Source organism: Loxodonta africana, chromosome 5 (genome assembly GCF_030014295.1).
Source record: "Loxodonta africana isolate mLoxAfr1 chromosome 5, mLoxAfr1.hap2, whole genome shotgun sequence".
NCBI classification, from domain to species: domain Eukaryota; kingdom Metazoa; phylum Chordata; class Mammalia; order Proboscidea; family Elephantidae; genus Loxodonta; species Loxodonta africana.
In genome coordinates, this window is record NC_087346.1 from 31,094,165 (window position 1) to 31,166,253 (window position 72,089).

Below are 72,089 nucleotides of genomic sequence, written 5' to 3' on the forward strand. Positions count from 1 at the left end.
TACCTAAAATGCAGTCTTAGTCCCCACAATTGCCTTTGTGAGCATCACTTTGAAATGACAGCCAAGAACTGACTATTAAAAAGGAAAAAAAAAAAAGGAAAGCTTAGTTTTTGAAAATGAACTAACAGATGAGTACACCAAGATTGCGAAAGAATTTTGCTCCACTAAGGGTTCAAAATATAGCAACTTAATTTGTAGATAATTGAAGCTATAACCAATGAGAAACCATTTTAATTATCCCAGAATCCAGATTTCTGGGATCCGTGGAGTTGGGGTGAATACCCAAGCTGTTTGTCCTTAGATGTCCTTTTGAAACTTGAGCCTTGTAGCAACTGCTTTTCTAAAAAGTCACCTTTAGTCAAACAATGGTCAGGATAAACTAGTAAGGCTGTTTGCCTTGGATGTTCTGCTCTTTTCAAGAATTCAGTCAGGTTCAGGAAACAGAGACTTCAAACTCCACACTGAGTGCTACACTTTAGGGTAAATTTGTAACTATCTTAATTGTTCCTCCAGACAATTCTGTATGAAATTTTTCCTGACTACAAATTGTTTAAATTGTTTATCAGTTTATAAATAATCAATCAACTGAAAAAGAAAAAATAAGATATGTGAGAAAAAGAAAAAATGTGAGAGGAACATAAAATTGAGACCAGAAAATAAATCTTAAAAAAATTAAAAAGAATAATTAGGAGTTGAGAAAAATCCTTACCATAAAAAATCTCTGACTCTTTCTGCATGGAAATGCTGATAAGATGTGGTATAAGAATTTTGGAAGTTATTCTCATCTTTGGAACATTTTTGACAATCTAGTGGAAATGTTACCCCAATTTGTAAATCTCATAAATTTCAATCAATTTCTATTATTGTTTTAACATCAATATCTCAAAAAGGAGAGAGAAAAAAACGGAATGTAACAGTGATTAAAAAAGCTAAAAAAAAAAAAAAAAGAAGAAATAAAAACAAAAGAAGGGCCTGATCAAGACATCACAAAGAAATGTAAATAATAAGAAAGCAGGTATAGAATTCTACCAAATACAGAAGAACTCTTTAGAATGCTAAAATCCACCATTCAGAATAAAAATGTAATAGTTATGAATACCATACACTATATCCATAACTCGATAATCACTTACATAAACCAGAAATTAAGGAGAAAAAGGAGTCTTCTAAAAATACACTGTTAATAAGAGAATGTATTGCATTATTTTATTTCAAGAGAGATCGAGTTTATGAAAAGGCATAGCTACTCTGCTAGAAGTAGTTTCCACATACGATAAAGCATGACTATGCTTTTTTTTTTTTTTTTTTATGCTTCTGGACTCTAGAGTTAGACACAGATTTGTCAATTCCTAGTAAGGTTATTTGTGCAAATTAAATCTTTGAGCCTTACTTTCTTCTTCTGTAAAAGGGGACAGTAAAAGTCTGCCTTATGGCATTACATATTATAAAGTATAAGTGCAATTATCTAGCATACAGCCTGACACATAAGAACTGTTCAAGAAGTACTAGCTATTATTCAAATAGGAATATTTCCTCTTTGTTTATTATTTATTAAGGAAATTTAAAAAAAAAAAAAAAAGCTTTTAAGTGGAGGAAAACTCTGGCTTCTATTTTTAAAAATCCAGACGCAATTTCTAAAGGGTTTCAAATTTGATTTTAAAAATGCATAGCCCCAAACCACTGAGGATCTTCCTCTTTTTCACTGACCCTCTACTTTGTCCAAGTATAATGTCCTTCTACAGGGACTGGTCCCTCTTGATAACATGTCCAAAGTATATTAGACGAAGTCTCGCCATACTTGCTTCTGAGAAACTTTCTGGAAGTACTCCTTCCAACACAGATTTGTTCATTCTTCTGACAGTCCATGTTATATTTAATATCCTTCACCAATACCATAATTCAAAGATGTCAATTCTTTGGTCTTCCTCATTCATTGTCAGGCTTTCACATGCCTCTGAGGTGAGTGAAAATATCGTGGCTTGGGTTAGGCACACCTTAGTCTTTTTTAACACTTTAGAGAGGTCTTTTACAGCAGATTTGCCCAACACAATGCTTCACTTGATTTCCTGACTTCTGATTTTGTGCGAATTGATTATGGATTCAAGCAAAATGAAATCTTTGACAAAGTCAATATTTTCTCCATTTATCATCATATTGCATATTGATCTATTTGTGAGGATTTTTGTTTTCATTATGTTGAGGTATAATCCAAACTGATGGCACAGTCTTTGATCTTTATCAGTAAGTGCTTCAAATCCTTTTTGCTTTCAAGAGCAAGGTTATGTCGTTTGCAAATTATGTCTTATACCAATCCTGATGCCACGTGCTTCTTCATATAGTCTAGCTTTTTGGATTATTTGCTTAGCATACAGATTGAATAAGTATGGTAAAAGAATGCAACCCTGACACATACCTTTCTTGTTTTAAAACCATGCAGTATCCCCTTGCTTTGTTTGAACGACTCCCTCTTGGTCTATGTATAGGTTCTGCATGAGCACAATTAAGTGTTCTGGAATTCCCATTCTTCACAAATCATCCATAATTTGTTATGGTCCACACAGTCCAATGCCTTCGCATAGTCAATAAAAACACACGTAAACATCTACATGGGATCCTATGTTATCAGCCAAGGTCCATCTGACATCAGGAATGCTAGCCCTAGTTCCAAACTGTCTTCTGAATCTGGCTTGAATTTCTGGCAGTCCCCTGTCAATATACTGCTGCAACTGCTTTTGAACGGTCTTCAGCAAAATTTTACTTGGGTGTGATATAAATTATATCGTTCGATAATTTCTGCATTTGGTTGGATCACCTGTCTTTGGAATGAGCACAAATATGAACTGCTTCCAGTTGGTTGGCCAGGTAGCTGTCTCCTAAATTTCTTGGCAGCGAAGACTGAGCACCTCCAGTGCTGCATCTATTTGTTGAAATATTTCAACTGGTCTTCCATCAATTCCTGGAGCCTTGTTTTCCCACAGTGCTTTCAGTGCAGCTTGGACTTCTTCCTTCAGTACCATTGGCTCTTGATCAGATGCCACCTCCTGAAATGGTTGAACATCAACCAATTCTTTTTGGTACAGTGATTCTGTGTATTCCTTCCATCTGCTATTGATGCTTCCTGCGTCCTTCAAAATTTTGCACATAGACTCCTTCAAAATTAAAATTCCAGGCTTGAATTTTTTAATCATTTCTTTTAGCTTGAGAAATGCTGAGCATGTTCTTCTCTTTTGGTTTTCTAACTCCAGGTCTTTGCACATTTAATTATAATAGTTTACTGCGTGTTCTCAAGCTGCCCTTTGAAGTCTTCTGTTCAGCTCTTTCACTTTGTCATTTTTTTTCCATTTCCTTTATCTACTCTACATTCAAGAGTAAGTTTCAGAGTCTCTTCTGACATCCATTTTGGTCTTTTCTTTCTTTCCTGTCTTTTTAATGAACTCTTGCTTTCTTCATGTATGGTGTCCTTCATGTCTTCCCACAAATCTTCTGGTCTTTGGTCGTTGGTATTCAATGTGTCAATTTTGTTCTTGAGATGGTGTCTAAATTCAGGTAGGATATACTCAAGGTCTTATTCTGGCTTTCTTGGGGCTTGTTTAATTTTCTTCAGCTTCAACTTAAACTTGCATATGGGCAGTTGTTGGCCTGTTCTACAATTGGCCCCTGACCTTATTCAGACTGAGGACATTAAGCTTTTCCACTGCCTCTATCCACAGATGTAATCAATTTGATTCCTGTGTTTTCCATCTGGTGAGTTCTACTTTATAAAAAAAAAAAAAAAAAAAATTTTTTTTTTTTTATAGTCATGGTTTATGTTGTTTAAAAAGGTATTTGCCATGACGAAGTCATTGGTCTTCAAATTCTACCATGCAATTTCCAGCATCATTTCTATCCCCAAGGCCACACTTTACAACTACTAATCCTTCTTTGTTTCCATCTTTCACATTCCAATCACCAGTACTTATCAATGCATTCTAATTGCACATTCAGTCAATTTCATACTGCAGAAGTTGGTAAAAATCTTCAATTTCTTCACCTTTGGCCTTAGTGGTTGGTGTGTAAATTTGAACAATTAGTTGTATTAACTGGTCTTCCTTGTAGGTGTATAGATATTACCCTATCACTGAAAGCACTGTACTTGAAGATAGATCTTGAAATTTTCTTTTTGGTGATGAACACAGCATCATTCCTCTTCAATTTGTTTTTCCCAGCATAGCAGAACATATGATTGCTAGATTCAAATTGGCCAATACCAGTCCATTTCAGCTCACTAAGTCAGGAAAGGTGTGTGTCAGGGTTGTATCCTTTCACCATAATTATCCAATCTGTATGCTAAGTGAATAATCTGAGAAGCTGGACTATATGAAGAACAGGGAATCAGGATTGGGAGAAGACTCATTAACAACGTGTGTTATACAGATGACACAACCTTGATTGTTGAAAGTGAAGAGGACTTGAAGCATTTGCTGATGAAGATCAAAGACCACAGCCCTCAGTATGGATTATATCTCAACATAAAGAAAATAAAAACTCTCACAACTGGACCAATAGGCAACATTATGCTAAATATGGAAAAGATGGAAGTTGTCAAGGATTTCATTTTACTTGGATCCACAAACAACGCCCACGGAAGCAGAAGTCAAACAACACATTGCCTTGAGCAAATCTGCTGCAAAAAAAAAAAAAAACCCTCTTTAAAGTGTTAAAAAACAAAGATGTCACTTTAAGGACTAAAGTGCACCTCACCCAAGTCATGGTGTTGTCAGTTGTCTCATATGCATTGGAAAGCTGGACAATGAATAAGGAATGCCAAAGAATTGACACCTTTGAATTGTGGTGTTGGTTAAAAATATTGACTGTATCACAGACTGCCAAAAGAAGAAAGAAATCCATCTTGGAAGAAGTACAGCCAGAATGCTCTTTAGACTTCATCTCATGTATTTTGGACATGTTATCAGGAGGGATCAGTCCCTGGAGAAGGACATCATGCTCGGTAAAGTAGAGGGTCAGCGAACAAGAGGAATACCCTCAATGAGATGAATTGGCACAGTGGCTGCATCAATGGGCTCAAGCATAACAAGTATTGTGAGGATGGTGCAGGACAAGGTAGTTTTTCATTCTATTGTAAATAGGATTTTTGTGGGTCAGAACTGCCTCAACAACCCATAACAACAACAAATTAGGTAAATCGCACTGTATTGCTGCTGATCTGTTGCATAATGATATACCAATAACAGCTGGGTAAGTAATTTATTGTGGGCACCTTTCTATTAGGTTCCATGGGAAACAGCTGCTTTTCCAAATAAGACGGCAAAACCAAAACAAATCCATCATTGTTCCCTATCACACAGGAAATCCATAATTCTGATGTAAGCCTTACCTCACAGAAATAAAGGGGGGGGGGGGGGGAATGCAAAATTTACAAAACTAACACATCCAGGAATCATCACCTAATCGAACGCTCAACCTACACATCAGTGAGCCTCCAACTCTGGTCTCCTGAGCTTTGCTCATTTTGAAAGGGACCCGCCTCAATGCTAAATGCATTAGAGCCAGAATAATGCTTTACCTCTGTGGCCCAGAGGCATAAGAATTGGCTGGTATATGGATACCCAACAATAAGAAATGTTAACCAGTATACTAACATAAACATTAAATAAATCTAATAAATATCCCCTGACATAACAGTATTTTTGTTGAATGAGAGAAACAAATCCGTGTAATGTAATAATAATAAAATAATTATAACAATAACAAATATAAATACTGATGCTGTCAGAAATTGTAGATGAGGTTGTATCAAAAATAGTAAATGGAGATACTAAATTGATAAAATTCTAAAATATCTTGGAAATTCCTTAGAACTCTTTATTAGGATAAATTGTATTTTTTCTAGAAATATATCATTGAACCGTTGAACCCATAGCCATCGAGTTGACTCTGACTCACAGTGACCCTACAGGACAGAATAGAACTGCCCCATAGGATTTCCAAGGAAGTTCTGGTAGATTACAACTGCTGACCTTTTGGTTAGCAGGTGTAGTTCTCAACCACTACGTCACCAGGGTTTCCAGAAATATATCATTAGTTATTTCATTTTTTTGTTGGAGTTAGTTGCCTTCAAGCAGGCTCTGACTCATGGTGACCTTATGTATAACAGAAGGAAATGTTGCCCTGTCTTTTGCTATCTTCATGATCATTGGTATGACTGAGTCTATTATTTTGGCTATTTTGTAATGCCTTCCAACCTTGGGGGTTCATCTTCTAACACCATATTGGACAATATTCCATTAAAACAAAATAAAAACCTAGGGGGTTCATCTTCTAACACCATATTGGACAATATTCCATTATGATCCATAAATTTTTCATTGACTAATATTCAGAAGATCACTAGGTTTTTTTGTTTTTGTTTTTGTTTTTCTGAGTCTGTCACAGTCTGGAAACTCCAATGCAACCTCTCCACCATCAGTAACCCTGCTAGTCTTTGAATTATGGGTGACATAGGCTCCAGCATCATAGCAACATATAAGCTACCATAGTATGACAGATTGCCAGATGGGTGGTGGAGTCACCTAATTCAGCCTATATAATTCTTTTAAGTATTTATTCTACATGTAATCACAAAAATTGATCAGAGATAAAATATGTTTACTTCAATGTTGGAGCCTTTCCTATACTGACAACTGTATAATTTGTATAAAGTTTCTATCTAGCAATGCATTGTTGCAGAGTAGAGTATATAAGGACAAACAGGGCCTATTTTGCATAATGGAGGTGTAAATGACAGCAATATGGGCCATCATATGTTCTCACAGTCTCTTTTCTTATTTGCTCTTCCCTATCCAGCCAAATGACCATATAATGACTATTACCACAGGATTCCATTAACACAAATGCCCACATATTTATCTCTGGACATTTACAGACTTTAAATATGTCCTGATCAGAGTCAAAAGGAGAGACTACAATCTGCAGTAGCACAGGAATTTTCATACTAAAAACAAATGTTGAGAATAGGTTTAATCATTTACCATCTTGTATTGCCATATTATTTTAATACAGAGAATGGTATAATGATTTAGAATGTTTTCACCTGCATGTTTCTTTCTTGGTCATAATCCCAAAAAGTTGTTTTTCTTTCAAATGTGCAAAGAACATATATTTCAAAGCCAGCTTTCTGATCTTTGTAAAAGAAAATATATACCCAACATGAATACTTGTTCCTCACTCCAGAACAAAACAAAACAAAACAGACATAGGATACCATGTTCCCAACGACTATACAGGTGTATTTACTGGCATAAGTTAAAGGTGTCATCTGTATTGAAAGGTTAAGAATCCTTCTTAGGTATATGCAAAACGAATTTCCCAATATATTCCAGAAATGGTCCACTCATTTAAAAATTACTTTTACTTTTGTAGAGTTAGTGTGTGTCCTATTAAAAATACATCCAGATTGGAAGCAAAATGTTTTTGAGAGATTAAAGAAAATACGTGTGTAGAGTTGAATATGTATGCGTTTCACTTCAACAGTTGTCCGTAAAAGGCCTAAAACCTGAAATATGTTTTGTATTGCTAATAGGAGAGATTTCACACTCTGTCTTGAACTATTTTTAAACATATTTGATCTTAGAGGTGTTCCAGAAATTCTCAGAATTAAAAAAAATTAAAAAATGTTGCAAATTGCCTATTAATAATTTTGCTTATTTGTTTAAAGTGTTTAAAAAGTGACCTGAAGCTCCTTGAGGGGGTTTCATGTTTTCCGGTTTTCTGGAGAAAATTCTAGTATTTTGAGGAGAATCTTATCCTAAGATCAATGAAGAGATGTGTTAAAATATCCAAAGGAAGTAATTTTTTTTAAAGACTGGCAGTCTTTTCTGTTTAATAAAGATGAAATGTCATGTAAGGTAGGACACAGCATGTCCTGACTTCAGTAAATTATAAAGCATTGACAATAATAACATAAGTCATTTCAGTTAAAGAGCTCGAGGAATCATAACATGGAGAATGTATGGAGACTGAGTACATAGATGCAGGAGCATAGGCTTTTTTTAAAAACAAAAACAATGTTCTGTGTATTTCTTTTAGCATATTTAATACTTAAAAATATTGTTAATACTGTGTTTTCAATAATTTCTAGAGATTATTTTTTGAGTCAGAGTTTATGCTGCAGTTCATTACTTGTTTTGGTTTACTTATAATTTTTTTAATAAAGGGGCTTAAGACGTATATGTATGTATGTACTATATCAAAACCAAAACCATTGCCATTGAGTTGGTTCTAACTCATAGCAACCCTATAGGACTGAGTAGAATGGCCCCATAGCGTTTCCAAGGAGGGGCTGGCGGATTCATACTGCTAACTTTATGGTTAGCAGTCAAACTCTTAGCCACTGAGCCACCAGGGCTCCTGTATTTACTACATACATTTTATATATGCATATACTATATATGGAGCCCTGGTGGCTCAGTGGATAAGAGATCAGCTGCTAACCAAAAGTCAGCAGTTTGAATCCAGCAGATGCTCCTTGAAAACACTATAGGGCAGTTCTCCTCTGTGCTATAGGATCACTATGAGTTGGAATTGACTCGATGGCAATGGATTTGGTTTTGGTTTTTTTACACTATATATATATATATATATATATATTTGTGTATATATATATATATACACACACACGTAAAATCACCATTAAATTGTAGAGTTTGATGAGATTTGCAGGCTATACGTATATGTAAACACTACCAATGGAAAATAAAATATTTTTAGCACTGCGAAAAGTTTTTTCGTGAGTTATCTTAGTTAATTCCCACCCAGTACCACCAACTTCAGGCAACAATTGGTATGATTTTAATTATTAGAGATGAGATTTGTATTTCTTAGTTACTTGCAGACTGTGATGGCTGTGGTCGTATGTCAACTTGGCTAGGCCATCATTCTCAGTGGTTTGGCAGTTATGATGTAATTTGGAAGTTATGTAAAGATGTAATAACTTCCATGATGAGTTCCGATATAATGTAATCGCATCCATGTTGAGATCTGCTATGAGCAGCCAATCAGTTGAAAAGTTTCCTTGGGGGTGAGGCCTGCATCTAATATATACGGACTTTCAGGCTTTTGTTTTGCTTTGGACCCTGCATATGGATCGTCATCACCTGACCGCTGGTTCTTGGGACTTGAGCCAGCAGCCTGACATCCTACCTGCTAATTTCGGATTCCTCAGTCCCTGCAGCTATGGGAGTCAGGCGAAGTCTCCGGCCTGATGCCTGACTTGAAACTTTCCATCCTTTACAACTGCATGAGCCATTTCCTTGATATAAATCTCTCTCTTTCTATATATATGTGCTTCACTGGTTTTGCTTCTCTAGAGAACCCAGCCTAAGACGTAGATACAGAGACTGATTAATATAGACATGCATGTATATTTGGGGAGGATCTGACTTCTTTTGCTCAAAATAATGTTTCTAACAGTTCCATGTTGCTGCATGTACAGTGTTTTTTTAAAATTGCTTAATAGAATTTTTTTTGCATAAATATAGTACAACATGGTTATGGATTTGGATAGTTTACAGGTTTAGGGAATGAACATATGTGTACAAGCTTTTGTTTGGACATACTTTGCCTTTCTTTTGGTATTTCAGAACACAAGGGATGTGATATTAGTATAGGTATAGAACCCTAGGGTTTATCGTATGTAAATCTATAAAAACTTTGCCCAGTGAATGATTGATTATAAATTGAACAGAGACTCATAATCACTAAACTTTACTTTAAACATCCATCTGAGGCAGGTAATCAGCTACTTACAAAATAAGATATGCTTGAGATAAAAACATTGTATTTGCTTTCTTTTGAAAAATGTCAGCATATGTATGTGTATACATTCATATACTCAATGGGGGGAAAAAATTGCCATCGAGTCAATTCCAACTCATACCGACCTTATAGGACAGAGTAGAACTGCCCATAAAGTTTCCAAGAAGTGCCTGGTGGATTCAAACTGCCAACATTTTGGTCAGCAGCCAAACTCTCAACCACTGTGCCACCAGGGTTTCTACATTCATATCTATCTATCTGTCTGTTTCCTCAAAATTGTATCTGACAATTTAGAGTTATGGGAGCCAGGTTTACCCTCATATCACACAATAAACAAATTAATAAAAACTGGACAAAAAAAAAATAATTGTTTCCAGACATTGGAAATTAAGGCACTGTGGACTGTAATCATTGACAGAACTGAACCAAACAAAATAATCCCTTTGATTTTATAGATTTTAAGGTGAAGAACCTTCCACAGCACAAAGCAGGGAAGAGTAGTTAAGTATAAATGGCAAAACACTCCAGTTAGCTTAAAAAGATTGTTAGTCTCAATACATTTAGAAAGAGAGAAAAAGAGAGAAGCCATACAGAACATATTTCCTGAGCACACTATAAATAAATGAGATATGAATAAGAATAAAATGTTAGAAATTTTTAAAAAAATTTTTTCTAAATACTACATCCTTTCACTGTGTGTATTCAATCTGTGCACTGAGCAAATAATCCAAGAAGCTGGACTATATGAAATAGAACAAGGCATCAGGATTGGAGGAAGACTCAAATGGCTTGCATTATACAGATAACACAACCTTGCTCGCTGAAAGTGAAGGGGACTTGAAGCACTTACTGATGAAGATCAAAGATACAGCCTTCAGTATGGATTACACCTTAACATAAAGAAAAATCCTCACAAGTGGAACAATAAGCAACATCATGATAAATGGACAAAAGATTGAAGTTGTCAAAGATTTCATTTTACTTGGATCCGCAATCAACACCCATGGAAGCAGTAGTCAAGAAATCAAAAGACACGTTATATTGGGCAAGTGCTGCAAAAGACCTCATTAAAGTGTTAAAAAGCAACGATGTCACTTTAAAGACTAACGTGCACCTCATTCAAGCCATGGTATTTTCAATCTCCTCATATGCATATGAAAGCTGAACAATGAATAAGAAAGATTGAAGAATAATTGACACCTTTTAATTACGATGTTGGTGAAGAATATTGACTATACCATGGACTGCCAGAAGAATAAACAAATTTGTCTTCAAAGAAGTACAACCAGAAAGCTCCTTAGAAGCAAGGATGGCAAGACTTTGTCTCACTTACTTTGGACATGTTAGCAGGAGTGACCAGTTCCTGTAGAAGGTTGAGGCTCAGTATAAAAGAGGGAGACCTTCAATGAGATGGATTGATACAGTTGCTGTAACAATGGCCCTAAGCATAACAACTTTTGTGAGAATGACACAGGGCCCCGGCAGCATTGCGTTCGGTTTTACATAGGGTCGCTATGAGTCAGGATTGCCTTGGCAGCACCTTACAGCAGCAACAGCACACAGTTTAAAGAAAAAGGAAAGACATGCTATATCGAATAGAACAGAAAAAGTGAAACCTGTCTATCTTAGAAGGCTATGAATATCCATCAAAATGAATCTACAACTGAAGTTGAACTAGTTTGCAGGAAACCAGGTCTATACATAAAAATAAAATTTCTAACAACAACAAAAAAAGGTTTATTAGGTGTAGAATTTTTAAGTATAGCTAGTCTTCACTTTGCACGGTACTGTTACACACATTTCGGTTACTTTAGATAAGAAAAATTTTAAATGAGATTTGAAAGGTGAAGTTGAAACAACTGTGCTTATGCTTTGAAGCTCAGTATAGGGTGAAATGACCACTGCAGCTCACACACATTGATACTGACCTGATGGCTCATTTTAGTGGTGTGGGGCGGCAGCCATTGCTGCTCATATCCTTCCCTCCTGCCTCACACTTGCTACCATCAGCTTTAGTTCAAGTCAACATGCATGTGTAGGTTATCTGTGTCATTGAGGTTAGAAGTTATGAAAAATAAATGCATATTGCAGTTTGCCTTCGTGGTCTCCAGTTTAACTTCTCATATTCTAGTTTGTCAGGCCCAGATTTTTTTTCCAACCACCAGTCCTGCTGACATTCAGAGATTTCAGCGCTACCACCAGATTCAGAGGCACTCTTTCCTGAATATAACCTAACAACCACAAAGAAAGTACAAAGCATAAACAATGCCTACATGCCTCTGTATAGTGTTCAGACTGATCAGATTGAAATCCTGGTTTCAACCATTAAACTATATAAATATGGATATCACTTTCTGTCCAAGCCCCAATTTTCTCACTTACAATATATGGTTATGAATTTTCATATTCGTATAAACTTCTTGTGATATTAAATGTAATGAAATATGTACACCACTTAAGAATATACATGGCAGAATAAGTGCTAAATATATGTCATGATGGAAATAATAATATACATACCATGATGTCGATCATAGTATGTATTGTTATAGCTTGACTTGCTGAATTTTATCATATCCTTATTTTTCACTAAATTGCAATAGTGTAGTTTGTGTATGTAAACCAGGTACCTCATTTCTATCACTATTATACTTCCATTGTAGCAGTAGCAATTCTGTTATGTTTGTTTGATTTTAATTAAGTCATATCTGTTTATATAATGGACAATTTTGAAGTAGAATAAAGCCATACTTCCAATCATAAGCAAATAAATAGCAAACAGTATTTACTATTTTTAGAATAATTTAAGACATGTATAACTCAGTGATTTCTTTTTCGAAAGTTCACATATATTTAGAATTCTTTGTGTGGACTAGTAGTATTTGATTTATATGTCATATGTTTAGAGTTGTAAATATTTTCTATTTTCTGACCATATGAATAAATAGAAATATCCATATAAAATTGTGATCCATGCTTTCCAAAGTGAGGAAGAGTTGCCTTTTCAAAGTTGAAATTTGTATGTCTGGAAACATGACACTTGTTCTAGCTTCTATAATTGTATTCAGTCAGGAAATAGTCATTTTCACAGGTCCCTGAGAATTCATATAATTCATCGAAAATTTCCTCTTTGTAAAGTTTTAGTAATTGAAATATTCTAATACATTGATTATCTTTCTTTATTAAAAAATGTACATCCTTTAATAAAAGCTTCAGTTTCTCCACTCCAGATAGAACTGGTACAGTTCTAAGAGTCCTAGAGACAACATTTATGTTTTCTTTTTCAGGTTTACACCTATATGAAGTAAAAAAAAAAAAAAAAAACTGTTGCTGGCTAGTCAATTCCCACTCATAGTGACTGTACAGGACAGAGTAGGGCTGCCTGTTAGGGTTTCCAGGGATCGGCTGGTGGGTTTGAACCACTGACCTTTTCATTAGCAATTATAATTTCGCTCTACGAACATGAAACCAGATTTTGAAATTTATTTTTTTTAAATGTAATGAAATAAGATAAAACTTTGTGGAGAAGATGAATACCCAACAGGAGGCCATAAGCAATTCCATCTTATGTTCTACAATAAACAAGCTGGGTAGAAGTGATTGCATTTGAAGTTATCAGTACATTTGAATGCAAACTACCCAACCATGAAACACGAGGCTTTCATTTGCTATAAAAATAAATTAGAAGGCAATTCTTGCCTGGCAAAACTTTTGAGCATTTCAGTTCATAACTACTCATGGTGCTGTAAACAGATGTCTTTGCTCATACTGTAAACTTCCTGGTGATATTGTTTTATTCAACATTATATCTAAAGTGAATGTAGGTGACTTGTTTTAGGTCATAATAAAACAAATCCTGATATAGAAATCCTGTGGGAAATTACACAATAATGTCACCTACCTAACTAATTTTCTCCTTATGATATCATGATCCCCAGTATGCTTTAGAGCAAAAAATATATTGTTTAACATCACCATTTCCATGAAAATATCTCCTAAATCATAAAAATGTAATAAAAAAATCATGCTTTGTATAGAGGCATTCCTTTGGGAAAATCTATTTTCACTTCTAAATTAAAAGTAGTGTAATGTAAATATGAATCATGTGGTCTATTGCATATTGACTCTAATTTTTTTTTTTTCCTTAACAGAAAAAATTTCTCTGGTACTGCACCGTAAGAGAACATATTCAGAATAAATCAAGGTTGAACGCTGCCTTTGCCAATGATGCATTAGTTTGAAATTCCTGGGAAATATTTAAGAATTCAAAGACAGTAAGTTAAATGCAGTAACCCTGTCTGGGCACACTTGCACCAACATGCATATTAATTGATTAATTGGAAACACTATCACATAATAGAAAGAGCATAGATTTGGAGTTAAGCACACACACACAATTTATTTCTAATCTTAGTTCTAGCAGTTGTATGAGATCCTTAATTAAACCTGAACATTTTGTCATCTATTATGTGACCCTCACAGGTTTTCCAAAATTCCTAAGTAGCCAATAGGCCATTCGATAGAGGAGACCAATCACTACTAATGATTCTCCATGAATATCATGTCCTTCTGATCATACCCTGAGCACACCAGACACTCCCAGAGCATCATTACACAGAAAGTAGTTTGATTACTTTCAACAAGAAGCAGACAGCACATCAGAACAAATTGAGATCCATTTTTGAGAATCCCCCTGACTCAAGATGATGAGTACCCCACTTATGTACCACAGGTGAGAGACTTAAAAGAAGCCCACCTTCTGCCACCACCCCCCTCTTCTAGGACAGGTAGGCCATTTAAAAAAACCAGAGACACAAGGCCAAACCTAGTTCTTTGCCCCACATCTATAAAATGCAAATATTATCAGCTCTTTTCTCCACAGATAGCATAATCTGAAATTTGAATTCTTTTTTTCTTTTTTGTGCTGTAGGTGAAAGTTGACAGAACAAATTAGTTTCTCATTTGAAAATTTATGCAAAAATGTTTTGTGACATTGGTTGCAATTCCCACAATGTGTCAACACTCTTCCCCTTTCTGTTTACACCCTGCGTTCCCAGTGTCTGTTCATCCAGTTTTCCTACTCCTTCCTACCATCTCATCTTTGATTTTGGGCAAGTGTTGCCCATCTGGTCTCTTATACTTGATTGAACTTAGAAGCATGATCTTCATGTGTGTTTGTTTTGTAGAACTATCTAATCTTTGAAATTCACATTCTTAAATGTTTCTTGGTATGTACATTAATGATATTGGTTGATAATTTCTGCATTCTGTTGAAACAACTTCTTTGGAATGGGCATGGATATGCATTTCTTCCAGCCCATTGGCCAGGTACCTGTCTTCCAGATTTCTTGGCATAGATGAGTGAGCACTTCCCATGCTGCATCCATTTGTTGAAACATCTCAGTCAACTCCTGGAACCTTGTTTTTTGCCAGTGCCTTCGGTGCAGCTTGCACCACTTCAGTACCATCAGTTCTTGATTGTGTTTCCTCTTGAAATGATTGAATGTCCACCAATTCCTTTTGGTACAATGACCCTGTATATTCCTTCCATCTTCTTTTGATGTTTCCTGCATCATTTATTATTTTCCCTGTAGAACCTTTCAATATTGCAACTCAGTGCTTGAATTTTTTCTTCAGTTCTTTCAGCTTGAGAAATGCCAAGAGTGTTTGGCCCTTTTGGTTTTTGGTTAACTCCAGGTCTTTGCACATCTCATTAAAATACTTTACTTTGGCTTCTTGAGTAGCCCTTTGAAATCTTCTGTTTAGCTCTTTGACTTCATCTTTTTTTCTTTCTCTTTAGCTACTTGATGTTCAAGAGCAATTTTCAGAGTTTCTTCTGACATTCATTTTCGGTCTCTACTTTCTTTCCTTTTTTTTAATGACCTCTTGCTTTCTTCATGTATAATGTTCTTGAGGTCGTTCCACAACTCATCTGGTCTACAGTCATTAGAGTTCAATGCTTCAAATCTATTATTGAGATGTTCTCTAAATTCAGGTAGGATATACTCAAGGTCATACTTTGGCTCTTATGGACTTATTCTAATTTTCTTCAGCTTCAACTTTTACTTGCATAAGAGCAATTCATGGTCTGTTCCGCAGTTAGCGCCTAGCATTGTTCTGACTGATGATATTGACCTTTTCCATTGCCTCTTTTCACAGATGTAGTAGATTTGATTTCTGCATATTTTGTCCAGTGAGGTCCATGTGTATAGTCACTGTTTATGTTGTTGAAATGAGATATTTGCAGTGAAGAAGTTGTTAGTCTAGGAAATTCTACCATGTAATCTCTATCATCATTTCTATCACCAAGGTTATATTTTCCAAATACTGTTCCTTCTTCTTATTTCCAACTTTCATATTCCAATCACCAGTAACTATTATTGCATCTTAATTGCATGCTTGATCAATTTCAGACTGCACAAATTGGTAAAAATCTTCCATTTCTTTACCTTTGGCCTCAGTGATTGATGTGTAAATTTGAATAATAGTCCCATTAACTTGTCTTCCTTGTAGAGATATAGATATTATCCTATCACTGACAGTGTTGTACTTCAGGATAGATCTTGAAATGTTCTTTTTGGTGATGACTGCAACACCGTTCCTCTTCAATTTGTCATTCCTGGTATAGCAGACCATATGGTTGTTGGATTCAAAATGGCCAATACCAATCCGTTCGAGCTCAGTAATACCTAGGGTATTGATGTCCATTTGTTTCATTTCATTGTTGATGATTTTCAATTTTCCTAGATTCATACTTCATACATTCCAGTTTCAGATTATTAACAAATGTTTTCATCTGTTTCTTCTCATTTTGAGTCATGCCACATCAGTAAATGTAGGTCCTCAAAGCTTGACTCTATCCACATCATTAAGGTTGACTCTACTTTGAGGAGGCAGCTCTTCCCCAGTCATATTTTGACTGCATTTCAAGCTGAGGGGCTCACTTTCTGGCACTATATCAGGCAATGTTCTGCTGCTATTCATAAGTTTTCAAGGGTTAATTTTTCAGAGGTAGACTGCCAGGTCCTTCTTCGTAGTCTGTCATACTGGAAGCTCAGCTGAAACCTGTTCACCATGGGTGACCCTGTTGGTATTTGAAATACTGTTGACATAGCTTCCAACATCACAGCAACAGGCAAACCACCAGAAAGCGACAGGTACATGGGACATAAGCAATTAGAGAAATGCAAATCAAAACTACAATGATATACCATCTCACCCTGACTAAAATGGCACTGATTAAAAAAAACAAAATAAAATAGACAATAACAAATATTGGTGAGAATTTGGGGAGATTGGAACCTTTATCCATTGCTGGGGGGATTTTAAAATGATACAACCACTAAGGAAAATGTTGTTGTTAGGTGCCATTGAGTCAGTTTCAACTCAAAGCATCCCTATGCACAACATGTCAAAACACTGCCCGGTCCTGGGCCATCCTTACAATTGTTGCCATGTTGAGTCCACTGTTGCAGCCACTGTGTCACTCAATCTTGTTGACGGTCTTCCTGTCTTTTGCTGACCCTCTACTTTAACAAGCACGATGTCTTCTCCAGGGACTGATCCTTCCTGGCAACATGTCCAAAATATGTGCGATATAGTCTCACCATTCCTGTTTCTAAGGAGCATTCTGGTTGTACTCTATTCAAAACAGATTTTGTCATTCTTTTGGCAGTCCATAATATAATCAATATTCTTTGCCAACACCACAATTCAAAGGTGTCAAATAGTTTTTGGTCTTCCTTATTCATTGTACAGCTTTTGCAAGGAGATGAGGCAATTGAAAATACCATGGCTTGGGTCAGGCCTTAGTCCTCAAGGTGATAACTTTGCTGTTCAACACTTTAAATAGGTTTTTGCAGCAGATTTGCCCAATGTAATGTGTCTTTTGATTTCTTGACTCCTGTTTCCATGATTATAGATCCAAGTAAAATGAAATCCTTGACCACCTGAATCTTTTTTCCATTTATCATGATGTTGCTTATTGGTCCAGTTGTAAGGATTTTTGTTTTCTTTATGTTGAGGTGTAACGCCTACTGAAGGCTGTAGTCTTTGTTCTTCATCAGTAAGTGCTTCAAGTCCTCTTCACTTTCAGCAAGTAAGGTTGTGTCATCTGTATGATACATGTTGTTAAGGAGTCTTTCTCCAATCCTGATGCCTCTTTCTTTTTCACATAGTCCACCTTCTCAGATTATTTTGTCAACATACAGATTGAATTGGTGTGGTGAAAGGATACAACCCTGAAGCACACATTTCCTGACTTTAAACCATGCATTATTCCCTTGTTCTGTTTGAACAACTGCCTCTTGATCCATGTACAGATTCCTCATGAGCACAATTAAGCATTCTGGAATTCCCATTCTCTGCAATGTTATCCATAATTTGTTATAATCCAGACAGTTGATTGCCTTAACATAGTCAATGAAACACAGGTAAACTTCTTTCTGGTATTCTCCACTTTCAGCTAGGATCCATCTGACATCAGTCCTCTTCTAAATTTGACTTCAACGTCTGGCAGTTCCCTGTTGATATACTGCTACAGCTGTTTTTGAATGATCTTCAGCAAAATTTTGCTGGCATGTGATATTAATGATATTTTCAGATAATTTTCACATTTGGTTGAATCATCTTCCTCGGGAATAGGCATAAATATGCATCTTTTCCAGTTGGTTGGCCAGGTAGCTGTCTTCCATATTTCTTGGCATAGACGAGTGAGCACTTCCAGTGCTGCGTCCATTCGTTGAAACATCTTAATTGGTATTTCATCAATTGCTGGAGCCTTGTTTTTCACCAATGCCTTTGGTGCAGTTTGGACTTCTTCCTTCAGTACCATTGGTTCCTGATCATATGCTACATCCTGAAATGGTTGAATATCAACCAATTCTTTTTGGTATAGTGACTTTGTGTATTCTTTCCATCTTCTTTCAATGCTCTCTTTCTGAGAATAAATTGAATGTAGACTATATACTATCAGGGAAATCAGTTAGGGCTGGATAGCAATAATCTATGACTATGGTTTTGACTAGGATGGTAATATTGAAACTAAAGTGATATAACTATGAATATATTTTAAAACAATCAACAGAAATGATTAAAGAATGAAATACTAGTTGTTAGAAGGAAAAATGAGATTTGGATAAATCCAGCCTTTTTTCCTGAGAAACTAGAAAGATGTAGTTTTATAAATTAAAGTGGAGAAAGCACAAGTATAGTAGATTTGAAGTCTGTCTAAATCACAAGATCAGTTTAGCCATGTTTAATTTTAGCCATTTATTAGACATCCAAATGGCTGTGTGGAGTATAGTTTGGGATATAACATGTTGGAATCAAGAAAGTCGATCTCAGCTTGGGTATAAAATTTGAGGGTCATCAACACAAAGATAATATTTCACTCTATAAAAGAGAATGAAATCACCAAAAGAGTGAATGAAGATAAAGAAGAAAGGAAGACTAAGTACTGTACCCTGAGTTATTCCAACTTCAAGTGGTGAAGAAGAAGAAGAAACAGAAGCTAAGGGATCAGTTTGGAGCTAGCCCAAAATGTCAATCATTTCTGCAAATGTTTAATGCGTGTCACAGTGATAATACTGTCAATATTTTCTCATATATTAAAGCCCGTTCTGCCTTAATAAAATAAACGTTGAAACTAATTAATTTTATTGGTGGAATTCCAGAAATGATTAAAGGTTAATGGAAAAATACCCTCACCGTAACTTAAATAATGGATATACTGTAATTACTGCTTGTCAAAAATCAAGAATCAACATTTTATAAATTTAAGTGATTTATAGATTACCAATGAAATGTTATAAAAACATCATAGCCAAATTATACAAGAACTAACTAAACTGTCATTTCTGACTAATAGTTCCACATATTATTTTGAAGTATATTGGTTTTTCCCTCCCTCTCCTCCCCCCAAAATTACTTACTTTCTTAAGTAAGTAAGCATTGATACATGGCTCAAAGTATCCAAAATACTTCACATCTTTTCCTGATTTTCTGCCATGCCTTTGTACTGTCTCCTTACATACTCAATTCAATCTACATAAAATAAAATACTTGTTTTGCCAATTTAATAGCATCAGTTACATTGCAGAAAATTAGCTTTTTTAGGACTAAATATCCCAAATTCTTGTGTTTTCGATAGTGTTGACAAAGGGCATAAATTGAAACACTATACTGCCTTTATTAGCAAGCTTTATGTCAATCCTGCCTTGTTTTTAGTTCATTATAGTAATTTGAGCAAAACTGGCTGTCCAATTAGTAATGATATTGAGCAGAAACAGTTTCTTTCATTAATGTTTGGTTATGCCAGAAGATGCAACATTAATAACTATCAAGGAAAGGAATTAAAAAAAAAATGACTTTCCACTAACTTGAGTATCACATAATGATACTAATTGTTTTACCAGCCTAAAAATGTTTCTTTTTTCCTTCTTAAAGAAGATGCAGCTGACAATAAGATACATGGTGGTGCTATTTAAATATTAATATTTCATTACTAGTGACTTAAATTTTCAAATATCATATATATTTGAAATATTTAAAAAGACAAAATGTCAATCTAAGTTATTTGAGCCTTATGTTAAACTAATATTGTACTCTTTTAAAGTATTGTATAAATTGCCTTATGTTAAACTAATATTGTACTCTTTTAAAGTATTGTATAGGGTGTTTTAAAAGACTTGTTTTTTAAGCTAGAAAATATAATGGCTCCCTACAGCATACATGTATAAATTTAAAATACTTATCTCACTTTCTATGAAGCAAAATCTTATAAAAATCAAGTCCAAAGATATCTGATAAATGAACCGGTGTATTGGGGTTTCTTCTTTTAAGCCTCTGGTCATAACTCTGTTTATACTGGACACCATATATGTGTGCATCAATGCGTACATGTATGTACATAAACATGTATACAGTCAAGTGGATTAGTCTTCTCTTGGTTTCACCTTGTATACATGTAACAATATTTACCCTGAACTTTGAATGAGGTAGAATAGCATTGACACAATTGAGACCTTTAGTATTTAAGGATTGATGTCTGCCTTTAGATTCGTGTTGTTTTAGTTGTTCGTATTTTATGACAGACTAACTACTGGAATTTTTTTTAACTACGAAAACAGCCTTTTCAGTCATTAAAATTAGAGTGACAATAGAAAAGTAAAATTAAGAAAATAATTTCATCCACAGTAAATAATAAAAAAAAAAAATTCATCCACAGTAGCCTGTAGTTTTCATGGTTTTTATTATATTCATTGATGTGGGCCAAAAAGAAAAAAAAAAGGTGAATGAATGAATGAAACAATGTGTCTCAAGGGTCTGCAACAGATTTCATAACTTGTGATGTTGTGTGTCCTTTTCATAAAAATAAGCTAATCTTAACATTGTTGAGTTATACTTCTTAAATGGATTTTGTACAATATTGTATGTGTATCATTTCTAAGAGATACAGTTTGAAATCCTGGTGACAATAAACTCACTTAAATGTAGTTTGTTCATTTCAAAATAATAAACAAGAAATTATGTTATGAGCTGCTTTTATTGCCATTTTATATGACTTTTGACAGTTTGTAAAATAGATCAAAATTAATTTAGTCTAGCTACAAAATATTACTAATGTTTTAATAAAACATTCAGTCTTAATAAGTGCCAAGCCTTATATGCTTGTGAAAACTGGTAGACTGTTGTGACTCTAGAGTTGCAAAATATATGGGTAGCTGGTACTTCTTAAAAATTAATTTAAATATTGAAGAATGTGTTCCTGGGTGGTGGGTGGGGGGGACTGTTAGAGACAGGAATTATATCTTCATTTGCATTGGACTCATTCTTGAACATCTTCAGTCTTGTGTGAAATTATTTATAAAAATGTTAAGAATGTTTGAACTGTCAAAAGATATTACTATGCTAAGGAAGTTTCTAAATAATATTAGGAATCTAATTAATTAATATGCATTTTATGAGATAAAGTTATAATAGAATTAATAGAAACATAATTTTAGGCACTACTGTAGGTAATGTAGAACTTTAGTAATAGAGGTAAAATACTTGGCCATGTGAATTTTATTTTCCCAGTTATGAGAAAAGATGATAAATACACAAATAAATTAAACTGTAATAAAAGACAAAGAGATCGAATAACTACTAGAAAGTAAACAATTCTATTATGATATAAAAGTAAGAAGCAATCTAATTTTGAAATTAGGAAAAATAGTCTATTTATATTTTGTTGTTCCTAGGTGCCTTTGAGTGGCTCTTCCTCATAGCAACCCTAGTATGGGCAGTAGAACAAAACGCTGCCTGGTCCCCTTCCATCCCCACAGTCTTTTCTATGCTTGAGCTCATTGCTGTAGCCACTGGGTCAATTCATCTCATTAAGGGTCTTCTCTTTCACTGACCCTCTACTTTACCAAGCATGATGTCCTTCTCCAGGGACTGGTTCCTCCTAATAACTTGTCTTAGATACATGAGATGAAGTCTCACCATCCTCTCTTTCCAAGGGCATTCTGGCTGTTCTTCCAAGTTGTATTTGTTCCTTCTGGCAGTCCATGGTATATTTAATTTTCTTCACCAACACCATAAATCAAAGGCCTCAATTCTTCTCTCTTTTTTATTGTACAGCTTTTTCATGTACACGAGGCAATTGAAAATATCATGGCATGGGTCAGGCGCACCTTAGTTCTCAAAGTGACATCTTTGATTTTTATCACCTTAGAGAGGTCTTTTGCAGCAGATTTGCCCACTGCAATACCTTGTCAGATTTTTTGACTGGTCCTTCTATGGGAATTGATTGTGAATTCAAGTAAAATGAAATCCTTGACAGCTTCAATATTTTCTGTTTATCATGATGTTACTTACTTGATACAGTTGTGAGGATTTTTGTTTTCTTTATATTAAGGTGTAATTCATATTGAAGGCTGTAGTCTCTGATCTTAATCAGTAAGTGCTTTGAGTCTTCTTCACATTCAGCAAGGAAGGTTATGTCATCTGCATATCAGGTTGTTAATGAATTTTCCTGCAATCCTGGTGTGGTCGTCTTCTACATACAGTCTAGCTTCTCGGATTATTTGCTTAGCATACAGATTGAAAAAGTATATGATCAAAGGTACAACCCTGACACACACTTTTCCTGACTTTAAATCATGAAGTATCCCCTTGTTCCATTCAAACAACTGCCTCTTGATCTATGAACAGGTTCTTCATGCAGGTTCTTCATGCGCACAATTAAGTGTTCTGAAATTCCCATTCTTTGCAATGTTATCAATAATTTGTTATGATCCACACAGTAGAATGCCTTTACGTAGTCAATAAAATGTAGGTAAACATCTTTCTGGTAGTCTCTGCTTTCAGCCAAGGTCCATGGTCCATCTGACATCAGCAACGATATCCGGCTTTTCACATCCTCTTTTGAATAGAGCTTGAATTTCTGATGGTTCGCTGTCTGTTTTTGAATTATCTTCAGCATAATTTTGCTTGCATGAGATACTAATGAAATTGTTCAATAATTTCTTCATTCTGTTAGATAATCTTTCTTTGGAATGGGCATGGATATAAATCTCTTCCAGTTGGTGTTTAGTGGTAGTAAAACAGAAATACCTTAAGTAAAAAAAAAAAAAAGTGGGTGGCTTTAAAGAACAGAAATTTATCTTCTTAAAGTTCAGGGCTCTGACTCTAGGAGAAGACTCTCTCTGTCTGCTGTAGGGAAAATTTTTGTCAGCTTTTGTAACTTTCTTCTCTAGTTTTCTTGGAGATCTCCAAGTGACAACCATGTTTCTCTCATTCCTGTTTGCTTGCTTCTGTGCCTAATAGGTCCTTTTATCTCTCAAAAGTGATTTGTTTAAGACACATCCTACACTGATATGGCTTCATTAACATAACAAAGAAAATCTTATTCCCAAATGTAATTATAGTCACAGGTATAGGGATTAGGATTTGGAACACACATTTTTGGGAAACGCAATTCATTCCATAACAGATACTGTCTTAGTCATCAAGTGCTGTTATAAAAGAAATGCCACAAGTGGATGGCTTTAACAAACAGGAGTTTATTCTTTCACAGCATAGTAGGGTAGAAGTCCAAATTCAGGGCATGGCCTCCTGGGAAGTCTTTCTCTCTCTGTCGGCTCTAGAAGAAGGTCTTTCTCACCAATCTTTCCCTGGACTAGGAGCTTCACTGCACAGGAAGCCCAGGTCCAAAGGACATACTCTGCTCTCAGCACTGTTTCTTGATGGTATGAGGTTCCCATGTCTCTCTGCTTTCTTCTTTCTTTTATATCTCAGAAAAGATTGGCTCAAGACACAATCCAAACTTTTAGATTGAGTCCTGTCTCATTAACATAACTTCCGCCTATCCCACCTCATTAACATCACAGAGGTAGGATTTACAACGAATTGGAAAATCACATCAGATGACAAAATGGTGGACAATCACATGATACAGGGAATCATGGCCTAGCCAAATTGATACACTTATTTTTGGGGGACACAATTCAATCCCTGACAGATACCAATGTTAGTTTGGTAAAATAAATTCAGTTTTTTTTTTTTTTTTTATGTTTCCCTATGTTCTGAAAAAATTCCCAATATATCATAATTACATACTTCTCTAAGTTCATTTTGAATCTCAAGTTAGAAAATTGTTCAAAGGGACTGACATCTTTCAAGAGGTTAAAAATCAAGAGCACGCTTACCTCTTCCCTACATTTTGATTGAATCAGTCTCTCTACTATAGGAATATACCATGGACTGCAAAAGAACAAATAAATCTATCTGGGAAGAAGTATGACCAGAACGCTCCTTGGAAGCAAGGATGGTGAGACCTAGTCTCTCATACTTTGGACATACTATTAGAAGGGATCAGTTCCAGGAGAAAGGCATCATGCTTGGTAAAGTGGAGGGTCAGCGAAAAAGAGGAAGATACTCGACAATATAGATTGACACAGTGGCTGAAACGAAGGGCTCAAGCATAACAACAATTGTGGGGATGGTGCAGGACCAGGCAGTGTTTAATTTTATTGAACATAGTGTTGCTTTGAGTTGGAACCAACTCGACAGCACCTAAAAACAACAACAGTTCCTCACAACAATTTTTGGATTGATATTTTGTATATTTTCCTAGAAATCTATTAACAAGATTTTAGTTTATTAGCATATAATCTTGTGGCTACATGAATGTATTGCTAATTTAAACATAGCTCTGTAATATTTGTGCTCAGCATATGCCATTACATTTTATGTATCGTGATTTAAATTGTTCTCCTTAATTAAATTTTACAAGATATCTTTTTTAATTATTTCCTTCTTTTTTAGGTTTGCTCTATTTCATTTATAGACTAGATACATTAAGTTTTTTTTTCTTCAATATTTCAGAAAAAATCATTTGAGGCAATGCACTTTCTTTTAATAACTTTGAAAGCCTCCAAACAATTTAGTTAATATTGATCCTACTGTAATTTTCTAAGTTGCTTTCCAGAAAACATAAATATGCACACACACAGAACTTTTTGGCTGCAAATATCATTTAAAACATCAAAATTTAACTGTGTATTGAGGCTGGAGATCTCAGATTTTATACTATCTCTTATAGAATTACCTTTTTTGTTTTTGTTTTTGCAGATGTATTTGCTACTTTCCTTTACACTGTTTTGTGATATAAAGGGTTTATTAATATGGTCTAGTTACCTGGACCATAGAATTATTTTTTTTTTGTGATACTACACCACTAATTAAAGACCTGGCACTCTGCTCCCATAAAAATTTTAGCTTAGGATACCCTATTTGGGGCAGAGTACAAGTCGACTCCACATCACGCACAACAACATTTTTAATTTGTCTTGGATTTGGAATTTTTTTTTTTGGAATATACTCACTTTTTGGAATTTCTATAACTATGTTTATTTACATAATATTTACCTTTTAACATTTTTATAAAGCCTGTGTTCTTAGCTTTTTATTAAATAACCTCCCTACAATGGTATATGTATATTTAATTTCTAATACTATTGTGCATCTTTGTATTTTATTACTTCTAGACCTCGAATCTCTCATTTTCTCTTTGCTTTAAATCATTTTTTGAGCTAAACTTGAGAAAAACACTGAAAAAATTCTATTGCAAGGATAATAAATTTAAAAAGGGGGACAAAAGTGCTCTGTTTTGTTAATTTTCGTAATATAGGTTGTATCAAAATGATAACATTGCGAAGAATGGGAATTCCAGAACACTTAATTGTGCTCATGAGGGACTTTTACATAGATCAAGAGGCAGTTGTTTGGATAGAACAAGGGGATACTGATTGGTTTAAAGTCAGGAAAGGTGTGCGTCAGGGTTGTATTCTTTCACCATACCTATTCAATCTGTATGTTGAGCAAATAATCTGAGAAGCTGGACCATATGAAGGAGAACAGGGAATCAGGGTTGGAGGAAGACTCATAAACAACCTGTGTTATGCAGATGACACAACCTTGCTTGCTGAAAGTGAAGAGGACCTAAAGCACTTACTAACAAAGATCAAAGACCATAGCCTTCAGTATGGATTGCACCTCAACAAAAGGAAATGAAAATTCTCACAACTGGACCAGTGAGCAACATCCTGATAAATGGAATAAAGACTGAAGTTGTCAAGGATTTCTTTTTACTTGGCTCCACAATCAACAGCCATGGAAGCAGCAGTCAAGAAATCCAAAGAAGCGTTGCATTCAGTAAATCTGTTGCAAAGGACCTCTTTAAAGTGTCGAAGAGCAAAGATGTCACCTTGAAGACTAAGGTGTGCCTGACCCAAGCCATGGTATTTTTGATCACATCATATGCATGTGAAAGCTGGACAATGAATAAGGAAGACCAAAGAGGAATTGATGTCTTTGAATTGCGGTATAGGCAAAGAATATTGAATATACTACGGACTGCCAAAATAACGAACAAATCTGTTTTAGAAGAAGCACAACCAGAATGCTACTTAGAGGCAAGGACAGCGAGACTGAATCTTACATACTTTGGGCATGTTGTCAGGAGGGATGAGTCCCTGGAGAAGGACGTCATGCTTGGCAGAGTACAGGGTCAGCAGAAAAGAGGAAGACCTTCAGCGAGGTGCATTGACACAGTGGCTGCAACAATGAGCTCAAGCATAACAAGGATTGTAAGGATGGCTTAGGACTGGGCAATGTTTCGTTCTGTTGTGCATAGGGTCGCTATGAGTTGGAGCAGGCTCGACTGCATCTAACAACAACAACAACATCAAAATGATTCACATGAAAACAACTATAAAAATATTTTTTATTTAATTTTTTCAACTAATATAAATGCTTTGAAGACTGGTTTTGATTTTTTGCCTTCTCTGAAGATTTAAAGAGATGTGTAGAAGTTATATAATTTTCATTTTTAAAGAATTATCTAGTATCAAAATAATGCTGTATCAGTAAACAACTAAGTGATAGAGATGATAGTTGATCAGCTGTGGATGTATTTGCAACAAATAATCATAAATAGATTTGTATTTACATTTAAAAAGATTATTAAATCTAAAATCCATTTCATCTTTTTGTGAGTCTCAGAATCTCATAATCATGTGAAATACAAGTTCATTATTTGTCAGGAATTCTCTGCGTGCCATTTTATATTTTCAATATTAAGCATTTTAAGTTTTGGATTTATGAATTAAAGCAGACTTTTAGAGGGAGCTCATTGTGTTTGTTTACCATATGGACACTTTTCATTCAAGTCTAGCAAATAGAATTAAAGAGGAAAAAAAATGATACTTAAATTGAGCTAGTTTATATTTGCATACTACCATTTAAATAATTGATGGTATTAGTTTGATGTTTTATTATCAGGAAACATAAGAGTGCTCAGAGCCTCATAATACAAGATCTGTCCTTTTGTAGTTTATAAACCATTTCTTCCATTTAAACCTAATTTTTGCTTGCTTTTGGAAGACTTGAAAAAGATTTATTCAGTGTGAATATAATAAGTTATTCAGCTATAAACTTTTTATGTTAATTCTTCAATATTTAAAATAGTTATGGAGCTAAGAGTATTCCTGAATCACAAATTTTTAGTTGAAAAAATTTTAACCTTAATTTAAATATTAGGAGTTTTGCCTTTTGATGATTTTTCCCAGCTGACAATCTACTTATACTCAGTAGGCTAGATTGAATTTTTAATTAACTTAAGCTGGAAGTGCAATGGCCTCTAATTAAATTAAATTTTGTATCTTATAGTGGCAAAATAATGAATTTATTCAAATGAGTTTCACAACTATGCAAAATTGTAACTGATTAGAAGCCAATAATGAAGTTACATCAGTAAGTGTATAACAAACTCCAGCGAAAAGGGAAGTTCTTGCCTGTCTGTCATGATTGTGAGGGTTCCACAATTGTTATAAATGAAGCAAAGTGTATACATGCATATGTTGTGAATATAAATAAATGATATGTATTTTTGTAAAAACATATCCAGAAATCATAAATCATAAGACAAAATCTGTATGAATCACATTTGAACCCCAAACATGTGTAATCATACTGACTATGTATCCTCTATCTACGGTAATATTTAAAAGTAATTGTATAAATTGGAAAGTGCCTTAGTTTTTTTAATGCTGTCTGAACAGAAATACCTCAAGTTGTTGGCCTTAAGAAACAGGAGTTTAGAGGCGGAGCCAGCATGGAGCTATAGACAGAAGCGCCAAGCCATTCCTCCATAGCAAAGACCAGAAAAACTAAGTACAATAGAGACAAATGTCAGTCCTGAAATCCTAAACTTCAAATGAAGAGATAAAGAACTCAACTAAGCACTGAATGGAATAAGCAACTGACAGAGACTAGAGAGTGAGGAGATATACAGAATGGAGGTCCCCTATCAGCTAAAGCAGCATAGGATTCACCAACTTGGACTTCTCAGCCACCGAGACTGGTAGATAGAGAGTATAGGAAGGCAGCTTCATGGAGCTCCCAGCAGGAGACAGAGCACCCAGTAACCAGCAATATATGCTTTCCCACCCCCCACATTTCTTCCCCCTTCTCAGCCTTCCCCGCTTCCCAGGGATCTGAGGTCCCTTGACCAGGGAGGAGTCCGCACCATGCTGCTTGGATTCGTGCTGCCCACACCAGCCAGCTCCTTCAATGCCATTTTTTTGTTGCCGTTGTTGCTTTTTTTTTTTTTTTTTGTCTTCTTCTCTCTCTCTCACCTCCTTGCCTTCCTTTCTCTTGAATACCTGGCTCCATGTGCCACCTCCGCTCCTTCTTGACAGGCTATGAGCACTACTCAGCTGGGAAACCATGTCCTAGTCTATGCACCCATGCCAGTGGGATCTGTGTGGGCATTTTTTTTTTTTCTTCTCCTTTATTTCCTTTTTGGTTTTCTTCATTTCTCTGTTTTTCCATCTCTCTCTAATGTCCTTCTTTTCCTCGCTCCTGAATACCTGGCACTCGGTGCCATCTCTACTCCTTCTAGACTGACTGTGCAGTACCATGCGGCTTGGGAACCACGTCTCTGTCTGAGCCGCCATGTTGGTGAAATCCCAGGGGGATATTTTTTTCTTTTTTCCTTTTTGTTTTTTCTCAGTTTCTCATCTTTCTCTACTTTCCTTCTTTTCCTGTCTCCTGAATACCTGGCACTGTGTGCTACCTCTGTGACTTCTAGATGGGTTGTGCAGTGCCGAGTAGCTTAGGAGGCACTTGCCAGGTCAAAGCTGACAAGCCAGTGGGCTCCCTTGGGAATTTTTTTTCTTTTCTTTTCTCAATTTCTTCTCACTTTCTACCATCCTCCTCTTTTTTTCTCCTGAACACCTGGGACTGTGTACCATTTCTGCTCCTTCTAGATGGCTGTGCTGTGCTGCACAGCTGTGGAGCTAATTCACTGATCCTCACTGCCACACCAGTGGGCTCCCTCTGGGCATATTTTTTTCTTTATTTCTTCTTTTCTTTTCTTGATTTCTTGTCTTTTTCCACCTTCCTTACTTACCATTCTCCTGAACACTTGGCATGGTGTGCCATCTCCACTCCTTGATGGGCTGTGCAATGCCACTTAGCTGGGGACCTGCTTCTGGTGGGCTCCCTTAAGACATTTTTTTCTCTCTCTCTCTTTGTTTTGTTCTCAATTTCTTATCTCTCTCTACTTCCCTTCCTTTCTCATCTTTTTTCCCCTTTTTTCTGTTTCTTTTCTCTCTCTACACAACTTCCATTCCTTTCACCCCACCACCTAGCCACTTGTGCTTTTCTCTCTCATTTTTCTAATCTAGTTTCTTATCTCTTTCTCTCCTCCTTCTTTGCCTTTTTCGCACTAACCTAGCTTTGTGTGTCATATATGTCCCTTCTTGACAGGCTGTGCCTCACTGTCCATCTAGAAAGCCACTGGTACATGGCTTCCCTGGGTCCATGCCACTCCAATGGCAGGCTCCTTCAACACTTTTTTTTTTTTGTCTTTTTTGGTTCCTGTTCCTTTCTCTTTTTTTCCCACACCTGCTTAGCTCCACACATCACAACCTCCCACCTCCCTTCTGCCTATCTGCACTGTGCACTAAGTATCTAACCCCTGAGCATCTCAGGCACAGTCTAATGGAACCTGTCTGGTACTAACCCCCAGCCCCATCCTGTCAGCCCCAGTACATGTTACAAGTGACTCATCCCAGTCCCCTTCCTTCTGCTGGATTTGTCCTGCTGGACCATAGCTGAGAGAGTGGCCCTACCCATTGGACAAGGTAGTGAAAAGCATGGTGCCTACAGAAGCCCAAACAACAAAGAGCACCCAGCCTGTCTGCTCAGATGTAACCAAATAAAACAAAAAGCAGTATGAAACAAACAAATCTGTAATCAATAAACAAAGAAAATAACAACCAAATGTCCTGAAGACAGCAACAGTATCAATAATAAAAAAAGGACAGGATGGTTCCAGTAGAAGTCCAAAATAAAACACCAGATGACTTTCCAGTAGAAGAAAAGGTATTGGAACTACCCGGTAGGGAATTCAAAACCCTAATATTCAGAGCTTTCCAAGAGTTAAAGGGCAAAGTGGACAAAAATAAAGAAAAAATAGACAAAAGCATGGAAAAGGCAAACAAACGCATGGAAAAGACAAACAAAACAAAAGAATTCAGGAAAATAATACAGGAGCAAAACACTCAAAATAAATTCACAACTAGAAATCATATGAAAAAAGTAGTTAGAAATCCAGGAAATAAATAGAAGGATTTCAGAAATGGACCATGTCATAGAAGATCTGAAGAGCAGGTTTGAAACAATGGAAGACAAGATCAGTGAAATTGAGGACAAATACTTGAATATCATCTTGTTTGAGGAAAAATCAGAGAAAAGAACAAAGAAAAATGAAGAAACTCTGAGAATGAGTTGGGATACACTCAAAATCAATAATGTGTGAGCTATCAGTGTTCCAGAACAGGGGGAGAAAAAGGAAAACACAGAGAGTATCATTGAAGAATTGCTGGTGGAAAACTTCCCTAATATCATGAAAAATGAAAAGCTCATCATCCAAGAAACTCAAGGAACCCCATATAGTATAGACCTCAAAAGAAAATCACCAAGACATATCATAATCACACTCACTAAAACCAAAGACAAAGAAAGAATCCTAGAGCAGCTTTAGAAAATTGAAAAGTCACATGTAGAGGGGAAACAATGAGACCAAGCTCTGATTACTTGGCAGAAACCATGCAGAAAAGAAGGCAATGGCACAACATATTTAAAACCTTGAAAGAAAAAAAAAAATGCCAACTAAGAATAATATGTTCTGCAAAACTCTCTCTCAGACATGATGGTGAAATTAGAATGTTTCCAGATAAACAGAAATATGTAAAAAACAAACCAAATTTACAAGAATTATTAAAGGAGGTCCTTCGGTTAAAGAACAAACAACCTCAGAAGACAGCCTGAATCTAGGATGCAAAACTGCATCAGCCAGACACCAACCTAGGTAATGAACACTCCAGAATTAATCAAAACTAAAAGATTTACAACAGGGATCCAGAGAGGTTAATCTGTAAATGACGACAACATCAGAACAAATGGTGTAAGTGTAGAACTTTCTAATGAAGAGGAAAGCAACACAATATTAAGTAATAAAACACTGGTTCAAACTTGGGAATATAAGGGTAAATTTCAAAGTAAACACAAAGAAAGTTAACAAACCTACTCATCAAAATAAAGAAGAAAAACCTAATGTCTCAGAAAACACATAATCTACAAAAACAAAATAAATGAAAAAAAAAATCCACAAACAAAAGGAACTCAGCACAGGAGAATAAGATGAACAAAGAAAATGTCAACACCACAAAAAAAGCACTACAAATTGAAAGTAATAAACTCACACCTATCAATAATTACAGTGAACATAAATGGCCTAAATGCACCTCAAAACAGACAAAGAGTGACAGAATGGATAAAAAACCAAGGTGTACCAGTATGCTGTCTATGAGAGACACACCTCAGAAACAAAGATGTAAATTTAATGAAAATCAAAGGATGGAAAAAAAATATATTAAGCAAACAGCTACCAAAAAAGACCAAGAATGGCAATACTAATCTCAGATAAAACAGACTTTAAAACAAAAGCCACTAGAAAAGACAAAAGAAAGGCATTATATAATGATTTAAAGGACAGTCCATTAAGAAGACATAACCATAATAAATATCTGTGCACCAAATGACAGCATCCAAAAGATATAAAACCAACTCTAACAGCACTGAAAAGAGAAATTGACAGTTACAGAATAATAGCAGGAGTCTTCAACCTGCCACTCTCAGTAAAGGGTAGTACATCTAGAAATAAACCAGCAAAGATACAGGAGATCTAAAGAACACAATTGGCCAGCTTGACCTCAGAGACATATATAGAACACCCCACTCAACAACCACAAAGTATACATTCTTCCGATGAACATGGAACATTTTCCAGAAGAGACCACATTTTAAGACACAGAGCAACCCTCAACAAAATCCAAAACATTGAGATAATACAAAGTATCTTCTCTGATCACAACACCATCAAAGTAGAAATTAACAACAGGAAGAACAAGAAAAAAAAATCAAACACATGGAAACTGAATAACACCCTGCTTAAAAAACACTGGATAATAAAAGAAATCAAAGATGAAATCATAAAATTCCTAGAGTCAAACAAGAATGAAAATATATCATACCAAAACCTTTGGGACACAGCAATGGCAGTCCTCAGAGGTTAATTTATAGCAATAGATGCACACATCAAAAAAGAAGAAAGGGTCAAAATCAAAACATTAACTACGAAACTTGAACAAATAGAAAGAGAACAGCAAAAAAGCCCACAGCCACCAGAAGAAAGGAAATAATAATATCAGAGCACAAACAAATGAAATAGAGAATATAAGAACAACAGACAGAATCAAGAAAACCAAAAGTTGGTACTTTGAAAGAATCAATAAAATTGATAAACTGTTGGCCAAATTGACTGAAGTACAACAGGAGAGGACACAAATAACCTAAATAAGAAGTGAAATAGGGACATGACAACAGACCCAACTGAAATAAAAATGATCATAACAGAGAACTATGAAAAACAATACTCCAACAAATTTGAAAACTTAGAGTAAATGTACAAATTTCTAGATACACCCTCTACCCAAACTGACACAAAATAATGTTGAAAATCTGAACAGACTCATAACAAGAGAAGAGATTGAAAAGGTGATTTAAAAAAAAAAAAAAAAAAACTCCCAACAAGAAAAAGCCATAGCTCAGGTGGTTTCACTGCAGAAACTACCAGACTTTTAGAGAACTTACACCATTACTACTTAAACTATTTGAAATCACAGAAAAGGGAGGGATACTTATGAAGCCAGCCAGCGTAGCCCTGATATGAAAACCAGCTACAGACACCACAAAAAAGGAAAATTATAGACCAATATATCTCATGAACGTAGATGCAAAAACTTTCAAGAAAATTCTAGCTAATAGAATTCAGCATCATATATATAAAAAAATATATATGCCATGAGCAAGTGAGATTCATACTAGGCACGCAAGAATAGTTTAACATTAGAAAATAATTAACATAATCTACCACATAAATAAAATAGAAGACAATCACATGATCACCTCAATTGACACAGAAAAGGCATTTAACAAAGTCCAAAACCCATTCCTGATAAAAACTCTCAATAAAATAGAAGGAAAATTCCTCAACATAGTAAAGGGCATCTATACAAAGCCAACAACTAACATCGTTTTTAATGGAGAGAGGCTGAAAATACTCCCCTTGAGAAGAGGAACAAGACAAGGATCCCCCTTATCACTACTCCTATTTAACATTGTGCTGGAAGTACCACCTTGAGCAATAAGCCAAGAAAAAGAAATAAAAGACATTCAAGTTGGTAATGAGGAAGTAAAACTGTTCCTATTTGCAGATTATGTGATGCTGAAAGACTCCATGAGACGACTACTGGAACTAATAGAAAGATTCAGCAGAATGTCAGGGTACAAAATAAACACACAAAAATCCAGTTGGATTCCTACACACCAATAAAGAGAATGATTAGAAGGAAATCAGGAAAAGAAAAGCATTGATAACAGCCCTGTAAGAAAAGAAAATAGGAATAAATCTAACCAGGAATGTAGAAGACCTATACAAAGAAAACTACAAAACACTACTGCAAAAAAAAAAAAAAGAGATCTACATAAATGGAAAAAAACATACCATGCTTATGGATAGGTAGACTCAACGTTGTGAAAATGTCAATTCTACCCAAAACAATCCACAAATACAATGCAATCCCTATCCAAATACCAACAGCATTCTTTAAAAAGATAGAAAAAATAATCATTAACTTTATATGGAAAGGAAAGAAGCCTGGGATAAGCAAAGAACTATTGAAACAGAACAATAAAGTAGGAGGACTTGCATTACCTGGCCTCAGAACCTCTATACAGTTACTGTAGCCAGAACAACCTAGTACTGGTATGACTGATACATTGACCAATGGAACAGAATTGAGAACCCAGATGTAAATCCTTCCAACTACAGTCACCTGATCTTCAAAAAGGGCCCAAAGTTCATCAAATGGGGAAAAGACTGTCTTTTTAAAAAATGGTGCTGTTAAAACTGGATGTCTACCTGCAAAAAAAAAAAAAAAGAAAGAAAAGAAACAAGACACATACCTCACACCCTACGTAAAAACTAAAATAAAATGGATCAAAGACCTAAATATAAAACCAAAAACTATAATGATTATAGAAGAAAAAATAGTATCAATGCTATAAGCCCTAATAAGGCATTAACAGGATACAAACCATAACTAACAACGCACAAACCCAGAAGGTAAGCTAGATAACTGGAATCTTCTAAAAATTAAACACTTATGCTCATCAAAAGACATCACCAAAAGAGTAAAAAGAGAACCTACAGACTGGGAAAAAATTTTGGCTATGAGAAATCTGTCAAAGTTCTAATCTCTAAAATCTACAGGGAAATCCAACAATTCTACAACAAAAAGACAAATAATCCAATTAAAAAATCAGCAAAGGAAATTAACAGGCACTTCACCAAGGGACACTATCAACAAAAAAGGCTAATAGACCCATGAAAAAAGTGTTTATGATCACAAGCTATTACAGAAATGAAAATCAAAACCACAATGAGGTGCCACCTCACGCTGGCATTACTGGCATGAAACAAACAAAAAAAACAGAAAATAACAAGTGTTGGAGGGGCTGTGGGCGGATTGGAACCCTTATGCACTGCTGGTGGGATTGCAAAATGGTACAGGCATTTTGGAAAAAAAATATGGTGCTTCCTTAGAAATCTAGAAATAGAAATACCATATGATCCAACAATACCACTCCTAGGAATATATCCTAGAGAATAGAGAACCATCACACAAATAGACATATGCACAACCATGTTCATTACAGCATTGTTCACAATAGCAAAAAGATGGAAACAACCTAGATGTCTATCAACAGATGAATGGATAAACAAACTATGGCACATACACATAGTGGAGTTCTATGAAACGATAAAGAGCAATGATGAACCTGTGAAGCATCTCACAACATGGATGAATCTGGAGGGCATTATACTAAGTGAAATAAGTCAATTACGAAAGGGCAAACATTGTATGAGACCACTACTATAAAAACCATGAAAAGGTTTACACACAAAAACAAACAATTTTTGATGGTTACAATGTGGGGGGGGCAGAGATGGGGATGGAAAAACTCTAAATAGACAATAGTTAAGTGGTAACTTTGGCAAAGGGTAAGACACTACACAATCCTGGGGAAACCAGCACTACTTGTCCAAGGCAAGGTCATGGAAGCTTCATAGACACATCCAAACTCTCTGAGGGACCAAATTACTTGTCTGAGGGCTGTGGGAACCATGACCTCAGGGAACATCTAGCTCAATTGGTATAACATTTTATAAAGAAAATATTCTACATTCTACTTTGGTGAGTAGCGTCTGGGCTCTTAAAAGGTTGGGAGCGGCCACCTAAAATATGCCACTGGTATCACCCTGTCTGGAGCAAAGGAGAATGAATAAAACCAAAGACACAAAGGAAGGATTAGTCCAATGGACTAATAGGCCACAACTACATGGCCTCCACCAGGCTGAGTCCAGCAAAACTAGATAGTGCCCAACTACCACCACTGACTGCTCTGACAGTGATCACAAGAGAGGATCCTGGACAGAGCTGAAAAAAATGTAGAACAAAATTCTAACTCACATAAAAAGACCCGGCTTAACCGCCTGACAGAGACTGGAGAAACCTGGACAGCATGGCCCCTGGACACCCTTATAGCTTAGTAATGAAGTCACTCCTGAGGTTCACGCTTCAGCAAAGAATTCAAAAGGCCCATAAAACCAAATGAGACTAAAGGAGCACACCAGCTCAATGGCAAGGACTAGAAGGCAGGAGGGGACAGGAAATTTGGTAATAGGGAATCCAAGTTCCAGAAGGGAAAATATTGACATGTCATGATTTTGGTAACAAATGTCACAAAACAATATGTGTACTAATTTTTTAATGAGAAGCTAATTTGTTCTGTAAACCTTCATCTAAAGTACAATAAAAAAAAGAAAGGAAAAAAAGTTTATTTTTCCATAATTCAGGAGGCTAGAAGCCTGAAATCACAGTGTTGTTCTAGGGGAGTTCTTTACCTATTTTGGTTTCTAGTAGTAGGAAGGAGCCCTAATGGTGCAGTGATTAAGAGCTACGCTGCTGACCAAATCCACCAACTGCCCCTTGGAAACCCTGTAGGAGCAGTTCTACTCTGTCCTATAGGGTTGCTGTGAGTCAGAGTTGACTCGATGACAGTGTTTTTTCTTTTGGTTAGTAGTAGGTAATGCTTAGTTTTTTGGCAGTTTTCACATGACATCTGTCTTTTCCCTTTTATCCTTGCTTGCCTCTGTACCTAATCTACTGTTTTTGTATCTCAGAATTGATTAAGTGTAAGATATACTCTGCACTGGTATGGCCACATGAACTTAACAACAACAACAACAAAAAAAACCTTTTCCCAAATGGGATTACATCTACAGGTATGTTGTTGGGCACCATTGAGTCAATCATGACTTATAGACACAGTAGAACTGTCCCATAGGGTGTCTTAGGCTGTAATCTTCACTGGGGAGCCCTGGTGGCACAGTGATTAAGAGCTCAGCTACTAACCAAAAGGTCAGCAGTTTGAGTCTACCAGTTGCTCCTTGGAAACCCTATGGGGCAGTTCTACTCTTGCCATGGGGTTGGAAGCAACTCCAAGGCAACAGGTTTGTTTTTGGGTTAGAATCTTCATTGAAGCAGATCTCCAATTCTTTTCTCCCATGGAGCAGCCACTAGGTTCAAACTATCAACATTTTGATTAGCAGCTGAGCCCTTAACCATTGAGTCATCAGGACTTCTTGTACAGGTATTGTGATTAGAATCCCAGTACATGTTTTTGGTAGAAACAATTAAATCTATAACAGCAAAGAGATGGAGAAATTGGAGCACTGGTACATTGCTGGTGAGAATGTGACATGGTGTAGCCATTTGGTGGTGACTAAAAAGTTAAAGATAGAATTACCATAAATCTGTTTCAATCAAGTTGATTCCAACTCATAGTGACCCTATAGGACAGGGGAGAACTGTCCCATATGGTTTATAAGGCTGTAAATCCTGCAGACTGCCACATCTTTCTCTCACTGTGTGGCTTGTAGGTTCGAACTGTTGACCTTTTGGTTAGCAAAAATTACCATATGATCCAGCAATTCCACTCCTAGGTATAAAATCAAATAGACACATGTGCACCAATGTTCTTTGCATCATTATTCCAATAGGCAAAAGGTGGAAACAACCCAAGTGCCCATCAAGAGACAAATGATTAAATAAAATATTATGTTAACCTACAATGGAGTATTATTCAGCTATAAAGAGAATTTATATACTGAAACAGCCATCACATGGACAAACCTTGAAAATTTGTGCTAAGTGAAATAAACCAAACACAGAAAGTCAAATATTATATGATTTCAATTTTATAAAATATCTTGAGTTTATGATTCCACTTTTATAAAGTATCTAGAACCCACGAAGATAAAAGAATAGTGGTTACCAGGGATTGGGAGGAGAAGGGAACATGGCTTACAAAAAAAAAAAAAAAAAAATTATTACAACTAAAGAACAGAACTATTAGGATAGAATTTAGCATATCTGCGGAATTTAATTAGGAGCCAGAAAAGGAAAAGGTCTAGAAACAACCCAAACTATATAGTAAAATCCGCAAAAGGCTCAGGAAAGGTAGAATCAGGAAAGTCTGGAAGTTGGAGTCGGGTACGACCTAAGTATAAAAAAAAAAACAAAAAATAAGAAGTAGTTAAATCTCTTGATTCCCTCCTCCATTAGCATTCTGGAGACTGGAGCTCCCTAACCCTGGTGATAGTATGGTGGGTTGAAGGGAGAGACTGGTTATTCTTTTAACATTGTACAAGTATGGGTCTGTGAGCTAAAAAGTAAAGCTGTACTGAAAGAAGTGGATTGAATAAACATAAGCACTGAATGATTTAAAACAAATGTAAAATATATGAATAAAATGTTAGGATTTAAAATCTGTTAGTTAGCATTGCCAAACATAAAGGCCTCTAATTAAAAAAATAAAATTTGATTTTTTTAATTAGAGGCCTTTATATCTGGCAATTCTAAATTTTTTAAATTAAAAAAATGAGGTCCATGGGTGATAAATGGTTTGTACTCAATTAATAACCTAAAGGTTGGTAGTTCAAAGCCACACAATTATCCTATGGAAAAAAAAAAGAAAAAAAAAAAAAAAAACAGGAGATCTACTTCAGTAAAGATTACAACCAAGAAAACCCTACGGAGCAGTGCTACTCTGTTGCATAGGGTCTCCATGAGTATTTACTCAATGGCAACAAGTTTGTTTTTTTGCTTTAGTAATCAAAAAAAAAAAAATTTTTTTTCTTTTAATCGAAATGTAAAATAATAACAAATGGACATATGAAGCTTCTGTTCATGAGGAAAATAATAATTAAATACATAAAAACCAAAATATTATCCCTGTTCTATATGAGTTAAAATTAGATATATTAAATTATATATGGCTCATTTTTCACATAATATTGAGTCTCTTACTTTCCTTTTCTCTCTCCACATATCGTATGATTCCATTTCTATAAAATGTCCAGAATAGGCAAATCCATAGAGACAGAAAACAAGTTATTGGTTGTCAGGGGCTGAGGGCCTGGGGAGTGGCTGATTAAAGGGCATAGAGTTTCTCTTTGCAAAGACAAAATGTTTTGGAGCTAGACATAGGTGATGTTTGCACAAGATTGTGAACATTCACTAAATTGTACACTTCAAAATTGTTACAAAGGTGAATTTTATGCTATATAAATTTTAGCACAATAAAAAAAAAAAAAAAAGAAATATACTTGGATAACCCAGGAACCACTGACCTTCTCAAAATCTTCAATCACACCTAAACCTGTTGACACTGAGTCAATTCCGACTCATAACGACCGTATCAGTCACACCTACTAGCAAAAAAACCCCAAGGACCATTAAACTTGGACATACAGCCAAGTTTTACGAAACATCAGAATCAAGAAAGAGCAAGAAAAGTCAGGTAACACAGCTAGCGTAAGCTCTATAACAAAGAAGTACAAAGCAATCACAGATCACTTCACTTATTGACCTAGATGTAAATTTCCTTAATAAAATACAAGCAAAATTTTTGTTTTTAAAATTACTGAAAGAATGAATAGTGAAATGCAACTCATCTTACAAAGCGCGACTCAGATGCCTCCTTGGTGGTAATAGAGATGGTGGTGGCAGTGGTGGTAATGATGACGATCATGATGATGATGACAAAACAGATGTAGAAAGCTGACACTTAGATGAAGTATTTATGATGTGCTTTAGGTCTCTGTATCTTCCATGGCCTAGCACAGCATCAGACATCAATATGCACTCAGTAAATTTTTTAAATAATCTGATTTAAGATATTAGACCAAACCATATGAAGCTGACATTTTCATAGGTCAAAATAGTTGAATGTCAGCAATTTCATTTAGTTGAACCTAATAGACTATGGATAATACCTACCAGCTCTGTATTCCTCATGCTCTTGGAAACTTTTATGAATGTTCAGCACATTGATACTTAATGGAAGTGAATAATAGCAGCAGGCTGTTTACTCACCTACAACTAACAAGGATAGGACAAGAAACAGTTGGGAGTCTTTGATTTCCTCGGGCAAATATTTTATTCTTCATTTTCCTCTGGGGCAGGGACATAATAATGCCTTGGGATGTCTACAACACTGTTTTGAAAGGGCTCTATCTCAACAATGTTCAAATGGACAGTGCATTAGACATTTGATCAAGGTGATTTAGAGTTTAAATCTCGTGACCAATTTTCCACTTGATCCCTACACCTTTCTCTCATTCATTTATTCAGTAGATAATTCTCAAGCACTTAATTTAGACTGGGTTTGGGAGCTACAAAGCAAACATACTCAGATCCCATTGAATACAAACTATGTAAGTGTACATTTTCTTGATGTACCTTTACTTTATATGCTATGTATTTATTGGGGAAATGTGGTATATTAAATAACAAGTTCCTGTCTTAAAAAAATATATACAGGGCATATATTTGGCATATTAACAAATGCATTATTTATTTTTAATTAAAAATATTAAACAATAAACCAATACATTATGGTAGACAATTTCCTTTATAAGGACACTTGTATTTATAATTAAGTTAAAAATTATTATAAAGAAAGTAAACATCATGATAAATTTTAATAATATGTGTCATATCTGTATCAAAAGTCATAGGTAGGAGACTGAGAAAGTTTTATTTCCTTTCTTAGTCATGATGATATTCAGTAAATTGTTAACTGCAAACTTTGAATGTTAACTACCAGTCATGCAGTTATGGACTGGTCAACAGCATTACACTTGAGAAAAGCAAACTGATCTAACCAGAAAGTAGCTCCATAAAAAACATTCTGCTTTGAATTACTTGAATTGCCAAACAAAGTATACAGTGTGGATACAATAGAATATAAAGTTTAGATTGTAGTTTCCAGATTGAGATGCAAGAAGATTCTAACCCTAGAAAGGCTACTTAATAGATGGATAAAATTGGACAAGTAACAACATTTTAAAACTTTAGCTAGCTCATGTATAACATGGTGTAATGATTAATTTTATGTGTCAACCTGTCTAGGCTATAGTGTTCAGTTTTTTGGGCAAACACTAATCTAGATATTATTATAAATTTTAAGATGTGACTAAATCAGGAGATCTTAAGTAAAGCAAAAAAAAAAAAAAAAAATCCTAAGCTTGTTTCCATCGAGTCGATTCCTAATCATCCTACTCATAGTGACCCTGTAGGACAGTGTAGAGCTGTTCTCTAGGGTTTCCAAGAAGCAGCTGGTGGATCAAACTACCGACCTTTTGGTTAGCAGTCAAGTTCTTAACCACTGCATCACCAGGGCTCCTAAGTAAAGCACATTGCCCTATAAAATGTGGGTGGCCCTTTACCAGTTAGCTGATGGTCTTAAAAACAAAAAGGGGATTTCCCAAGGGAGTATTCTGTCTCCAGAATATAAATGGATATCTTGCCAGAATTCCTCTTACTCTCCTACCAGGTCACCTAATGATTTTGGGATACAAGACTACTGGAATCTCCAGAAGTTTGCTGGACCTACAGATTTTCGACTTGCCATTTCCCATAATCACATAAGGCAATTCCTTAAATTAAGTCTCTCTCACTCTCTCTCTTTTTCTCTCTAGTTGTTTACCATTGAGTCAGTTCTGACTCATGGTGACCCCATGTGCTCAGGGTAGAACTATGTCATAGAATTTTCAAGGCTGTGACTTTTTGAAATCAGATCACCAGTCCTTACTTACAAAGCTCCTCAGGGTGAGTTGGAACCACTAACCTGTCAGTTAGTATTTCAGAGCTTGGCCATTTACACTACTGAGGGACTTCTCTCTTCTTCTCTCTGTTTCTATCTATCTACTTGTGTGCATACAATTTTTTTTCTTTTTTTTTCACTAGTTCTGTTTCTGCACAGAACTCTGAGGACACTAAGACATCTGAAGAAAATAATATTACCTGTATTATTGAGTTTTGAAGAATTTAATGACATAACAAAAACAAAACACTTTTATAAGGCTGAGAATATTGTAAAGGTTCAATATTGTAGCTATTATTGTTATCATTATTAAGATAATGATTATATCAGTAAAAAAACAAACAAAAAACTTTGCCTTCGAGTCAATTCCAAATCATAGCAGCTTTATAGGACAGAATAGAACTGCCCCATAAGGTTTCCAAGAAGTGGTTGGTGAATTGGAACTGCTGACCTTTTGGTTAGCAGCCAAGCTCTTAACCACTGCACCACCAGGGCTCCTTGTATTAGTAGTATTATTAATTTTAACATTATTGCTATTAATGGAAATAAAAATGCAGCAAATGTCTATATTTTCAATAATGCATGATTAAAAAAAAAAAAAAAAACTCTTGCCACCAAGTCGATTCCAACTCATAGTCACCCTATAAAACAGTAGGATTGCCCCATAGAGTTTCCAAGGCCATAGTCTTTAAGGAAGGAGGCTACCACATCTTTTCTCTAGTGGAGCAGCTGGTGAGTTCAAACCACTGACCTTTTGGTTAGCAGTCAAGTGCTTAACCACTGCACCGTGAAGGCTCTTTAATGCATGATTGGAATACATAAAGATGAACACACAATGAAAAAAATTTGATAACATTAAAATTATTAGATTACATTTATAAATTTATTTCACCCAATTTAATTATGTGAGGTGCATCAAAAGAAGGTGGAAAGAGTACACAAAGTCACTGTACTAAGGAGAACTGGTTGAAGTTCAGCCATTTCAGGATGTAGCATATGATCAAGAGCCACAGATACTAAAAGAAGAAGTTCAAGCCACACTGAAAGTATTGTTGAAAAACAAGGTTCCAGGAACTGAAAGAATACCAAATGAGATGCTTCAATAAATGGATGCAATGCTGGAAACGCTTATTCGTCTATGTCTAGAAATTTGGAAGATGGTTACCTGGCAAGCTGACTGAAAGAGATCCATATTCAACCCATTTTCGTGGGGGATTAAAAGGAATGCAATCATCATCAAACAATGTCATTAGAATCAGATGGTAGCAAATTATGCTGAAGGGAATTTAAAGACCACTGCAGCCTTTCAACAGAGACCTGCCAGAAGTTCAACCTGGATTCAATTGCTTTTGGCATAGATCTTGGCTGAAAGCATAGAATACCAGAAATATATTTTCTGGTGTTTAATCATCTACACAAAGGCATTCAACTGTGTTGTTCATAACAAATTATGATAACATTACAAAGAATGGAAATTATAGAACACTTAATTGTGCTCATGAGGAATCTATACTTAGAGAGGCACTTACTAGAACAGAACAAGGGGCTTCTGTGTCTCCCAACTCGAAAAGGTGTGCATCAGAGTTGTACACTTTCACCTTACTTATTTAATATATATGCCGAAAGAAATATTCCAAGAAGCTGGAGTATATGACAATGAATGTTTCTTCAGGGTTGGCGGAAGTTATGCAGATAACAAAGCCTTGCTTGCCAAAAATGAAGAGGTCTTAAATAATTACTGTTGAAAGTCAAAGACTACAGCCTTCAGTATGGATTGCACCTGAATGTGAAGGAAATGAAAATCTTCACAATTGGACCAGTAAACAACATTATAATAAAGGAAGAAGAAATTGCGGTTGTCAAAAATTTGACCATTTGACCATCCAGAGAATGGGAGAGAAAAGCCCTGGCTTCTTTTGCCTCCTGCACTGCAATTCCTTGCAAACTGGCTCACAAGGGTAAAAATTCTCCAGAAGCCATTTGGTGAGGATGCTTGGAAATGTATGTTAAAGAATTTTATCCTCTACAATGCAGATCATAGCAAAGGAAAGGTCAAGAAATGGATTTTAGCCTAAGTCTGCACATGAATAGCTCATCAAACCAAACCAAAATCAAACCAACCCACTGCCATTGAGTCTATCCTGACTCTTAGCTACTCTGTAGCAAATAGGAATGTACAAAAAGTCATTTAGCCATTTCCATTTAAACAAGCATTTGCTTTCTTTCCTATTGCCACTCTGAATGATGATAAAATATACATGTTTAATTTATAGTCATACGGTTATGCTTTCAAATCCATGGGGCAGGTTCAGAGAATAGAATTTTTTTGGATTATAGGATATATTTCACTTTCAGAATTTAATACAGATTTCTGAAACATCTGTAGAAATGTCATTTTCCAGGGCAATGTGTGACAGTATCCCTTTTCTGGCATATATAACATTATTATGTATTAACACTTGGTACATATTTTGTCAAATTAAAATGTTTAAAGTAATATTAAATTACCACTGTAATTGCATTTATCTGAACTGCTCAGAAGGTTAACTATTTCTTCATATCGTTCAAGACCATTCGATGTTAATCTTCGAAAAAGTACACATTTTTATAGGTTTTTGATCTTTTGATTATCAGCATACAAGGGCTCATATTAACCCTTTCTTTCTCACATATTGTTTTCCCAACGCTTCTTGCCTTTTTAGGTTATATAGGCCGTATCTAAACGTTAAATGTCTATATTACCAAATATACTGTTTTTTATAGCTCTGAGCCTCTTAGTGAAAAAGTTTTCCTATTTGCTAGTTTACATTAATGTTTTAAATGTTTTCTTAGAATGTTCATTATGTTGTAAATTCTTCAGGACTGTTTTGGTATATCGAGGTAAATATATTATTCACCCTTGTACTGTTCAAACAAAACAAAGGGATACTGAGTGGTTTAAAGTCAGGAATGGTGTGTGTCAGGGTTGTATCCTTTCACCATATCTATTTAATCTGTATGTTGAGCAAATAACCTGAGAAGCTGGACTGTATGAAGAAGAATGGAGCACCAGGATTGGAGGAAGACTCATTAACAACCTGCATTATGCAGATGACACAACATTGCTTGCTGAAAGTGAAGAGGACCTGAAGCACTTACTAATGAAGGTCAAACACCACAGTCTTCAGGATGGATTATACCTCAACATAAAGAAAACAAAAATCCTCACAACTGGACTAATGAGCAACATCATGGTAAACGGAGAAAAGATTGAAGTCGTCAAGGATTTCATTTTCCTTGGATCCACAATCAACAGCCACGGAAGCAGCAGTCAAGAAATCGAAAGATACATTGGATTGGGCAAATCTATTGCAAAGGACCTCTTTAAAGTGTTGAAAAGCAAAGATGTCACCTTGAAGACTAAGGTGAGCCTGACCAAAGCCATAGTATTTTCAATTGCATCATACGCATGTGAAAGCTGGACAGTGAATAAGGAAGACCAAAGAAGAATTGACACCTTTGAACTGCGGTGTTGTCGAAGAATGTTGAATATACCATGGACTGTCGAAAGAGCAAACAAATCTGTCTTGGAAGGAGTAAAACTAGAATGCTCCTTAGAAGCAAGGATGGTAAAACTGCATCTGACATACTTTGGGCATGTTGTCAGGAGGGATCAGTACCTGGAGAAGGGCATTGTGTTTGGTAAAGTACAGGATCAGAGGAAAAGAGAAAGACCCTCAATGAGGTAGATTTGCGCAGTGGCTGCAACAATGGGCTCAAGTATAACAACGATTATAAGGATGGCGCAGGACCAGGCAGCGTTTCGTTCTGTTGTGCACAGGGTCGCTATTAGTCAGGACCAACTCGAGGGCACCTAACAGCAACAACATATTATTCACAATTATTTTCTTCAAGATAGGTAGCCAGTTTTGTCAGTAATTTTTTTTTTAAATAAACATTTACTTCCTCTGAATTAAAATATTACCTTTGTGATACATTTTCTAGTATCTGGGAATCTAATTCTGGGTACTCTTTTCTGTTTTGATTACCTATTTTTCTATCCCTCTGCAATACTATTGGTAAAGGAGATTCATTAATTTATAATTTACATACCAAAATATTCAGTGCCACCACTTGTCTGTCAGTTTGTTGTACTGCTGTGGCTTTTGTATTGCTCTAATGCTGGATGCTATGCCACCAGTGTTTCAAATGCCATCAGGGTCATCCGTGGTGGACAGGCTTCAGAGGAGCTTCCTAAGACGTACTAGGATGAAAGGCCTTGTAGCCTACTTAGGAAAATTAGCCAATAAAAACCCCATGGATTGCAGAATATTATGCAAGACTTCAGTGTTTTCTTTGGATGCAACACCAGGAGGGACTGATTGCTGGAGAAGGACGTCATGTAAGGGCCAACAAAAATGAAGGAAATTCTCAATGAGATGGACTGACACAGTGACCACAGCAAAGGACTCAAACGTTCCAACAGCCATAAAGATGGTGCAGGACCAGGCAATGTTTTATTCTGTTGTAATAAGGTTTCCATGAGTCAGAGCTGGCTTGATGGCAATTAACAGCAACAACAACTTATTCTTGAAGACAGCAAAGTGTTCTGGGTTCTTTGCATTTTTAAATCAATTTTAAGATCAGATTCTTGATTTCTGTAAAATACAAGAATCCTGTCGGATTTTTGATAGGGTTTGTGTGAAACGTATCAACCAATTTGGGGAGAATTGACATCCTAATAACATTAAGTTTACCACTCCATGAACATGCAATATCTTTCCATTTATTTAGATCAGGATTGGTAATCTATATCCCCCAGGCCAAATCCAGCCACTACCAGTTTTGTACAACACATTTTGCATATTTATGTAGTTACATTTCAAATGATCATATAAGTACTTACATAATAATCTTGATTATGCCCCTTGGTCTGAAAAGTCTAATTTTCTGTTTTTGTTTTGGTTTTAGACTTTAAGGAAAATTTTGCTGAAATCTAATTTAAATCTTCCTTAATTTTCTTCAGCAGTATGTAGAGTTTCCAGTTTATAAGACTTACCTTCCTCTGTTAAAATTTTTTTGAAATATTTTATTTTTTGATGCTCTTGTGCATTGAAGAATGTCCTTAAATAGATTTTTGAATTGCTTGGTGCTCATATATAATAATGCATTTGATTTTATATATTGATCTTGCTGTATCACGTAACTGTACTGAACTTACTAGATTTAGTAGTTTTTTTTTCAAATTTTTGATTCCTTGTTTTTTTCCACCTGCAGAATGAGCTAGTCTGCAAATAAAAACAAGTTTGCTTTATTTCACTAAATAAAATTTCTGGTACTATGTTGAACTGAAGTGGAGAGAACCAACATCCTTGCCTTGTTCCCAACCTTAGAGGAAAGCATTTAATCTTTAATCCCTAAGTAGGCTATTATGTGAAGGTTTTTCAAAGATGTCCTTTATCATGTTCCTTGAGCTTTTTTATATGTGTGCCACTTTGAAGTCTTTGTCTGCTAATTCTATTATCTGGCCTCTTATACACAGTACCAATTCACTGCTCTTTTTTTCTATTTATGGGTTATACTTCCTTCTTTTCTTTCTCATAATATTTTGTTGAAAACAGAACATTTTAGATAACATGTTGTAGCAATTATGGATTCTCATGGCCTCTGTGGTTGGTGTGGTTGCTTTTGTTCGATTTTTTTGTTTAGTGATTTCACTCGTTTAATTATTGTTTTGTGTTTGTCTTTACTACGGTGTTCATCTGCTGATTTCTCTGCTTAGTTTTATTTATTAATTATTATTTTGCATTTATTTTTATACCAAATACCATCATCCTCAGGTTAACATAGTTCGGTAGCTAGTCAATGACTGATTGGAGATTGTGCTCAAACACCGTGACCCATTAGAGCTTCCAACCTTTTTTGATGATCTCTGCATAGGCCGAGAAATGCTTTCAAACTTTAAGCTATTTAAAAATCTGCCCAAACTTTTTCTTTCTGCAAAGAAACTTCTTGTATTGACTCTCTGCATGCACAGCCTTCACATTTTGTCAGGGATATTTATAAAGTTTGGGCCTTTTAATCTACCAGCTACATTTTAGAGTGTTACGGAATGTGTGGTTAATTGGCTCCATGAACAAATACCTCCTTTGCTATGAGACCAATAAAATTGGATGGTGCCTGACTACCATTACTGAATATTTTGATCAATGATTCTATAGAAGAATCCTGACCAAAAGGGAAGAAATGCAGACATTATTTCAAATTGTCATGGACTGCAGGCTTCCTGGAGCAATGAAGGTTGGATGAACCCCTGAAACTGTTGCCCTGAAATAATCTTTAAATCTTAAACAAAAAAATATCCCTGAAGTCTTCTTGAAGCCAAACAATAGTTTAGTTAGCCAGTAAAAAATGTCTGCCTAGAGTATTACTCTCTTTTAAAAACTGTCTCTGTGGGATCAAATTGATAACAGCAACGCAAAAGATCAGACAAAAGACTTAGGCGGCAGTGAATTTATGTTAATGAGGGATGAACAACTCAGAAAAGGAGGGTGAAATTAGTTGTACAACTTGAAGAATGTAATCAATATCGCTAAATTGTACATGTAGAAGCTGTTGAATTGGTGTATGTTTTTCTGTGTATATTCTCAATAAAACAAAAAACATTTTGACTTCTGGCCTGCTAGACAGTGAGAGAATAAATTTCCCTTTGTTAAAGCCATCCACCTGTGGTATTTCTGTTAGAGAAGCACTAGATGACTAAGACATCAAGCATGATGCCTTCCTCTGGGGACAGGTCCCTCCTGATAACATGCCCAAAGTAATTGAGAAGTCTCATCTTCCTTGCTTCTAATGAGCTTTCTGGCTGTACTTATCCCAGCACAGATTTGATCCATCTTCTGGCTGTCCATGGTATATTCAATATCCTTCATTGATACCATAATTCAAAGGTATCAATTCTTCATTATTCATTGTCCAGCTTCACGTGCATATGAGCCAATTGAAAATACCATGGTTTGGGTCAGGCTAACCTTAGTCCTCAAAGTGACATCTTTGCTTTTCAACATTTTAAAGAGGTCTTTTGCAGCAGATTTGCCCGTTTCAATATGTCATTCGATTTCTTGATTGCTGCTTCCATAGGCGTTGATTATGGATTCAAGCAAAATGAAATCCTTGACAACTTCAACCATTTCTCTGTTTATCATAATGTTGCTTATTGGTCCAGTTGTGAGGATTTTTGTTTTCTTTATGTCTGGGTGTAGACCTTTCTTAAGGACATAAAATTATTGATATTATGCGACCACATTATTAGCATCAGATTATTAAGAGCATGCTGATGTTGTTAGCTGCCATCATGTTGACCCCTACTCATAGTGACCTTATGTGTAACAGAACAAAATGTTGCCCAGTCTTGCCTAATCTTCATGATATTTGATATATTTGAGCTCATTCTTGTGGATATTGTGTCAATCCATCTCATTAATTGTTTCCTAAGCGCTCACTGGCCCTCTACTTTCCCAAGCATTGTGTCCTTTTCTAATACTTGACATACATAAAGTAAGGAAGATGAAGTTGCACTTCTTGCTGCTAACAATTATATGGATTATATTTTTTCTAAGACTGATTTGTTCATTCTTCTGGCAGTCCATGGTATGTTCATTATTCTTCACCAACACCACATTTCAAATGTATGGATTCTTCTTTGGTCTTCTTTATTAACTGTCCAGCTTTTCCATGCATGTGAGGCCATTGAAAAACTCATGGTTTGGTGTATAACATCTTTGCTTTTTAGAACCTTAAAAGAACCTTAAAAAGGTCTTTTACAGAAGATTTTCTCAATGCAATATGTCCTTTGATTGTGTGGTTTTTTTTTTTTTTTGACTGTTACGTCAATGGGTGTTGACTGTTTATCCATGTAGAATGAATCCTTGAGAACATTAATTTTCTCTCCTTTTATCATAATGTGCTTTCTGGTCCAGTTGTGAGAATTTTTGTTCTCTTTATGTTCAGGTGTAGTTCATCCTTAAAGCTTTTACCTTCATTAGTGTTTTAAGCCATTTTCATTTTTGGCAAGCAGGGTTGTATCATCTTCATATAGTAGGCTGTGAATTAATCTTCCTCTGAAACGGATGCCATGTAGACCATTTCTTTGAATTACACCCACTCCTTACTTATAGATATGGTAAGGTTCCGAAGACCAGGTCTTTATGTGAAAATTGGTGTTATGTGAAAATGGAGGATGACCACATCAGATTACAACGTGAAGGATGACTATACCACTACATAACTGCCAAATTACATCCTTACATAACTGCCAGGTTGCATAATTACTTAACTGCCAATTATATCATTGTTGTTGTTGTTGTTAGGTGCCATCAAGTTGGTTCCGACTCATAGTGACCCTATGTACACAGAACGAAACACTGCCCGATCCTGCGCCATCCTTACAATCGTTGCTATGCTTGAGCCCATTGTTGCAGCCGCTGTGTCAATCCACCTTGTTGAGGGTCTTCCTTTTTTCCGCTGACCCTGTACTCTGCCAAGCATGATGTCTTTCTCCAGGGACTGACCCCTCCTGACAACATGTCCAAAGTATGTAAGACGCAGTCTCGCCATCCTTGCCTCTAAGGAGCATTCTGGCCGCACTTCTTCCAAGACAGACTTGTTCATTCTTTTGGCAATCCATGGTATATTCAATATTCTTCTCCAACACCACTATTCAAAACCATTAACTCTTCTTTGGTCTTCCTTATTCATTGACCAGCTTTCACATGCATATGATGCAATTGAAAGTACCATGGCTTGGGTCAGGAGCACCTTAGTTTTCAGGGTGATATCTTTGCTCTTTGGCACTTTGAAGAGCTCCTTTGCAGCAGATTTGCTCAATGCAATGCTTCTTTTGATTTCTTGACTGCTGCTTTCATGGCTGTTGATTGTGGATCCAAATAAAATGAAATCCTTGACAACGTCAATCTTTTCTCTGTTTATCATGATGCTGCTCGTTGGTCCAGCTGTGAGGATTTTTGTTTTCTTTGTGTTGAGGTGTAATCCATACTGAAAGCTGTGGTCTTTGATCTTCATTAGTAAGTGCTTCAAGTCCTCTTCACTTTCAGCAAGCAAGGTTGTGTCATCTGCATAACACAGGTTGTTAATGAGTCTTCCTCCAATCCTGATGCCCCGTTCTTCTTTATATAGTCCAGCTTCTCGTATTATTTGTTCAGCATACAGATTGAATAGGTATGGTGAAAGAATACAACCCTGGCACACACCTTTCCTGACTTTAAACCATTCAGTATCCCCTTGTTCTGACCGAACAACTGCCTCTTGATCTATGTAAATGTTCCTCATGAGCACAATTAAGTGTTCTGGAATTCCCATTCTTTGCAGTGTTATCCATAGTTTGTTATGATCCACACAGTCGAATGCCTTTGCATAGTCAATAAAACACAGGTAAACATCCTTCTGGTATTCTCTGCTTTCAGCCAGGATCCATCTGACATCAACAATGATATCCCTGGTTCCACGTCCTCTTCTGAAAACAGCCTGAATTTCTGGCAGTTCCCTCTTGATATACTGCTGCAGCCGTTTTTGAATGATCTTCAGCAAAATTTTGCTTGCATGTAATATTAATGATATTGTTCCATAATTTCCACATTTGGTTGGATCACCTTTCTTGGGAATAGGCATAAATATGGATCTCTTCCAGTCAGTTGGCCAGGAAGCTGTCTTCCATATTTCTTGGCATAGATGAGTGAGCACCTCCAGGAGTGCATCTGTTTGTTGAAACATCTCAATTGATATTCCATCAATTCCTGGAGCCTTGTTTTTCGCCAGTGCCTTCAGTGCATCTTGGACTTCTTCCCTCAGTACCATTGGTTCCTGATCATATGCCACCTCTTGAAATGGTTGAATATCGACTAATTCTTTTTGGTATAATGACTCTGTGTACTCTTTCCATCTTCTTTTGATGCTTCCTGCATCGTTTAATATTTTCCCCATTGAATCCTTCACTCTTGTAACTCGAGGCTTGAATTTTTTCTTCAGTTCTTTCAGGTTGAGAAACACCGAGTGTGTTCTTCCCTTTTGGTTTTCCATCTCCAGCTCTTTGCACATGTCATTATAATACTGGAATACCGGTGGCATAGCTTCCAGCATCACAGCAACACACAAGCCCCCACAGTATGACAAACTGACAGACACATGGGGGAATTATATCATTACTTAAGACAAATTACGACATTACATAACTGCTAGAATAAATCATTACATAACTGCCAAACCACTGAGAATCATGTCCCAGCCAAGTTGACAAATAACTTTAACTATCACAGCCAGCACTAGTCTCACTTTGCATTGCATTGTTCATTACTGCCTGATGTTTATGTCAGCAATGTGTAAAATAGTAGAATTTTTACTGTTGTCACAAATGCAAAATGTTGAATAAGTCAATAAGTGAGGAGTAGGCATATTTGCTCAACACACAGACTGAATAAGTACAGTGAAAAGATAAAACTCTGCAACACACCTTTTCCAATCCTGACCCATACAGTATCAAATTACTCTGAAGGGCAATCTCTTGAACCATGTACAAATTCCACATGAAAACAATAAAAATATTTTGGAATTCCTATGCTATATAGTATTATCCATAATTTATTATGATTTACACAGCTGAATGACTTTACTTAGAAAATGAATTGAGGTAAACATCTTTCTATAATTCCCTGTTTTCAGCCAAGACCCTGCTGACATCAGCAATGCTATCACTCTTTTCACATCCCCTTCTGACCCTGGCTTGAACTTCTGGCATTTCCTTGTCAATGTACAAGTTGTTTTTGAACTAACTTCAGTAAAATTCAGTAAAACTTGCATATGAAATTAATAATGCTGCTAGGTAATTTCAATATTCTGTTTGATTGCCTTTCTTTGGAATGACCACAAATATTGATCTCTTCCAGTCATTCGGCCAGGTAGCTGTCATTCAAATTTCTTGAAGTAGATGAGTAAGTCATCTCAATTGGTATTCCACCAATTCTTAGAGCCTCGTTTTTGCCAATGCCTTTAGTGCAGTTTGAACTTCTACCTTCAGTGTTAGCTGTTCTCCATTATATTTTACCTCTTGAAATGGTTTGAAGGTCAACTAACTGTTTTTGGTACAGTGACCCTGTATTCATTCTATGTTCTTTTTATGCTTCTTGCAACTATGAATTTTTTTGCATATAGATTCCTTTAAAAGTACAACTCCAGGTTGATATTTTCTTCAGTTCTTTCAGCTTCAGAAATGCTGTCTTAAGCTAGGTTCTCTAGAGAAGCAAACCCGTAAAGCATGTAAGTAAATATATAGAGAGATTTATATCAAGGTAGCAGTTCACACAATTGTAGAGGTTGGAAAGTCCCAAGTCCATGTATCAGGGTAGAGGTCTTTCCCAATTCATGGAGCCACAGAAGCTGGTGTACCCAAGATCAGCAGGTCAAAGAACAGGACTCCCATTCGCAGGCTGTGAAGGTCAAGAAATCCCAAGGTCGGCAGGCAAGACAGCAGGATTTCTCCTCATTCATGTAGCTGCAGGGGCTGGTGAACCCAAGATCAGCAGGTCAGGGAGCAGGACTCTAGCTCGCAGGCTGTGAAGATTGGCAAATCCCAAGATGGACAGGTAAGCTGCTAGCTCAAGTCCCAAGAACCATAGGTCAGACAAAAGGCAGCTGCTGGATCCAGAACAAGCCAGAAACCTTGGCAGGGTGGGCAAGAAGGAAATAGGTGATTGAAGGAGGAAACATGAAGGCTGAGGGGTGAGCTGCCACAGAACCCAACCCTGTAGGTATCACTCAGCAGATTCCATCACGGGGATGATCACATATCAAATTTCAACAGGGACGTGCTCACAACATTATACAACTGCAGAAGCACTGAGAGTCATGACCCAGTCAAGCTGACACACAATCTTATCCATCACAAAAGCTGCTCATGATATTCCCTTTTGGCTTTCTCTTTCAAGGTCTTTGCACATTTTGTTATAATACTTCACCTTTTATTCTTGATCCTCCTTTTGAAATGTTTTTTTCAGTCCTTTTACTTCATTATTTCTTTCATTAGTTTTATTTATTATGTGATTAAGAACAATTTTCAGAGTCTCTTCCTATATCCATTTTGGTCTTTCCTCACCTCCTATCTTTTTAATGACCTTTCAAGTTCCTCATGTTTGATGTCCTTGAAGTCTTCCTACAACTCTTCTGCTCTTCAGTCATGACTGATCAGTGCATTAAATCGATTCTTGAGATGGCCTCTAAGTTCAGGTGGAATATATTCAAGGTTATACTTTGGTTCTCATGGACTTGCTTTGATTTTCTTCAGCTTCAATTTGAATTTGCACATGACCAATTGATGGCCAGTTCTGCAGTGGGCCCCTGGCTTTGTCTTGACTGATGATATTGAGCTACTTCATTATATATTTTTCATGTAATCAATTTGATTCTTGTGCAATCTGTCTGTTGAGGTCCACGTGCGTAGTTGCTGATTCTGTTGTTGAAAAAAAAAAAGCGTTTCTGACGAATAAGTTTTTGGTCCTCCAACAACTGATCCATCTTCTTTGTTTATAGCTTTTGCATTCTAATCATCAATAATTATCAATGCATCTTGATTGCACATATGATAAATTTCACATTACAGCAGTTTGTACAAACCTTCAATTTCATCCGTCACTGGTGTGTAATTTCGAATAATGGTCATATCGACTGGTCTTCCTTGAAAGTTTATGGATATTAATTTTTCACTAACAACATTATATTGCTGTATTTCAGGATAGAAGTGTTCTTTTTTTTTTTTTTTTTTGATGATGAATGCAACATATTTCCTATTCAATTTTTTGTTCCCAGCATAGTAGATCATATGATTGTCAGATTCAAAAAGACCAATATCTGTCCATTTCAGCCCACTAATTCCTAGGATAGCAACCTCCAAGTGTTCTGTTTCATTTTTGATGACTTCAGATTTTCCTGGTTTCATACTATGTGCATTCCACTTTCTGATTACTAATAAATCTTTGTACTGGTTACTTCTAATTTTGAGTCTTGCCATATCAGCAAATGAAGGATCTGAAGGCTTACTCCAACCATACCATTAAAGTCTACTCTAATTTGAAGAGGGAGCACTTCCTCAGCTGTATTTTGAGTGCCTTCCAACCTGAGAAGCTCATCTTTCAGCACTATATAGGACAATGTTCTGTTCTTATTCATAAGATTTTTATTGGCTAATTTTCAAAAATAGCTTGTCAGGCCTTTCTTCCTATTCTTGGTCTATAGTATTGTTTTTAAACACTGGGTATACTGGGTTAGTATTGTTTTTTGTATAACGGTGATTTGAGTATTGCTGGTGGCGTAGTGGTTAAAGTGCTTAGCTGCTAGCTGAAAGGTTGTCCGTTTGAATCCAGCAGCTGCTCTGTGGGAGAAAGGTGTAACCATCTGAGTCAGTAAGGATTATGGCCTTAGAAACCCTATGAGCCAGTTCTACTCCAGCCTGTAGGGTTGCTATGAGTCAGAATCAACTCAACAGCAATGGGTTTGATATAATGCGGGAAACATTGCTACTGGTATTTCAAATACCAGCAATGTCACCTATGGTGGAGAAAATTCAGCGGAGCTTTCAGAGTATGACAGACTAGGGAAGCCTGGCAACTACAACATAAAGATTGCAAATTAAAAGCTGAAAAAAAAATTATAAACCCATGAAATCTTATTAGTTTTGATTCATGGAGTAAGTTTGTTTTTGAAAATATTTGGATATTCAATTCTTATGTTAAGAATTTGAGTTAATTTTAAAAGGTTTGTTTATAATGTTTAATAAGGTATTAAAACTTTATAAGGGTTGAAATTAATAAATTTATCTTCTATCTATGAATCATTTTAAATTACAAAAACATTTTTTAATTTTAGAAATTTACAATTTAAAAAATATTAGTTCAACAAAAATATTCTGGAACAAAATGTGAATTAAATGAAACAATGAGTGATTGTCGACAAATAGTGAACTGCTTCAAGGGGAAAAATATACACCCATTGAGTTTCAAATATTTGAGTCTTTTTACAAAAGTTACAAGATGCAAATTGTTACATTTTATATCAGCTGTTACCAGTTGTGGCTCTGTGGTTAAGTGCTTCGCTGCTAACTGAAACGTTGGTAGTTCAAATGCATCAGCCATTCTGTGAGAGAAAGATGTGACAGGCTGCTTCCATAAAGATCACAGCCTTAAAACCCTATTGGGAAGTTCTACTCTGTCAATGGCAATAGGTTTTGGTTTTGGGGGTGATATCATCCCATTGAGAATGCATGTAATAGAGTGCAATCAGGAACTTTGGACAGTAGGGAAACAGTTGGTTTGTAGACTAGAAAGGTAATAAGAGGCTCAGAAGAGCAGGCAGAGTGAGGGAAATGAATAGAAATCCCTGTCAAATCTTGTTGAAATATTAATTCTCCCTACTGCTTCAGTGACAGTTATTGACACACTGTAAATCATTTCCTACCTATAATTTGAATACATGTTGAAGTTTGCTTATGTCTAACTCAAGGCATTATGATTCAAGTAGAGACCTCCATTTAGTGACTTTTAGTACAGTACAGAATGTCATTCAAGATTGATCCAGTAACTCTCAGATGGTGATTGTATTTCAGCCCACTGTCTTAAATAAATCACCATCTTTTCTCAAAAGGTAAGAAGAGAAGCAAGTGAGAAAAAAAAGGAAGATGAGGAGGAACAATTTCATGAACTGCCTCTAACTACTCTCTCTCTCTCTGCCTTCAATATTTGATCATGTCCATGGGGAACTTCGAAGTAACTCCTGAAGACCAGAAAAATCTCATTGCACTTGTCCCAAATCAAATTAAAAACCATTAAATTTAAATTTGAAGAGCATATGCATTAAATAAAATCTTAAATTTTATGATAGTAAATCAAAAGATATACAGGAAAATGTGTTATCAGTTATAATAATCAGAGGCTGGTTTCCAAATAAAGATGGATCTAACTAATGCTGAATATTTGTAAAGCTATTTGACAATTTTTTTTTTACTTTCCTACTAACTCTAAAAATGTTCATTGAAAGTATGCTATTTCTATAAATATCAAATCAATTAAATAGGCTTAGTTATCATTTCTGAGCATTTTCTGACAGGTTTTATGTTTAAAATATAAGCTTGTTCTGTAGCAGGAAAGTACTGATTATGAAAAATATGTAACTTATGTTAACCCAGAATTGGAATATCAGAAGAACAAAAACTTTTCTTGACAAAAGTCTTTGCTCTGACTCTAATCCAACTTTAATGTGTGTGTGTGAACGTATATGTGCTTCATATGCTAATCATGTTAATTCTAGTATCCACAACTGTATTTCAGAGTGGGAGAATTTTCAGTTGAGGATGTCAGAGAATACCTACGGATGAGAGCACATTTGGGAAAGCATGGATTAACTATTACAAATACAGTCTTTGAAACTCTCTTTAAAAAAAATGGAATTTAAAAGTGACCCTGGTATATTAATTCAGAACCATTGACTTTTATGACTATATGATTCAGAGAGATTCAAAAAAAGGCCAAATTTGTGGTTAATACATATATATAGCTTTGCAGGGCCACAAAGGATTGTAGAATCTAAGATTTTTTTCATAGGAAGTTATTAGTAAGGATTTAGATAAAAAATATTTGGACTTTTGGGAAAAGTTATTAAAGTGACATCCTTGCTTTGTAACACGTTACAGTGCTTTTTTGCAATAGATTTGCCAAATGTGATGCATCTTTTGATTTTTTGACAGCTGTTTCTGTGGGCGTTGATTGTGGAACATTGTGAAAATGACTATTATACCCAATGCAATTTACAAATACAATGCAATCCTGATCCATACACCAACAACATTCTTTAAAGAGATGGAAAAAAATTAATCATTAACTTTATACGGAAAGGAAGAAGCCCTGGATAAGTAAAGCACTATTGAAGAAGAAGAATAAAGTAGGATGAATCATACTATCTGACCTCAGAACCCACTATACAGCTGTGGTAGTCAAAACAGCCTGTAACTGGTATAATGACAGATACATTGACCAGTGGAACAGAATTGAGAACCCAGATGTAAATCCATCCACTTACAGTAACCTGATCTTTGACAAGGGCCCAAAGTCCATCAAATGGGGAAAAGATGATCTTTTTACAAATGGTGCAGGCAAAACTGGACGTCCATCTGCAAAAAAATGAAACAGGATCCATATCTCACACCATACACAAAAAATAATTCAAAATGGATCAAAGACCTAAATATAAAGCCAAAAACTATAAAGTTCATAGAAGAAAAAATAAGATCAACACGGGAGACGCTAATAACAGAATAAAAACCATAACCAACAACATAAAAACTCCAGAAGATAAAGTTGGTAACTAAGATCTTCTAAAAATTAAACACTTAGGCTCATCAAAAGACTTCACCAAAAGAGTAAAAAGAGAACCTACAGACTGGAAAAAAATTTTTGGCCATTACAAATCAGACAAAGATCTAATCTCTAAAACCTATAGGAAAATCCAGCACCTCTACAACAAAAAGACAAGTAATCCAAATAAAAAATGGGCAAAGGAAATTAACAGACACTTTACCTAAGACATTCAAGAGGCCAACACATATGAGGAAATGCTCACAACCACTAGCCATTAGGGAAATGCAAATCAAAACCATGATGAGATACCATCTCACCCCACATTACTGACACAAATAAAAAAAAAAAACAACAAATGTTGGAGAGGTTGCAGAGAAATCAGCATTTTTATGTACTGCTGGTGGGAATGCAAAATGATACAACCATTTTGGAAAATGATATGGCACTTTCTTAGAAAGCTAGAAACAGCAATACCATATGATCCAGCAATACCACTCCTAGGAATATATCCTAGGGAAATAAGAGTAGTCACACAGATAGACAAACGCACACCCATGTTCATTGCAGCATTGTTCACAATAGCAAAAAATGGAGAGAACCTAGATGCCCATCAGCAGATGAATGGATAAACAAACTGTGGTACATACACACAAAGGAGTATTATGCAACGATAAAGAACAATAATGAATCTGTGAAGCACCTCATAACATGAATGAATCTTTAGGGCATTATGCTAAGTGAAAAAAAGTCATTCACAAAAGGACAAATACTGTATGAGACCATTAATATAAAAGTTCATGAAAAGCTTTATGCACAAAAAGGAACAATCTTTAATGGTTACAAGGGAGGGGAGGGATAAAACCAAAAAAAAAAAAAAATCCCACTGCCATTGAGTCAATTCTGACTCATAGCAACCTGGTGGATTTGAACTGCCAACTTCTTGGTTAGCAACTGTAGCACTTAACCTCTATGCCACCACGCTTTCCCAGGGGAGGGATAGGCATAGAAAAACATTAAATAAGACAATAGATAAGTTGCAACTTTTTGGTGAAGGGTAAGACAATACACAATTCTGGGGATGTTAGCACAATTTGTATAAGGCAAGGTCATGGAAGCTCCATAGATACATCCAAACTCCCTGAGAGACCGAATTGCTGGGCTGAGGGCTGTGGGTACCATGGTCTCAGAAAATATCTAGCTCAATTGGCATAATATAGTTTATAAAGAAAATATTCTACATTCTACTTTGGTGAGTAGTGTTTGGGGTCTTAAAAGCCTATGAGGGCCATCTAGGATACTCCACTGGTCTTACCCCTTCCGGAGCAAGGGAGAATGAAGAAAACTAAAGACACAAGGGAAAGATTAGTCCAAAGGACTAATGGACCACCATTACCACAGCACTCACCAGACTAAGTCCAATACAACTGGATGGTGCCCGACTACCACCACTGTTCTGACAGGGTCCTGGACAGAGCTGGAGAAAAATGTAGAACAAAACTTTAACTCACAGAAAAAAAAAAAAAAAAAAAGACTGCAGAAACCCTAGTAGTATGGCCCCTGGACACCCTTTTAGTTCACTAATGAAGTCGCACCCAAAGTTCACCCTTCAGTCAAAGATTAAACAGGTCTGTAAAACAAAACGAGACTAAAGGGGCATACCAGCCCAGGGGCAAGGACTAGAAGGCAGGAGGGGACAGGAAAGCTGGTAATGGGGAGCCCAAGTTTGCGAAGGGAGAATGTTCACATATCGTGGGGTTTTTAACCAATGTCATAAAACAATATGTGTACTAAATGTTTAATTTGAAGCTAGTTGGTTCTGTTAACCTTCATCTAAAATACAATTAAAAAAAGAAAAGGAATAGGAGGAAGATATGGAATGTGTGCTTAATTGCCTTCATGAACCACTGCCTCCTTTGCCTGAGACCAGAAGAACTGAATGGTGCCTGACTACCATCACTGAACATTTTGATCAAAGATTCCATAGAAGAATCCTGATCAAAAGGGAGAAAATTCAGAACAGAATTTCAAATTCTCATGTACTTTAGAATTTCTGGAGGCATGGAGGGTGGATGAATCCCTGAAACTATTTCTCTGAGATAATCTTTAAACTTTAAACCAAAAATATCCCCTGAATTAGTCTTAAAACTGAATAGTCATTTAGTAAATAAAAGGTCTCCCTTGAGTATTACTCTATTCTAAGAGCTATGTACATAGGATCATACTGGTAACAGCAACTCAGAAGGTTAGATAGGAACCTTAGTTGGCAATATGTTTATGTTAATGAGGGAGGAACAGCTCAGAAAAAGGGGTGAGATTGGTTACACAACTAGAATAATGTAAGCAATGTCGCTAAATTGTACATGTGGAAACTATTGAATTACTGTATGTTTTGTTGTGTATATTCTTGACAAAAACAACAAACTAAATACAATTAGGAAAAAAAGAGATCTGTACATAAGTAGTCATAGGTCTTCAGAGAAAGCACTCCCATTATATTCCTAGCAGTTGGAAAACAATCTGCAATGAGTCCAAGACAATTAAATAAAAACAGCGTGCTTTAAGCATCTGTGCTGAAGCCTTAAATTTTAATAAATTCTGACCCTTTTTTATACCTCCAAACTCAAAGAATAAATTCTTCTCCTTTTAATGACTTAATAATTAATTTCAATAATGGTGTCATATTATCCTCTATAAAATGTTCAAGTCTCATAAAATAGTTCACTCCACTGAAGAGGCTAGCTAACTAGTTAGTTCAAGGCCACTCATACACACAACACAGGCATACTCACACATGCTCGGTCATACACAGTAACTTGACCACACACTCACTCACACAAACACATAAAAACTTTCATAGATTCACTTGCATTCATACATCCACTCACAGGCACAAACACAAATATACTAGTCTGAGAAATTCTTGTCCATTACTTTTTTTTTTAATAATTCTTGCAGTTATACTTAATAGAATCTTACATATATTAGATATTTGAACAATAATTATTGAAAGAATGTTAAAGATAAAAATATCTCATAATAAATTTCTATATAACATTTCTATTAGCAACTGTACAGCGTTCTTCTAGGCCTAGAACTAAATCCCCAAAACCCAACCTTCTGCCACTGAGTTGATTCCTACTCATAGCGACCCTATGGACAGAGTAGAACTGCCCCATAGAATTTCCAAGGCTATAATCTTTATGAAAGCAGACTGCCACATCTTCGTCCCACTTAGCGGCTGGTGGGTTCATACCCCTGACCTTTTGGTTAGCAGCTAAGTGCTTTTAAGCACTGCACCACTAGGGCCTAGAACTAATGAGCTTTTATTCTTATTGTTTAATGAATGTAACCCAAGTTTGGAATTGGCCCTTCTGAGATTTTTTTTTTAGAATCAGTGAAGTATCTCTTTTATTAAAATAAATTAGTAAATAAATAGGCTAGTTTGGGGCAGAAAATGCAACAAACAGGAAAGAGATTTTATAAGGTGGTTTCAAAAGTGTATTTCATTATCTTTATTTTTTATCTTTTTGTTCTACAGATATTTAGAAATTTTATTTTCTAATAGATTCCATAGTAGACTCTTACTATAATTAGTGTCCAATAAATATTTATTGAATTAATTAATTTATGGCAGTAGAAAAAAAATTATACGAAAGTTAGGTTAGCAAAATGGTACTTGGAAGTAAGGGTGCTTGGAAAATGAAAATGAGATTTTATTCATTTTTCTAAGCTACAGAAATTTATTGGACATCAAGTAACCACCATTCTGGTGATGCAAAAAAAAAAAAAAACAAAGGAATCTTTCTGCAACAGAGGCGTGGATGATTTACCATGAATATTCATAAGAGGGAGTGATTTATAATTATGCTAGACTAGTGAGCTTCACAACTTACCCTTCTCATCAGATCTAAAATTTTAATATAATTATAGGTTGGCTTTCTAATATTAATTACCATAAAAGGCAGCAAGATCAATACACAGAAAAGAATATTCAGAAAATAGAACAATGCTAGAGATGAGATGACTTTCAACATCTTCAATTCTGTAACACTGATTTGTGTTATGATGAACTCTTTTCAGGTTTCTCAAGTAGACATTGGACATTTTTACCCCATTGTGAAATAGAAATTTTCAGTATTTATTTCTGAAATAATGTTTGATAACTTAAAAATGTCATTAGGCAAATAACAATCCTAGTGTTTCCTAACCCCAGCCCAGTGCCACTGAGTTGATTCCGACTCATAGTGACCCTATAGGACAAAGTAGAACTGCCCCTACATGTAGTAAATATTTGAAAAATGTCCAAGGGAAATGTATTATCCTAAGCAATAAAAATTTCACTCTTATTCCTAATTTAAGTACTATGTCATATACTGTTAGTTTGCAAAATGGTGATATTAAAGTGCAACCAAATATTTGATTAAAATTACATAGATGGACCAGTTTTTAATTCATTGATTGCTAAGTCAAAAATAAAAGAACTATCATTTAGGTTAAATAGGTCCAGTTGACTTAATGCTCAAACAGAACTCTCTCAAAATTCTAGCAACAAGTTTCTGAGTTAACTACAGAGAAATATCAATAATTTAACTGGCAGAATCAATTGACATCGAATTAACTAACAATAACTGTTTACATGCAAATTAAATACTTATCTGAGCAATGTAATTGGAAGTGTTCTTTTGGTCCATTTATTGATTTGACTTACAAGTTTGAGTATTTCATCAGTTTTAGCTGTCTAGACCAATAGTAACAAGCTTTACTATAATCATATAGCATACCTAGAATAATATTTTCTGTGTGGTATAATGCCAGTATTCTTCATAATCACAGATATTCTTATGTTTTACTATGATTATTCATCTACATTAATTAATTCAAAGATATTGAATTAGACTACAGGGAAAACAATTTTTTTTTTTTTAATTTTAGTTCTAATGAGATTTTGGACATATAAGCAGAACAGTAAATTATCTTTTAAATCTACTGAAAAGCCAATACTTTTTGCTCAATACTCACTTATACAAGCCCTTTAAACTATAAACAAAAAAAAAAACAAGCATCTCACAGAATTACAACTTAGACCAAAGATAGTATAGGAACAGATATTGAGGCTAAAGGTTAAGCACTCATCTTAAAATACTATTTCATAAAAATCATACTCTAGGTCACTTAAGTTCTCATATGGCATCAGCCAAATACCATATTCATATTAAATACTTCAATTCTAATAAAAAGAAGATAATTTAAAGTGAGAAAATATTTTTGATGATTGCATCTGCAAATAAAAATTATTAACCCTGTAAAAGCAAAATTTCAAAAGAAGATATAAAATTCCTTGGATATCTGAAACTCATTTATTATTATGCACACATTTCTATTTTAATTGCTAATAATTTAAAAATTGGTCTTAACTGAGTTGCTATTATCCAATATCTTCTAAGATCATTACTTAAGTAATTTTAAAATGTTATTTTTCTGGTTAAATATTCTTGCTTTCCTTCTGGTAAAATATGACATTTAATGTAGTGTGTACATAAAATCGCATACTACTCAGCTAGAGAAATGAAGTCTTGATATATGCTGTAATATGGATGGAGCTTCCAGACATTATGCTGAGTAAAATAAGTCAATCACAAAAGGATAAATATTGTACTACCTCGCCTATATAAAAGACAAGGACAGGCAAATATATAGAGACCAAAGTTCATTAGTGGTTACCAGGGGCAGGAGGAAGGGGACAATGCACGAGGTTATTGCTGATGGGGTGCTGAGTTTCAGTTTAGGGTGATGGAAAAATTGCATTTATTGTGGGTAGGATTGTTTAGCCAATTAATTTAATCACTTTCAATAAGCTCTACATTTGTGAAAATGTGAATTGGCAAAGATTGTGTGAAAGACATATTTACAACAATGACAATGAAAAAAAAGAGTAGCTGCTGAGGCTGCTTATGTACAACCAAAGAACCAAATACCTCATAAGATTTGGTGACTTGGTTTGAATGTTTAGGGTAATGATTTCATGGGACATCCCGGATAGTTAGCCTAATAATGTGTTTAGTCCATCTGTTCTCCCTCCTAGTTTGTTGCTTAGTCCCGGGGTCATAAAAGCTTGCAAGCGAACACCCAAGTCAGAACAATTAGTCTCTATCCTTCTGGAGAAATGGGAAGAAGGAGAGTCAGGAACAGAAGAAAATGAATGTGTGGCTAGTAGCCTTCATATCTCCTTTGCCATGAGACCGAAAGAACTGGATGGTGCCCAGTTACCATTACTGAACGTTTGATCAAAGGCTCTGTAGAAGAGTCCTGATCAAAAGGGGGAAAAGGCAGAACTAAATGTTAAATTTGGACTACACATTTTCTGGAGTCATTGAGGCTGGATGAATCCCTGGAACTATTCCCCTAAAATAATCTTGAAACCTTAAACCAAAAATATTCCCTAAAGTCTTCTTAAAACCAAACAAATAGTTTAGCTTAACTAGTAAAGAATGTCTGCCTTGAGCATTGTGCTCTTTTAACAACTATATGAGATGAAATTGACAAAAGCAACTAGAGAGATTAGATAGGAACCTTAGGGAGCAGTGAGTTTATGTTAATGCGGGAGGAACAACTCAGGAAAGGAGGGTGAGCATGGGTGCACAACTTGAAAAATGTAACCGATGCCACTGAAACGTACATGCAGAAATTTGAATTGGTGGTTTTGCTGTGTATATTCTCAACAACAACAACAACAAACAAATAAATAAATAATTTAAAAAATGTCATTTAACTATGTTGGCATCTGCAGCCTGGTGGGGAGATGAGAGGGTGGAGGGGGTTAGAAGCTGGCGAAATGGACACGAAAAGAGAGAGTGTAGGGAGAGAGAGGGCTGTCTCATAAGGGGGGAGAGTAATTGGGAGTGTGTAGCAAGGTGTATATGGGTTTTTGTGTGAGAGACTGACTTGATTTGTAAACTTTCACTTAAAGCACAACAAAAATTATTTTAAAAAAGTCGTTCAAAAGACATACACATTAAACTGATGAACTGAAAACTTGAATGAATTTAACATAAAAATATACCCTGTTATTTCAGGTAACCTGTCAAAACTTCAGCAGAAAGTATGTAACTAAAGCAGGAAAATAAAATAAGTTTATTTCACAAATGGTAATCAAATGGAAAAACAAGTAATTCTACTCGCCTTATTTTTACTTGAATGTTAGTTAAAGACATGTTGTCTCTTTACTCATGAATACTTCATTGTATTCTGTCTAGGAAAAAAAGATATTTTCTTACTCCCCAGCAACAATTTATATAATTATCAAATTCTGAAAGCATCACCAATGTCCAATGAATGCCATTTATGACTTTTTTTTCCCACCTAATCTGAAATTTAATCCCAAAATATTCATTGTATTTAGTTGTGATGGTTAGCACTTTAAGTTTGTGCTCATGCTTATGCGCTAAAATGAAGTAATTTAAGAGCAAAAAAGAAAAAGATATGATAAAAAATGCAATTCCCTATATTGCTAGGAGAAGGATGGCATCCAGGACAAGAATGAAAGATTGGCAATAGAAAGTAGATATATCTCTGCCAAAATACAAGTAAATTTATAGGTCTGATGGCATGAAATTGGCACCTCTTTTCACAAGATGGGCAAAGTAAGGTTATCTGCTGAGGGTTAGAGGAGAGTTTGTAGGATCAGAAGTTTAAAACGATTGAAAAACTTTTGAAATAGCTGTTTTGAGAAATGAGAAGAGAGCTGACGAAGGAAGCAAAAGTTTTTCTTGCAAAATTGTTGGCAAACATGAGAATGAACACCTTAAATTTTATGGTGGCAACTATCTTTAAGGTTGTTTTTTATATTTAAGATTTGCTCCAGCATCATTCAGTAACCTCAGAGTAAACAGAGAAAATGTGTACTCTGGGAAAAAGGAGTATCCCAAGACTGGAGTTTTCCAGGTGATTTAAAAAATAGACATTTAGGGAAAATGGGTTAGGTGCATGAATGATGTACCACACAGCCTAGATGGAAAGCAAGAAAACAAAATCAGGTAAAGTCGTTGCTGTTGTCATTAGCTGCCATCAAGTGGTCCTCATTCATGGGGACCTTATGCATAATGTGATAGAACCTTTGTGATTATTGGGGTTTTCACTGGTTGATTTTTATAAAGCCAATCACCAGACCTTTCTTCTAATCTGTCTTAGCCTGGAAATTCTGTTGAAATCTGTTCAGCATCACAGCAACACACAAACCTCTCCTGACACTGTTGTTGTTGCTGGCCTATGAAAACTTCATGGATAGCGGAGGAATATTGTCTGAAATAGCGCAGAACGATGAGCCACTCAGGCTGAAAGACACTCAAAATGCAACTGGGGAAGGGCTGCGTTCTCAAAGTAGAGTCAACCTTAATGATACGGATGGAGTAAGCTTTCGGGACCTCTATTTGCTGATATGGCATGATGCAAATGAGAAGAAACAACTGCAAAAATCCATTAATAATTGCAACATGGAATGTGCAACACATGAATCAAGGAAAATTGGAAGTTGTCAAAAATGAAATGAAACACTTAAAGATAGATGTCTTAGACATCAAAAAGCCCTCACCTTTTTTTTTTTTTGTAAAGACCTTGTTGTTATCGTGTGCCGTCAAGTTGATTCTGACTCAAAGTGGCCCCATAGGACAGAGTAGAACTGACCCATCGGGTTTCCAAGGAGTGGCTGGTGGATTCGAACTGCTGACCTTTGGGTTAGTAGCCTGAGCTCTTAACCACTTCGCCACCAGGGCTTCTGTAAAGACCTATCCTTTTCTATTTCTTCCTGTGCTAAATTTTTCTTTGTATAGTTATTGTTTTTGTTTGTATCTGGCTATTAAGTTATATTGTTCCCTTTCCTGTAATTTTCAGAGGTATATTTTTACTCAACATTATTTTCTAGGACTACATAAACAGTGTTGAAGTGAAACTTCTCTATTTCCATAATTTTAATATATTTGACTTGAATATTGTACAAATTTCACAAAAAAAATTTTATTAAAAATTAAATTATACTTAGTTTCAATTTTTTAAAAAGAGAGATATTGTATTACACACATTAATCTCTAAACTGGATAATTATTCAGAATAACAAATTATGATCCCTGAAATATATTATATGTACCTAAACTCAGTTAACAGACAACAAATGAACTAATCTGTAGCTTTTCAAAAACTAACCACAGGGCCATGACAGATGGTGACTTAAGAAAAATGGGGTCAAAATCACAGGGAATTTCTTCTCATAGTTATAGGGCATTCATTCTATATTATATATGAAGGAATGGAATCTTAATATTGCATGATATATGATTTATGACATGTTTGGTTTTATGACTATTCAAAGTCATTTGAGGTTTTAAAAAATAAGTGAAAGGTAAACACAGGGTACCAAATCAATAGACCTTAAAAACAAATTAGTTCTTCAAATGTATACACAATAGACATGATGAAAACATTAATAGGAAGTCAAGAGTAATAAGAAGAAAAAGAAAAGAGAAAGTAATTGCTTTTCAGGAAAGCTTTAAAAAGAATAAAGCAAAGCAGCCAAAAAGAAAATCCTACCACATACAAGGATATTTGCCATTACAGTGATTAATTTCTAGTTTATAATGGATTTTATTTCCATGCCTTGCAGTAATACATTCATTTCATGCCCAATTTAGGCCAAAGTTAGCCACAGAATCACTGATAAATATAAAGCTCAGTTGTATCATCTTTTCAGCGATATCAGCCTGGACCATACTAATGCAATATCAATAAGATATAGGCAAGAGTTGTTTTAGGTCTTTAACGAAAAAAAAGATTATAACTTTCACAACACACATAACTTTTGATCTATTCAGCTATAATAAAACCAAAAAACCAAACCCAGTGCCTTTGAGTCGATTCCAACTCATAATGACACTACGGATCTCTATTATCCGAGCAAATGTGAATCATTTCCCAAAATTCAGGGTGAAGTTTTTTTTTTTTTTTTTATTAGTCTTTGTTTCACTATATCCTCTGTAATGGAGAGTCTAAGGGCCCACTTACAACAGAGTGACAATTGCAGGCAAGTTCCATCCTTCTTATTGTGTAACTCAATCACATTACAATTTTTAAAGGGTGTTAAAAAACTTACCCAGTTAAAGGCAAAGAAAGTTTTCTTTAGGAAAATAAATCAGTGTGTACTAATGGTAAGACATCTTGATTTAATTAATAAAGGACTGTATAGACCTCTTTAGAATGCAGAGCTAAAAATCACAAAGCCAGAAGTCTAGGAGACCTTTCTTGATGTTCTTAAGCTGGAATAAGGATTCTATGCTTATGTTGTTGTTAGTTGCCATTGAATATGCTCCAAATGCTGGCCACCCTGTGTACAACATAACAGAATGTTGTCTGGCCCTATGCTATCTTATGGAACAATATTTTGTTGTGATCCATAAGGTTTTCAATGTCTAATTTTTGGAAGTAGAATTGTTGTTGTCTTTAGGTGCCATCAAATCAGTTCTGACTCATAGGACCCTATATACAACAGAATTAAACACTGCCAGGCCCTGCGACATCCTTTCAAACATTATGCTTGAGCTTGTTGTTGCAGCCACTGTGTCAATCCACCTTCTTGAGGGTCTTCCTCTTTTTCACTGACACTCTACTTTACCAAACATGATGTCCTTCTCCAGGGATTGATCCCTCCTGATAACATGTCCAAAGTATGTGAGACGTAATCTTACCATCCTTGCTTCTAAGGGGCATTCTTGTTGTACTTCCTCCAAGACATATTTATTTGTTCTTTTGGCAGTCCATCGTGTATTCCATATTCTTTGCCAACACAACAATTCAAAGGTGTCAGTTATTCTTTGGTCTTCCTTATTTATCAGGCAGCTTTCACATGTATGTGAGGTGATTGAAAACACCATGGATTGGGTCAGGCACACCTTAGTCTACAAGGTGACATCTTTGATTTTTAACAGTTTAAAGAGGTCTTTTGCAGAAGATTTGCCCAATGCAATGCATTCTTCGATTTCTTGACGCTGCTTCCGTGGGTGTTGTTTGTGGATCCAAGTAAAATTAAATTCTTGACAACTTCATTCTTTTCTCCTTTTATCATGATGCTGCTTATTGGTCCAGATGTGAGGATTTTTGTTTTCTTTATGTTGAAGTGTAATCCATATTGAAGGCTGTGGTCTTTGATCTTCATCAGTGAGAGCTTCAAGAAAGCAAAGTTGTGTCATCTGCATAACGCAGGTTGTTAATGAATCTTCCTCCAATCTTTATGCCCCATTCGTCATATAGTCCAAATTCTTTGATTATTTGCTCAGCACACAGTCTGAATAATTACAGTGAAAGGATACAACCCTGATGCACACTTTTCCTGATTTTAAACCACACAGTATCCCCTTGTTCTATTTGAATGGCTGCCTCTTAATGATGTATAGGTTCTGTTTGAGCACAATTAAATGTTCTGGAATTCCCATTCTTCACAATATTATCCATAATTTGTTATGATCCATGCAGTCTAATGCCTTTGCATAATCAGTAAAACACAGGTAAACATCTTTCTGTTATTCTCTGCTTTCAGTGAGGATTCATCTGACATCAACAATAATATTCCTTGTTCCATGTCCTCTTGTGAATCTGGCTTGAATATCTGGCAGTTCCCATTTGATGTTCTGCTCCAGCCACTTTTGAATGATCTTCAGAAAAATTTTATTTGTGTGTGACATTAATGATATTGTTTGATAATTTCCACATTGGGTTAGATCACCTTTCTTGGGAATAGGCATAAATATGGATCTCTTGCAGTCAGTTGGCCAGGTAGCTGTCTTCCAAATTTTTTGGCATAGATGAGTGAGTGCTTCCCAGGCTGCATCCATTTGTTGAAACATCTCACTTGGTGTTCTGTCAATTCCTAGAGCTTTGTTTTTCACCAATGCTTTTTTCAGTGCAGCTTGGATATTTTCCTTTACTACCATCAATTCCTGATCATATGCTATCTCCTGAAATGGTTAAACATCAACCAATTCTTGTTGGTTTAGCAACTCTGCATATTCCTTCCATCTTCTTTTGGCACTTCCTGCATCTTTTGATGTTTTCCCCATAGAATCCTTCAATACTGCAGCTTGAGGCATGATTTTTTTCTTCAGTTCTTTCAGCTTGAGAAATGCTCAGCATGTTCTTCCTTTTTAGTTTTCTATCTCCAGGTCTTTGCACATGTCATTATAATACCTTACTTTTTCTTCTTGAGCTGTCCTTTGAAATCTTCTTAGCTGTTTTACTTCATCATTTCTTCCTTTCAATTTAGCTACTCGACGTTCAAGAGCTCTTGAACTCGCTCTTGGAAGTAGAATGCCTGTTTTTTTTCTTAGTCTGTTTTAGTCTGGAAGCTCTGCTGAAACCTGTCCACCATGAATGACCCTACTGGTGTGTGAAATACCAATGGTATAGCTTTCAGTATCATAGCAACATGCAAGCCATCACAGTACAACAAACTGATAGATCCTGGTCTGCTTTTATAGAGTCCTTGTAATTATCTATATCAAACTTATTTTGTTTTTATAATATTTAGACTGTTGAGAACTATGATCATTAAGGTTGTGTGTAAACTTGGCTGAGCCATGATTCTAAGTGGTTTGGCAGTTGTATAATGATGTAATCACCTCCATGATGAGATCTGATATAGTGTGATCACCTCCATAATGGGATCTGCTGTGAGTAGCCAATCAGTTGAAAGGAAGTTTCCTTGGGGTTGTGGCCTGCATCAATATAGGTGGACTTTCTGGCAAGGCTCTCTGGCTTTTGCTCACTCTGGATCCTGCAGCTGGTTCCTGTTCATCTCGCCTCCAGTTCTTGAGACTTGAGCTACTAGCTTACTTGCCAGTCTTGGAATTTGTCAGCCTCTGCAGCCTGTGAGCCAGAGGCCTGTTGTCGGAACTGCCGATCTTGTGTTCACCAGCCCCTGCAGCTATGTGAGTCAGGAGAAGCCTCCAGCCTGACAGATGGGCTTGGTACTTTCTGGCCTCTACAACTACGTGAGCAATTTTCTTGATATAAATCTCTCTCTCTCTCTAAATTTTATACACACATGTGTGCCTATATACTTTATATGTATATATATACACATATATATAAAAAAATATATAGAAGAGAGGTTTATATGGTTTTGCTTCTTTAGAGAACTCAGCCCAAGACAATAACTTTCTGTCAGATTAACTTTGTAGTGGCGCTTTAATGAACATATCCTATTTTTCATTTCTACGTTCCTAAAATTTTCAAACTAAGGGTTATAAAGTGACAACAAATATTTGTAAGGTGAGAAAATGAAACAAAAAAATGAAGAAATTGATGTTATATTGTTTATGCGTGAAAATTATAATTTAAAAAATGTCTAGATTGGGGTTTTTTTTTTTTTGGAAAATATTTACTTTGTTTTCCCCCAATGAGTTTGGGCAGATATAGACCATATATATCATTTAT